Genomic DNA, 72,089 nt, shown 5'->3' on the forward strand with positions numbered 1-72,089 from the left:
CAGAATGTTGGCTGCTTGGTGGGATTTTTTAATAAATAATTAGATTTTGTTGCATTATTGGGTACAAAGCTTGTTATTTAAATAATTCAGCAGCTCTATCTTAGATATTTTTACCAGCAGTTTATAAGCTTATTAATTGTAACTGTTTGAGCTGGAAATTTGCCTGGCTTTCTATCTGCCATGGTAATATCACACACACTATTTTTTCATCTGCAAATGATCTGGGTGGCTCTCACTCTGCTTTGTGCTGGAGTTAAAAATCCCTTGATTTCAGTGTGTTATGTCTGATTAGAAAAAAAATCTTGTGTCTCAAAGAAATTTTCATTTGCCGAGGCTCTCGCTGTCCAAATGTATTCTGTCAGTTCAGAAACAGCTTGGGAAAATGAAATAAATTAAAAATAAATAGCTTGTAAATACTCAGCAAAGCCTAGGTAGTGTTTAACAATTTAATTTTTTTTTTTTTTGGTCTTTCTTAGCTGATCATGCTTTAATCCCTCACAATCGCTGCTGCCATGCATCTGCTGTTGCCATCAAAATCTGATTATAAGGAATCCTCTGGAAATGCTTTCCTGAATTGAAAGCAGCAAAAACGGATCATGTGAGAGATTCTCTGGAAATATCCCAGGGAAGCAGAAAAGTTTAACCACAGGCAAGACAGTGAGGTCTGTGATGGAGTAAAACTAAAGTTGGAGATGCATCCATGGGAGAAATGAAGGGATTTTTGGGGTCAAAGAAAACACCAGAGACCCAAAAAAAACCCCTGCAAGTCCTTGTAGATTGGTCACTTTTTGATTATTTAGGGTAACAAAATCACCTCACGTCTGTTCAGAGTCATATTCCAAAACATTTTGTTGTCGAGACATATGTCCTGTAAAATGTTTGAACTTAAACTACAGATCAGCCAGAAAAGTGAGCTAAGAGCCTAATCTCATTGTCAAACTTTTACACTATATATGGTCACTTCCTTATTTTCATCATTCTTCCCAAAAACCCGCCCAGACTATATTCTTTAAAAACAAAAGTATTCCTTTTAAAATGTTAATCGGAACAATGGAAAAACTCCTGAAAAAATTCACTAAAATCTTATAAAGTGGGTGGCAGAATACTTTGCAAAAATGTTACAGGGAAAAAAAATTCAAATCCAATTATTTATGGTAAAAGCTGTAAATAATTTGTTGTTTGTTATCTGTGCTTCTGCTTGTTTTCAGCTGCTGACTGTTCAGGGGGACAGCACTGCCCAATGAATTTAAAGAGCTGTCAACATTTTGCTTGTACTGTGAATTGAGATGCGTGTTTTCCACGGGTTTGACAATGCCAATACCATTCAGCCTGCCAGGGGACATGTAAGCTGTGACATATTGCACTATTAAATGCTTTGATTTCCGGGGAAGTTTTTAAAGAAGTGGAGCAATGAACATAATAAAAGCATTCCAGAAATCCAGGTGTCAACCCTTTTTTTTTTTTTCCCCCCAGAGATGTAAAATCCAAAAGCTTCAGAGTTAAAAGTGTGGCAAACAGATTTATCAATATGTAAATTGCACCAGGCCTTGCTTTATAATTTGATTTTTTTTACATGTTTCCCTCCTGCTTTATTGGCATTACTTTTAAAATATGTACTAAAAGGTTTCAATGAGGCTCTCCAGACAAAAAACTGCGCAGGTTTCAGAAACATTATATTTATTGAAAATGAATGGCAAGTGCCGGGAAAAAGAATTAGCAGCATCCTAGGATGGTTCCATCCTGAAATTCACCCTCTTCAAAGGAGCAAGTCTCTGTCAGCTCCAATTTCCCTTCCTTAAGAGGCAGCAGGTTGAGGAAGGAAGTGGTGGAAGGAAGTGGCAGAAGTGGCGGAAGTGGCAGAAGTGGCGGAAGTGGCAGAAGTGGCGGAAGGAAGGAAGGAAGTGGCGGAAGGAAGGAAGTGGCGGAAGGAAGTGGCGGAAGGAAGTGGCGGAAGGAAGGAAGTGGCGGAAGGAAGGAAGTGGCGGAAGGAAGGAAGTGGCGGAAGGAAGGAAGGAAGGAAGGAAAGGAAGGAAAGGAAGGAAAGGAAGGAAAGGAAGGAAAGGAAGGAAAGGAAGGAAAGGAAGGAAAGGAAGGAAAGGAAGGAAAGGAAGGAAAGGAAGGAAAGGAAGGAAAGAAGTTCAAGGCAGAAAATTCAGGAGGAAAAATTCGGGAAGAGAAATCTTTTTGGAGGAGTGGAGAGGAAAAGAAAATCCCAGAGTCCAGAGATCCTTGGAAATGCCCTAAATTCAGTAGCCCAGGTCCAGGGGCCAACACTGCTTAGAAAGGGAGACAAAGAGGGAACACACACACCCTGGATGGAGTAAAATATTACAGCTCTGAAAATGCAGAAATTATTATTTCAGCTCATTTTGCTTTGTTTTTATGGACACTGGTGGAAAGCCTATGTGCAACTAGAAGGAAGAATGACAGAATACACAGCCTGGATATTTAGGGAAAAAAATGACACTACTTTTTTCAGTATTTTTTATCTGTTGATAACTACAATAACTTGAGCACAAACAGTAAAATTTTGGGTAAAATAAAAATAATTCCATCTAAACTGATGTTTTTCCCTAACATACAGCCCACATTTTCTCTCTAGTTTTATCTTGAAAATTATCAAATTTTCTCATGTAAGCAATTGATTCCACTCCATTAATGAATTGCTTTTTATAAAAATACTTATTCTTTCCTTTCATTCTTAGTTGCTTTTGTCAAAGCATATGTTTTGAGGTTAAATCCAGCCTGATTGACATCTTTCCTTACCAAAGCAGGGAAGAAGGGTCAGGTATTTAAACCAAAAATATGCACAGTGAAGTAGAGAGGGAAAAACCACACCCACACACACAAAAGTAAATTGTTCACAATTGGTTAAACGGTAAACAGCGTTTCTGTCTTTTCTTCCCTCATGAAAATTATTGCATAATTTGCCTTCCTTAAAAGAGAGTCTGATTCCTAACTCTTCCCTGCCTCTCCTAAAATTCTACATAAACTTTGCTGTCAAAAGATGAGCAAGGGAGAAAGAGGAAAAAAGTTGTTGTTTTTACCATTTCATGACTTGGTGCCATTACTATTGAGGATCACTCTCATATTTTGATGTCTTTTTCTATGTCAAAGCTGGTATCACGAACCGAATGTGCTTCTAAAAATCCAGTCTCTTTTTGGGCAGGAAAGAGAAAATTTAATGTTTCCAATGGGAAATGAAGTGTGAGTTATAAGTTCCTTTTTTCCCTCTTTCTTTTTCCAACCTCAAAACAACTCCAGAAAAATAAGGACTGAGATTTCGGTGTGGTGTTGGAAGGAGAAAAGGGTGGGAGAGCAAAAACCCTGATGAAAATACAATGAGAGCTCTTCCAAGCATTCTTATGGCTTTTTTACAAAGAATTTCTTCTGAACTCCCTGCCTGTCCCAGATTACAGCAAATTTTTACAAAGGCTTCTGGAAAGAAACAAATTATTAAAAACTGCAATCTCTTATTATTTAAACTGTAGCTGATCTTCCTGGTTGTTCAATATTTGATTTAGTTGTAGGCAACTTGGAAGTGATTTTTTTTTTTTTTTCCTGAGCGAAATATGTTCTAAAATATCTAAATAATTCAACACCATTCTAAATAAATAAATGCATAAATGAGCACATAAATAAATCTTTCTGCTCTTTATCTCGCACTCTGCTTCTCAGCTGAGGCTAAGATATTGGAGGGCTGCTTGTAATTCTGACAGAAAATAATGGCCTTAAATTGAATGATCATAGCAATGGAGTTGTAAGCAGTCAGATCTTCAGCAAAAGACCCACAAGGAGTTCCAGTGAGATCAAAAAACTTCTCCAGGGGGTGCAGGGCTGCTCAGGGTGTACAAACGGCAGGATATATGCTTGTAAGTTGGTAATTTATGGTGCCAAAGAGAGTTCCTCCCTTCAGCCTGAGAACGTGCATGAGAAATCAAAAAGGACAGGCAGACAAATATAAATCTCCCCGTACATGGAACTGCCTTATCTCCTTTCCATGTCTGTGAAAGGTGCTGCTAGGAATGGCTGTCTGGATTTGTATCTCTCTCTGTTGCTAATGAAGTTAGAATTCAGAAGTGTTTTAGAAGATTTCCATCGTGGCTTCTTGCACTCTACCAAAATGTGCCTCATCAAAGTTCAGTTTGTTCTCATCCTCCCCCAGCTGCAATCTGATCTAGAGAATGTTTCTCGCACTCTTCTTGATTTATTGTCCTTTTCACTTTTGCTCATTATCTCCAGGTAACCTAATTTACCACTGAGTTCAGCTATCCTTTTCATGCAGATTAAAAAATATCTCTCTGCTTGACGCAGCCCTGTTTCCTTCTGGTTGGAAAAAAAAAAAACAAACCTGGCCATCGTTTTTGTCACTTCTCCTTGTATGCGGAGCTAACTCTCCTTGCATAATTCCCATATTTTCCCTTTCTTGTCCCTTCTTAGTGTTCACTGATGAGTATTCATCAAAGTTGACCAGTTTTTCCATCCTAAATCCAGAATACAGCACTGTACCAGCTACCAAGAAGAAAATTATCTCCCAAGAGCTCCAGTGCACACCAGATTCAAATACTGCCAAAAAATCGTTTTTGTTACAAAGAGCAGGATAAAAGGATGAATTCTACACCAATAATTCACTGATATTTTCAGCTTTTCCTGCCTCAAACCCTCAGATATGAGTTACCACAAGTACATTGAGAAGATGCTCCAAAAAGCTATTTCAAGTCAAATATCCTTACAATTTCTCCCACATGGCCCTTGGAATGGCTGCCAACACTGGAAGAGGGAAAGGAAAATTATCTTTGCCACAGTTTCCACTGAAATATTGTGAAACTCTGCTGTTGGAATTGCTAGCTATCACCACAGCAGCCTGTGCTCTCTGGTTGCTTTTAAGCTTCCATTTTTGCTGTTATTCACACAGCATTTCCTACAGTGCCTTGCATTACGTTCCATTTTGGAGTCAGGATCCAGCCTTTGATTTTGGGGACTAGGGTTTTTCACACTCTAATGAAAAGTGCAGATAATTGTGGTGCTATTTAGGTGGATTCACAACCAGCTCTGCGGCAGGACAGCTCTATTCGCCCTGACATTTCTTACCTGAAACTCTCCCTGTGTGCACGTCAGAAAACAGGAGAGGCATCTGCTTGCTTTCCACTTTTCCTGCGCCGTGAGCTCACATTTATTTTGCTATATATCACCCACTGCTCTTTCTCACATTCTTAATACACTTATCTAGTCAGGAGGAGACGTTGTATTATGCAATTCTCCCCATTGTAATCAATCACCTCCTGCATGTCAGCGTCTTTTAAAAGTAAAAGCAGGCACCTTATTATTCTCCTAAATTCCCTGGTGCCAAAGTAGCACATGAATCACTGTCTGTGGGTATGAAGTTATCTGTGGTGTACCCTTTTTGGTGCTGCTGCTGCACCTGTTGTGCAAATTATTTTCTGGGGCTCAAGGTCGCGATCACGGCCTCTCGTCCTCTGCAAATGGGGGGGAAATAAATGAGTGAGCACTCATAATTCCAAGGGCTTAAGGAGAGCTGGTGACCGGCAAAGTTGTCCTTCAGAAAAATCTCTCCTTATAATCTTCTTTTACGAGCAGCAGCTGGAAAATAAGGTTGGGTGTAGCAGCAAAGTAAGAAGGTTTAAGTGGGATGAGTGCTGATTGCTTGGTGGGAGCAGGTAAGGTAATTTTATCTCAACGTGGTTTTCAAATATTAGAAAGTTTACTTCTAATACACAGTTTTTTACTTCCTAAATTTCAGTGTGAAGGAGAAAACACTTTCTTAGCCTTTTGACCCTAGTATCCAGCTATTTTTTGATACCTATTAAAGAATGAATGTAGAAAGATGAGGCCTTTTACTTGTTTTCACCTAATAATTGCACAGGACTTATTTTAATTGTATTTTACTATTACCAAATCACTGATGAACGAATCCCAAATTCTTCCATTGTGTTACAGATGCAGTGATACAACAGTTCATTGTACCACTGAATACTATTCAAGTTCCAGGGCAAAATGCCCACCACAGCTGTAAGCTGTGTTTCCATTTGATAAATAAACTAATAAAATGGTTCTTCACCTGTTCAACAAAAGCTTCTCTGTGTGGGCCTGATGATTAAAAGTACAAATTCAAAGAGCTGCAATTTAAATGGGAAAATATGGCCTAGAGAAGCAAATGAGAAACCAGAGAATTAATAATGAGGGAAAAAACACACACAAAAAAAAAAGGCAAAAAAACCCACCAAAAAACAAAATAAAAACAAAATAAAAAAATAAAATTTATTCATCAAACATTCAACAATTATAAAAACAAACAAATTTAAAAACCCAAACAAATTAGAAATTAAAAAACCCCAAGCAAACAAAATTTAAAAAAAACAAATTAAAAAAACCCAAACAAACGAAAAAGAAACCTGAAAACAAAACAAAGCAAAACAAACCCCACCAGTTTCTAGTAGTTTGACTATCTTGCTTAAAGCTGGGACCAGTTGTTACCACTACCCAACCCAAAACTCTGGTGACCATACAAAATTTGCAGGATATTTAGTGGACACTGACAGTTGAGTTTGTGTGAAACACTTCCACTCTCTTAGACAACAAATAGATATTTTAAAAGCATTTTGTCTTCATGGGAAGCTGTATTTTTACCTGGTTTAGAGTCCCTGCTCCACTGACAACATTGTTTACAGTGGATGTTACTGCACTTCATTTCACAAAATGGTTGGAAACTGAAAAAAAGGGTCTTGAAATGTTATTTGTGATTCTGTGAATCAGAGTGCTGTGTACAACCAGCTGCACCAGTGTACACACAAGGGGTCTAAAATAATAGAATAAGACAAAGTAATCAGGATTTTTTGCTTTTTTTTTGCTTTTTTCCTTTTTTTTTTTCTTTTTTTTTAATTTTTATTTTTATTATAGATTAGCTGGTAGAACTGGAAAGAGACAGAGAAATTTCACACTCTTGCTTAGGTCTGAAACACCAGAACTAGAGTGTTCTCAGCCTGGGCTTTGAGGCTGAAACCTCCCAAGTGTCATTTGCCTCTTCTGAACTCACAAAAAATGAAATAGAAGAAACTTTTAATAAGGTGATATTACATTATTTTATGGGTTTAAATATTATATGATATTTATTATTACGTTTACTATATTGGCACATTGTACATTGTGGTAGTTCCACCCCAGCGGCTGATCCAGGAAAGATTTTGGGGAAATTAGGCCAAGACAGAAAATGACCCACGTGGTTCCCCCCAAAAACAATTGCTGGACCCATCCACACACTTGAAACTGTGCAGAATTGCAACGGGCGCATCTTTCTCTGAAAAAATCCCTCAAACCAAATGACTGGGGAGCCACTTTGTCTCAGTACTTAAATGGGTAAGAAATACAAAAAGTGGCCTTTGAAAAAGCCTCCCATGTGCGTCTGGGCAGCCTGTCAAACAAAACACCAAAATCTGGGTGTTTTCTAATAAAAGCAAGATGAAACAGGAAATGTAATGACTAAATAGCAGTGGATAAATGGTATAAAACTTCACTGAATATGAAGTTTTGCATAAGAAGCAGTGTCTGCATGGTTACACAAGTTACACTGATCAAGAAAATGGAGGCTTACACTGACAAGATAGACAAGAATTAACTTTAAAGGAAGTTTTTTAGCAAGCTGGGAAGCATTACTTCGTAATGCTAGACCTCAATCGGCATGACTTGTTTTAAATTATTATATGCATTTAATCATGTTGCTTCAATGAATATTTACTCTTTTCAAATGTATTTTTCATTAGCTAAACAGAAACAAATCTCCATTTCTTTTTTATGGTAAAAGAAGAAAGAAAAGAAAAGCCTTCAGTGAATTCCAGATTATGACTCATTTGATCTCTCAAGTTGCCTAAGTCTTAGTGATAAAAAGCATAAAAGCGCTTTTTTCATTTTGAAGTACTCATACAGAATTGTTGAGTTTCCAAAGTAATTAAAGAAAAAAATTAAAATTACATGAACCCACAGCAGAGGATCTGCATGTGCTCCTTACTTCAGTGAAGTGTAACATTTAGGAGCAAATCTCTTCAATACTTGTCAAGCACATGGCAGACATATAACTGCTTATTCAGAGTATGAGATGAAAAAAATAAATATATTTCATTCATCAAATATTCGGCAATTATAAAAACCCAGGATCAAAAAGACCCAAGGGATTAAAAATTTTTTAAAAAAATGAGATATTTTTAATGTACTTCCAAACATTAAAAGCACCCATCACCTAACGGAGATTTGGCCCACAGTTTGTCCGTGTTTTCCTGTTGCAACTGATGAGGGAATTCTCATCCAAGTTAAAATTGAATTTGCTTAAGGCATTTTTTTCCCCCACACTTTCAGCTTCTGATGGGCTGAGCCTCTTGTTTACGCTTCAAAATTGCTTTTTTTATTTTTATCTTTTCTACCTCAGATGGGTTGGCAGAAGACAGCAGAATAAAATTGCCAAATCATTTTTCAATAATTTTTTTTTTAAGTCTGTACTTTATCAATAACTGATAATTTTTTACACTACAGTTCACTTTAAAGTGGAAAACTCTATTATGATATGTGGTCAGCAGTCATTAATTTATTTACTTGAGGATAAATTCTGTGCAGTTTAAACAAATAGATTGCCATGAGGAAGCAGGTTAAGATTCAGAGGGGAGGATTTTTGGCAAAGCTTCACAATCTCCGTAAATTCTGTGTTCAAGAACAATTACTATTTCTGTTTAATCCTAGAACAGGCCCTGGTCAGTTTGTCTGGCACAGAAAGTTGAAGGTTTTTTATTTGTCTGCATTTGAATCTTCTGAATATCACCCTGGCATCTTGATGTCTCTAGAGACTGAGGATCTCTGTCCATCTGGAGACAACAAAAATGCATTATAAATCTAGTTAAATGGTTTAATATTACTAAAAATCTGTTTTCCTTGGAAGGTAAAAGACCCCGCAAATTTCTGGGCAAAAGACAGTTGCCAAATATTACCTCAATTAGTTCAATCTTTTTTAGAGAATTGATTTACGCTAAGTGGTTTGGTTTTGGTTTTGTTTTTTTGTTGGGGTTTTTTTGTGGGTTTTTGGGGGTTTTGGTTGTTCTTGTTGTTGTTTTGTTTTGTTTTTGTTTTTTGTTCTTTGTATTTTTGCTGGTAAACTTCCATGTAAAATGGACATACACAGTTTTTACACCCACTTCCCATTGAACAGCAGCACTAACTTGTAGCTGACTGGCTGCTTTACAAATAATTTTAGAGTGATTTGACCACAGAATAAAGCTCAAAACTCCTGGAAAGAGCTTCACCACTTTGGGCTCTCTCTCTCTCTGTGGGAAGGATCAAAACCTGGTCCCTCAGGCCCCTGATAAGCCAACATTTGCTCAAAAGTTTGGGGTTTTTGTTCTTTTGTTTGTTTTCTCTCACCTATCTGTGTGAAAAGCAGGCTTTTGAAACCAGAGCTTGGCAAATTTGATTCCCAGTCATGAAAACTATAAAATTATGAGCACATCATAAAAAGAAGAGAAGCCCATGCCTCATTCTCTCTTTGTAACTCTGGTAACTTGCACATAGAGGGAGAAAATGTTGTTTTATCAGTCATTAAATCCAAGCAATCAGGCTGAAATGAAAGATTTTTCCAAGTCAGAGGCCCTTCATGTTAACATCCTGTTTTAAAGCCCCCAGTTCTAAAACAACTTGGAACTTTAAATCAAGTTTTTGGTGATTATTCTTATTGTCACATTTGTCCCTGCTGTCGCAGACAGACCCAGGAGATGCCTTTTCTTGTTCCAGCTCTCCTGAATCCATCACATTTCAGCTGGTCAGAATCTTTGCTTTCCGATGTGTCACTGTTTTACTGTCTTATAATGCAGGATTTTGTTATTTTAGTAATATTTTACTTCTTTGGTAGAAAAACTGTGGTATTTATATATATATATATATATATATATATATATATATATATATACACACACACACATATATTTTCAGAGCAAAAGATTAGCCCCTTACCAAAAAATCCCCTGCATCATCATGACAAAAAGTACCCTATATTTAAACTAAAAATATTTGTTGCAAAATTGCAACAGTTAAGCTTTTGACACTAAACCTGAAAACCATGTAGATTAACATAATTCTGTTATAAATCTGTTATAAAAAACAAAATGCCATAACATGGTAACATATCTATAGTTGAGGATGGCTAGTATTTGTCATTACAAACTTGTGGGAGTTTAGGAGGGGACTGTGGGGTTTTTTGTTGTTCTTTTTTTTTTTTTTTGGATTGTTTGTTTCGTTTTGTTTTTTATGTTGTTTTGTTTTGTTTTGTTTTGTTTTTTTCTTTCTCAAACAGAATATTTGCAAATATTGGCAAGATCAAACTCAATACACGTTCACACCTTACTGGAAAAAAGTTTTATCATGTACTTATTGGCTTTGTCAATTTTAATTTTCCTTGCATTTTCCAACACTGAGTCAGGGATGTGGCATTTGTCAGAAGCCAATTTTAAGGCAAGATGTGTTTCTTTTGCCATATAAATGCCATAAAGCAAGAGACTACTTAATATCAGGATCTATATGAGGTAACCAGTGTAGATATCAAGAATTAGTACTTGCTTTCCTTCACAAGGAAACAAAATAAACAGAAAAAAATATATTCAAAATTTAGATATGTTATCACTGAAATTCAGTCGGCCCCTCTGAGAAAAATATTCCTCAGGGATAAATTTGGCGACATTTTTTGCTAATTTTTGATGAAGAACAACATGATGAGGAGGGAAAAATCTGCTGTATAACGCATTTTAGATTAATAACATAGTCCTTGCTGAAATTAGGGGTTTGTGACTTTCCTGTCCTCCATCCATTTTTTACTGAGTTGGACCCTAAATCAGAATCTGTATCAGTTTCTCTTGGTGACTCTTGACTTTTGTGGTCATTACCTTTGGTTTATGGTTGGCTTCTTTTTTTAAATGAGCTTAGTTCACTGTGCTTGCCCCAGTGTTTGTTCTGCCTTATTTTCTTTACAAGTATCTCCTCACACATAGAGATTTTTTACTTTAAGATATTTCAGGAGTTTTAAAAAATCATAGGAATCTCTAGATTGCTTCCCTTACATGCTTGCATATATTTTATAGTAATTTTGGAAAAGAAATGTGAATGCCAGTGATAGCTAGCTATCAAATTGCTTTAGCCTAGAAGGGTAAAAAAATATTATTTTCCACACAATTTTTTTAAAAACCTAAATATTTTGTGTTTTCATTCCTTGCCTCTTTTTGTTCAAAATACCTAAAAAATCCTTGCGGCAGCTCAAAAGTTATAAAACTCCTGTTTCTAAAATGCTGTGAACATTGACCTAAGGACTCTGGAATACAGATGAAACAGCAATTTAAGTGCATTTTTCCCTGAAGAAGAAATAAAAATTGTTATGTCAAGCCCAGAGACAGACAGAGAAAGAGAATTTAGAGATAGGGCAACAATATATGTGCACTTTTCAGATCCAAAATGGTTTAGTAGACTTTATTAATGTGTCTGTCCAGTTCCTCCTGTCTACAGCTGGGATAAGCCTAAGGTCTAAGATTTGTTTCTTGTTACCAGGGCACTGTATCTCTTCTGCAAATTCTTAACATAAAACTCCTGCAAAGTCTCCAAATTGCCCCGTGAATGTGCTGGATCCAGCACTAGGTATTGATTTTGTTGGTCGAATCTACCGTGCCTGCCAATAAACTGCAACAAAATGAACTGTATGTCATTATGGGGAAGAGATAAGGGGGGAAAAAAAGGAGAATTGTGTGCTTTATTACAGAACTTGCTAAGCACCCATCCAGCCTTTTAGGATGGGGGAGCAATAATAGCTGCTTTCAACCTTCCACTGCAAACGGAGCTCAAGCACAGAGTGGTGAGCCTAATCTCAGCTCAATTTTCATTTAATCTTCGGAGTCAAGCAATAAGCACAGAGATCAGTTCAAATCTGAATCTCTGGCCTGTCTGACTGAAAATAATTCATCATAAAAGAGGCTTTTATACCGGAGAAAAAGGCTTCGGAACTTTCTAGAAATTGCAGGAACCAAGCAGCTAAGAGGCAGCAGATTTTATGAGCAAATGATGCAGCCACTTTCTACTGAATCAAGCAGATATTTATAGGAGGGGAATTTTATTTTGGTGGTGGTGGTTTTACTCTTTATATGCAGTGTTAATGGATGGCAGGTGGAAATCCAAGCTATAAAGTTTCTCAGGTTTTTAATTAGAAGCTACAACACAAGGGTTTTTTTCACTGTGTCTTCCTTGACTTGGGGACCCTTCAAGCCCAGGGATAAAATGAGGCCTCTGTAGGGGTTTGGAGGAGATGTTTGGGTGATTGAGCCTCCAGAAGAGCTGCCACAAGATGCAGGAATTGTGCCTTGGAGTACAGTTCCATGGCATTTGCAGCCCGCCTCAATTGCAGCAATCAAAAAAAGCTATTGATGATGTAAAGATGCATTGCTGTGCTGTGCTTGAAGAAATGAAATTACCTTGCCATTAAAGGTTCTGGCGCTGCCCCAGATTTTTGTGCAGATTTAAATCTGTGCTCATTCTCAGCAGCATTTTGTTGCCCAGTAGCCTGTACTGTTACACATATTTGTGCGATCTGTTTTTTTGGGGGAAATTATTGCACTACGTGTCACCAATTTTTCAGTCTTACACAGAAGTAAAAGGCAATTCCAGGCTTTCACCAGAGTATTTCTGCATTGCGTGTTCAGTGTTTTACTTGCATTCATTCAAAGTTATCTGGTTTAAACACAAAGATTCGTTTTATCCTACACATGACTGAGCTTCCTTTTTCTCCCTCTGGCAGAATGTTTTGTGTCCTCCAGAGGAAATTCAGAAAGCTCCGTGTATAATGTGTTTGGACAAGCAAAGATCTTACTGTGACAAATTCTCTCGCATCAAGACCACGTGTGAAACACTGATTCCAGAAGTGATCATCCATTTCAGTATTTGATACTGCAATATTTACTAAAGGAACTTATCAGAGAGACTAAAAGTAGAAAGTCATTTTCATTTGCAAATGGTTTTTTTCCCAGTATGTAATATTATAATTTTTTAATAACAAATTGATCCCAGAGTAAAAAAAAATAATAATTCAAGAACTGCCTAAAATCAACTTGTGGCAAGAATAAATGTGAGGAAATAAAGCAATACACATTAAAAATTTAATTAAAACCAAAAATGATATAAGATGTTACATTACTGCTCAATTTTAAAAGAATGGTTGTTTTCTGAAAACAGTAACATGAAAATCTGGTCTTGCAAATTAGTTTCAACTCATGGTTATGAATCTTATTTTCTATTTCATGTAATGGATACTGAATGCTACAATTCAGAGATACTGGTTAAATGTAAAAGCATGATTCTCCATTACGAAAATTTGCTTTTCTGTTTATTCATAATATTGCTTCTTCAGTATAATTCAATGTCACTTTATTAAAATACTGTGAAGCTAAATCCTTACCTTCTATTCCATATTTATATTGTAACTTAGAGTGTTTCTCAGGCTAAAGTTCACCTGAAATTCATGGAAGTGTAAATGTGAGAGGGTAAATCATACACTGAGCCTTAAACATTCTTGACATTATTACTATTTTTTGCTAAATATTTTTCAGCAATAATAATCGCAAATATCTTTTTCTTACAGCTATTGAATGGGAAGATAAGAATTTTTTAAAGGGCAGTTTAATGTACTTTACATTAGAAAACTGCAGAATAGTTGGAAAAAAAGAAGAAATAGAAAGAAGAAATATTAAAATTCTGTGGACTGCACTGTTGTATAGAAAGAAAATAGATCCTTTGATACTCAGATTTAATGCACTGAAATACTGAACAGGGTATAAATTGAATTCTACATCCTATCCTGCAGTGGAGGGGAGAGGATTAGAAATAACATTGGCAGTGAGAAATTAAGTTGGATGATGTGGTTTCACTTCTAAACAAAGACAAATACAAACAAATAAGTAATTCTGGATTGGAAGTGAATACCTTGCCAAGCATGAAAGATTTTTCCAGCTCAAGGAGCTGTCGCACAGCGGGTCAGAAGTGGCATGGAGTGGACCCCAAAGTCTGAGCTCAAGGGGAGCTTAAATTAATTAATTAAGATTTAAATTAAATCTTAAAATTTAAGATTTAAAAAAAAAAACACTGGTAACCTTCTGGGATCCAATTAACAACTCATCTCCGAAACCACCTCTGCAGGTACCACAGGCAGCTAAGCGCTGCAAGTAGCAGAACCTACATATGGAATTTGGTTATAAACTGAATATTAATAGTCACTCATTCTCCAGATATCCAACGGAGAACACGAGAGGGAGCAGGATGTTGGTGCTGTTTGGTCTTTGATTTGTCCTGATACATCTGTTCATCCAGCCCTCAGTGCACAGAGGCGAAAACCACAGCACCTCTCCGCCTTTTAGGATTTAAAGCACAAATCAGTAACTTTTATCTTTTTAATCTCTCTGAGTCATTAAAAAAAAACACAAAAAAAAAACAAAAAAAAAACCTGTTATTTATTTATTCTGTGTAGTTAGCACCAGCTTTAATTATTGTAAAAACACAGAATCATGATCGGAGAATTGTGTTGGAAGGGACCTTAAATCCCATCCATGGCACCCCAGCCATGGCAGGGACACCTCCCACCATTCCAGGCTGCTCCCAGCCCCATCCAGCCTGGCCTTGGACAATTCCAGGGATCCAGGGGCAGCCACAGCTGCTCTGGGCACCCTGTGCCGGGGCCTGCCCACTCTCCAAATAAAGAACTTTCTCCTAATATCTATCCAAACCACCCTGTTTTAGTTTGAATTTTATTATAGTTTGTTTAAGGCAGTTGGCAGCAGGTGTGCATGACATGTTTGCTTGCCATTTATTTCCCCTGAAAGAGTCTTTTGGATCAATATATTGGGTTCTCATTCCAGGAGTCAACTGGAAAAAAAAAGTATTAAAAATGCATTTTATTTGCAAAAATACCCTCAAAATGTTATCCACTTGGATTTTGACAGTTACTGTAGTGCACTAAGACATTGGAAAACAACATTTTAAGAAATGCTGAAATTTTCCTTTCAGAGTAGCTTAAAATCTGAGTGAGAGAAGTGACCCTCTTCCCACTCATACCTATTGTTTATTTCTTTTCTTATGCCAGTTACATAGCCTTTTAAATTGAAAACATTTTCACAGACCAACCTTTTATTTTTATTATTTTGCCAGCATTAGGTGGCAAATGGTTGCAAAATAAAAGTGGAACAGTAGAAGAAAATAATCACATATACCTTAATACCTTCTCCAGCTAAAACACAGATAGGGGTGACATTATTTCCTCAGTGAAGACACTTAAATACAGACACAAAAGAAAATCTAATTTGCAGGGTTCTGCTGTGATGAGAGGTAAGAGACAATAAATATCACGTACAGAATTGAGGTGTTTGATAGATTTAGATGAGATAGGAAAACATAAATTTCACCATAGGCAGAAAATATCTGTGAGCCTTTCTTTTTTTTTAAATGTGAGAACCTCATCTCCTGCTATTTAATATTTGGAAATTGTAGGAATTAACTCAGATGTCAACTAATTCTCTAAGTGGGTTCTAGCTGCCTTTGCACACCTTGATTTTGCAGTATTTCACACCAGGAATTTAAACAGGGATGGTTCCTGCTAGTCTTGGCTTTTTCATTGAGTAGAAATATTGATAGTCCTTCAGTATTCCAGTTGAATTCAATACAGCTATTTGAGCAACTGAATAATATCCAGCATGAGTCAAAGTGAGAGGTTCTGGCTTGAGAAAAAACAAGCAATAAATCATGGCAAATGATCTCATTAGAAATCAAACTCTAGCCGCTGTTCAACAGAATGGTTGCAAAGGCGAAATGGGGGAAAAAAAAAAAAAAAGGAAAGGAGGAGGACTATTAAAGGTTCTGAGAAGGAATTTCTCAAAAACAAGCAAGGAAAAATAAGAGACTCACAAATCATCATGCCACTTCTGCAGCAGATTCCTCTAAGAATCTGACTAGCAAGAATTTCAAAAGACAGCCTGTATTTTGATTAGTATATGCTCCTAATAATTTTGCCTTTAAGTTTCCATTTATTTGGGAAAAAATATATGTACTGCCCATATTTTTTGAGGTTATTTCCATGTCCTGGTCCCTAAGACAGGCCAAGTCACTGAAGCCAGTTTTGCGGGTCAGAATTAGTCGCTGTAAAATTATATATTTTCCCCAGAACATAGTTTATTTTGTATTGGGACATATGCTACCAAAGCCAGGGTACTGTGACATATAATCATCTAGAAGGAGGAAAACCATTACAAAAAATAGTAGCGCATAAAGGACAACAGCTGTCAACAAAGGTGCATTTACTGATAAATCAGCCGGCCTCTTTTCGGAGCTATACTGAAGCATTAAAAAGTAATTTAGGCAGTCAGTGAACTGCTTGGAGTGCTGGAACGAATTATTTAGCATTTCAAGCCTCCAGAAAAAACTTTGGACTTGATTCTCTGTAAAAAAAAAAAAAAAAAGACAAAACAAAACAAAAACCAACAAACAAACAAACAAAAATAACAAACCTACCACCAACAAAATTTAATAGTGTGATCCAAACCCCACTAAATTAAACATGAGGTTTTTAATTAAATGCAATTAACTCGATTTGAAAACAACCTTTTTGGTTAATTTATTTTTTATTTTTTAATACCACTACTCCCCCATCAATTGAAAATGTCCCTCTTAAGAAAAGCTTTCAGCATTAATGAGGTAACTCTGGACAGCTTTAGAAATACAGCCTGGGACTCAGTTAATTCTGTCCTGAGAGACTACTGACCACTTGTGAGTTAAATTTGTTTTATGGCCATCTGTGCCAGAAGGATCAGGCCCAGAAACATTAAATTCATTTCATAGAGTCATAGAATTTTTTGGCTCGAAAAGGACCCTAAAACTCATCCAGATCCAGACCCTGCCAGGGACATTCTCCACTAGACCAGGTTGCTCATCTACCTGGCTGTAATTTGTTTAATCTACGGTAGTTTGATACCATCTCAAAAGTTTTGGGAGAAAAACACTTCAGCCGGCATTATAGAGAATTCTTCACATAGAAAAAGCACAATATTTTCAGCTGCAACAAACTAAGCTGAGGAATTTGACCTCCAGTCTTTTCCAGCGAGTGTCAGGGACCACTTCATTTTAGTAATAAGAAAATCCACCTTAAAAATCCCACCTCTGAAGCACCACCCTCCGTATGCAGCCAGCACGATAAGGTGAGTAAGCAAGAAAAGTTGAATTATTTCTAATGCGCAAACTTGCTGTCATTGAAAAATGCACTTGCAATGATGCTGCTCCCAAGGGAGCCACCCTGGTGGGCTGAAATGCAGAATTGTTTAGCAGACACCCCAGGGGTGTTTGCCTGCACTGTCTGCCTGTGACAGTGACTTCAGCTGAACTTGATCTTATGCACATTTTTCCCAGAACCAAAGCTGTCACAGCTTTGGAGGGAAAGCTGCTGATCTTATGCAAATTCAGCATCATAATGGAGGCCCAGGCCTATGCTGCACATCACAGCCTGGCTTAACAAGGCCAAGGGCAATTCACCCTTGTTTTTCTACTTGTTTTAAAATACCTCTTGGATAAGAAACATCTGATCTGTGCTTTATGCAAACATTCCACTCCCGAATACTCTGCTGATCCGTGGACATGCTTCATCTGTTCTTCTCCTTTCTTCTTTCCTTTTCCTTTCCTTTCCTTTCCTTTCCTTTCCTTTCCTTTCCTTTCCTTTCCTTTCCTTTCCTTTCCTTTCCTTTCCTTTCCTTTCCTTTCCTTTCCTTTCCTTTCCTTTCCTTTCCTTTCCTTTCCTTTCCTTTCCTTTCCTTTCCTTTCCTTTCCTTTCCTTTCTTCTTTCCTTTTCCTTTCCTTTCCTTTCCTTTCCTTTCCTTTCCTTTCCTTTCCTTTCCTTTCCTTTCCTTTCCTTTCCTTTCCTTTCCTTTCCTTTCCTTTCCTTTCCTTTCTTCTTTCCTTTTCCTTTCCTTTCCTTTCCTTTCCTTTCCTTTCCTTTCCTTTCCTTTCCTTTCCTTTCCTTTCCTTTCCTTTCCTTTCCTTTCCTTTCCTTTCCTTTCCTTTCCTTTCCTTGAAATTTCCTTTCCTTTCCTTGAAATTTCCTTTCCTTGAAATTTCCTTTCCTTGAAATTTCCTTTCCTTTCCTTTCCTTTCCTTTCCTTTCCTTTCCTTTCCTTTCCTTGAAATTTCCTTGAAATTTCCTTTCCTTGAAATTTCCTTGAAATTTCCTTTCCTTTCCTTTCCTTTCCTTTCCTTGAAATTTCCTTGAAATTTCCTTTCCTTGAAATTTCCTTTCCTTGAAATTTCCTTTCCTTTCCTTGAAATTTCCTTTAAAATTCCTTTCCTTGAAATTTCCTTTCCTTTCCTTGAAATTTCCTTTCCTTTCCTTGAAATTTCCTTTAAAATTCCTTTCCTTGAAATTTCCTTTCCTTTCCTTGAAATTTCCTTTCTTTTCCTTGAAATTTCCTTTCCTTTCCCTTTCCCTTTCCCTTCCCTTTCCTCTTCCTTTCCTCTTCCATTTCCTCTTCCTCTTCCCTATCCTGTTCTTCTTCCTTTTCCCCTTTCTCTTCACTTCCTTCTTCCTCTTCCTTTTCCCCTTCCCCTTCCTCTTGCTTCCCTGTGAAAAAATCAAACTATTATTGAATCACAAACACGGATTTCGGGTCAAACGCACATTTTAACAGATAGCCTTGCAAAAGTGCACTAAGGATAACAGCTTTTGCTGTTTGCTTCAGCGCTGCTTAGAGGCACTTCATAAATTCTTGACTTCTGCCAAGCACAGAGAACTTTCCAGCAGCAGCTCACAAGAAATATGCCAAGGCCAGGGGCGCTGCAGTACAAGGAAAATGAACATTTTAATAAAGAATAGGTTAGCCAATACTTCCGCTGGTAACTATAGTAAAATATGAGGAGTCATTTTGCTTGTAGGAACGCTGAAAGAAGTTTCAATTTACTTTGTCTACTGTGTAAGAGCACTAAGGCAATGTCATAGAGCTATAATTTTTTTAAATGGCTAGTTTCTCATCCCTCGTAAACTCTGAATGTGTCCTAAAAAGGATGCACACATTCCTGCTCTGATGGGCAGCCTGTTCACAGTGTAGGATCAGAGAATGACAGAAAGGTTTGGCTTGGAGAGGACCTCAAAGCCCATCCAGTCCCTCCACCTCCCTGTCTTCCACTGTCCAGGTTGCTCCAAGCCCCATCCAAGCTGGCCTTGGACATTTCCAGGGATCCAGGGGCAGGCACAGCTGCTCTGGGCACCCTGTGCCAGGGCCTCTCCAGCCACATTGCATGAAATATTGTCCTTGTATTGAATATAGGATAAAATAATCTCCTAAATCTTTACTTCTAGTTTAAATCGTGTCCTCCATTGCTGGTATTCCACAACACTCGAGGATGATGATGATGACAATCCAAAAAAAAAAAGACAAGCCCCTTCCCAAATCCGCTCTATGCAGGATCTCCCACTCTGGAAAATTGAAAAAAAAACAAACAGGAGATGATTTGATCATGGACTGTAGAAATTTCAGTGCAGAAACCATTCCTTGTTTAGGTGTTAATCAACATCCTCCAAGCAGCCACATCCCCCTGGATGGTGGTAAGATGTGTAAAAAGTGTTGTTTGTGGTGATGCTGGAGAAGGAGGATAAAAGATAATGTGTTTTTGCATGTGATGAGATACAATTTATATTCAACGGACTTTAAAGACTTTATTATAATTGCTGGAACAGGGCAGTGGTGGCCTTGGACACGTTCAAAATCTGTGTGAATGTGGCACCTGGGGACATGATTCAGTGGAATGTTCAGCAGTACTGGAGTAATGGCTGGTTTTGATGACCTTAGAAGTCTTTTCCAAGCTAAACCATTCCATGATTGAATGAATCACAGAATCACAGAACATTTGGGTTGGAGAGAACCTCTGGAGCTGCCCAGCCCAGCCCTGGTCCATCCCCCAGGAAGGTGCAGCTGGGGCTGGGATGTCTCCAGCCAGGGACACTCCAGGCCCTCCCTGGGCAGCTGTTCCAGGGCTCTGCTGTCCCTCCATGGACACAAGTTCTCCCTCCTGCTGCCCTGCACCTCGCTGCCCTTCATTTGATGGCCACTGCTGCTCATCCTGGCACTGGCAGCACTGAACATGGCCCCATCCTCTTGGCCTTATTCATCTCATTCCAGACAGGGCTTCTCCAGCTGAGGGAGCGCTAGGAAGGTCTTCAGAATGTCTCCTAACTCATCAAATCCGAGATTTTAATTAACAGGCTCCTCAAGCAGATTGTCTTTAGAGGTCCATGCAGTCAGAGCTGGTTCCAGCATCGGCCAGGAGTTCCCAGCCCACAGTTTCAGTGATTTTGTCCATCTCGGCCTTGATCTTGGCCATCACAGCTCCTTGGAGGTCATCTCTTTGTGCAAGGTGGCCTCAGAGCTTGATAATGATAATACTGCAGAGAGTTCAGGGTTTCCTGAAAATGGGTGGGCTTGGCTTCCACATCTTTACCTCTAGGATTCCAGCAAGGATCTTCTCATTAAATCTCCTCCTCTTTCTCTCCCTTCTCCTCCTCCATGGATTCATTTGCCTGCCCTCAGCTCTGCTCTGACAGGCAGCCTGGCCTCAGGCACGAGTGCTGATGGTACAGCAGGAGGTTGGAATGTCCAGGATGGGCCTGGCTTCCTGCTGCCTGTGTCACAACGATTTCAGCAAGGGCTTTCTCCACCAATTCTCCTCCTCTTCCTGACTCCTGGCTGCCAGCACCTGGCCCTGCTCCAGTGCTTGTCCTTTGAGCACAGATTTGCTCTTGTGCTGGTTACAGAGGTCCTTTGGATGGAGGAACTGTTCAGGATCTCCATCCACAGCCTGAGAGGACACACGTAAGGACACAGTGGGAGCTGGGACCTGCAGCTGACACTGGCAGTCCCCGTGTCCCCAGGCCCTGCTGAGGCTTGCCTGAAGTGCTGGAGAAGTTCCAACTACATGGAATGGGGGATCCTGCCCATCCCATCCCATCCCATCCCATCCCATCCCATCCCATCCCATCCCATCCCATCCCATCCCTCTATGCTCTGCCTTTACTACCATTGGTCAATGATGAAGAAGAGGCTTGTAGGGCTGTGGAATGTGCTCCTGCTAGGCAGAAAATCACAGAATCCTGACATGGTTTGTGTTGGAAGGGAGCCTTGAGGGCCATCCAGTTCAAATTTCTGCCATGGTCAGGGACAACTTCAACTAAAGCAGGCTGCTCAAAGGCCTCTTCAACTTCGACCTTGAATTGGCTAGATTCTCATCCCTCCTTTCCAAGGATGAGGAATCTCCCACCTTCATCAAGTCCTGGAATGGTTTGGATTGGAAAGGACCTTTATTTTTCATCTAGTCCAGCATCCCTGCCACAGCTGGACATCTTCAACTCGATGAGTTTTCTCCAACCTTCTTCCAATTAAGTGTCCTTAAACACTTCCACTGATTGACTAATAGAGGGATTTGGGTTGGAAGGAACCTTCCAAGGTCATCCAATCCAACTCCTCCAATCCAACTCCAATGGTCAGGGATATCTCCAACTACACCAGGTTTCTCTAACCCCCATCCATGCTGGCTAAAACTTGACAAAATTCACATTTACTGGATATTGAAATAACAAACTTGAATGAAGGCAAACTGGGTTTTTTTTTTCTTTTTTTGACAGGTTTTCCCCTCTCTTCTTGGCTGTCTACATGATAAGAGTTGTCACTTTTAAACAGCCTTTATAAAACAAGAAAAATTAAACCTTGGAGCCATGGAAAACAAGATTTGTTGTTTCTGCAAGTCTTGTTTGCTCTGTGCACTGTTAAGAAACACAACATGAATCTGCAAAGTGGGCCTTAAATTAATTAGCCCTCATGGCAAACCTGTGAGAGTCCTTTACAGCATAAAGAGCAGTTTAATTGTATGCAATAAATGCACCCACGGCAATAATTTACAGTATTCAGTTAACTTGACAGACTTTGTCATTTATGTTTATGAGGTGTGTCATGTTGAGGGTCGTGGTGAGTTTTCATCATGCTTCATTTCACACTGGAGAGGGATTTGCTCACGTATCTGGTGCATCTGAGAGGTCTAGATGTGGGCTTTTTCCTCCCTTTCCTTGTGTCTCAGCTGGTCATCTAAGCAGTGAGGCTCCTTGGTGGAGTAACAATCATCATTCATAAGGCAATCAGAAAAAAGAAAAAAATTCCAGCAGCGGCTTTACATCTCACGTGAGAGATATCTATTCAGGAAATTAAAGTTGGACCCACTGAGGGACGCATTAAGAATCTTATCTTTCCAGAGTCACTTTATCTCGGAGCCTCTGTGGGAATGCTTCGAGAATATATTCACAGGAGCAGGGTCAGACTGCTGGGGAGAGATTGTTTAGACCACCTGTACCCACGGAGCTGTGGCAGAGGATGACGTGTCAAGCAATGCCTTGTTTTAATCTTCATTTCACACTGCGTCAGTTCCTGCAGCAGAGTCTGGTTTCCTGATATACAGGCCACAATGGACATTACCTCAATGGCTAGGGTAGCAACTCCCCAGTGATTAAAACTTTAATTTCTCCAAATTGGACATTTCTTCTCAGGCTTGTGCTGATTTAAACGCCTTCGTCATTTTTCGAGCGCAACCCATTTGGGTTTTAACGCTCAATTAGAAATTAGTGGTACTGCAAATGGGTTTTTTGGTCTCCAAGTGTGAGCTTTTGTCGTGCCTGATTTAGGATGCTGTCGCTGCACCAAGAGGCATGCTATGCTAAAAGTCATGAACCAGATGTCTCCTCGCTGGTAAAGTGGGAATCGGATGCCTCTAACGCACGATATCCTGCAATATGGTTTGGTGTTGATGCCAACACAACTCTGCCAACAGAGCAAAAGTTCCATAAAACTCCTATCTATGCAGTATTGTAAAAATTAAAAAAATATATTGTTTATCTTTAAAAAAAAAATATTGTTTCTCTAAAATAAGTTAATGCAACGACTTACGGTTTATAGAGCAGTGTTGGAGACACTTAATTGTTACTGATTCAACAGAAGACTGTACAAAATTACCTACCTTAAACATAATTTTCTCCTCATGTACAAGTCAAAACATCCAGAAAGGACACCTTTTCTGGCAATATTTCAACAGTGTTTTAAAGATTTCAACAAACGCCATGTAGTGGTAAAAAACGCAAGTAAAAATAGAGAAAATTTACAAGAGCATATGTGGACAGGACAAGGGGGAGTGATTTTAAACAGACAGAGAGAAGGTTAAGATCAGATATAAGAAAGAAATTCTTCCCTGGCAGGGTGGGCAGGCCCTGGCACAGGGTGCCCAGAGCAGCTGGGGCTGCCCCTGCATCCCTGGCACTGCCCAAGGCCAGGCTGGACACTGGGACACTGGGAGGTGTCCCTGCCATGGCAAGGGGTGGAAAAATATTATTTTCTAACCCAGACCATTCTCTGATTATATGAAAAATAATTATATTTTAACTGGAAGAGAAAGAGGAAGGAAGTGGCGGAAGGAAGTGGCGGAAGGAAGGAAGGAAGGAAGTGGCGGAAGGAAGGAAGGAAGTGGCGGAAGGAAGGAAGTGGCGGAAGGAAGGAAGTGGCGGAAGGAAGGAAGTGGCGGAAGGAAGGAAGGAAGGAAGGAAGGAAGGAAGTGGCGGAAGGAAGGAAGGAAGGAAGGAAGTGGCGGAAGGAAGGAAGGAAGGAAGGAAGGAAGGAAGGAAGGAAGGAAGGAAGGAAGGAAGGAAGGAAGGAAGGAAGGAAGGAAGGAAGGAAGGAAGGAAGGAAGGAAGGAAGGAAGGAAGGAAGAAAGGAAGGAAGGAAGGAAGGAAGGAAGGAAGGAAGGAAGGAAGGAAGGAAGGAAGGAAGGAAGGAAGGAAGGAAGGAAGGAAGGAAGGAAGTGGCGGAAGGAAGGAAGTGGCGGAAGGAAGGAAGGAAGTGGCGGAAGGAAGGAAGTGGCGGAAGGAAGGAAGGAAGGAAGGAAGGAAGTGGCGGAAGGAAGGAAGTGGCGGAAGGAAGGAAGTGGCGGAAGGAAGGAAGTGGCGGAAGGAAGGAAGTGGCGGAAGGAAGTGGCGGAAGGAAGTGGCGGAAGGAAGTGGCGGAAGGAAGTGGCGGAAGGAAGGAAGGAAGTGGCGGAAGGAAGGAAGGAAGTGGCGGAAGGAAGGAAGTGGCGGAAGGAAGTGGCGGAAGGAAGTGGCGGAAGGAAGGAAGTGGCGGAAGGAAGTGGCGGAAGGAAGTGGCGGAAGGAAGTGGCGGAAGGAAGGAAGGAAGTGGCGGAAGGAAGGAAGGAAGGAAGGAAGGAAGGAAGGAAGGAAGGAAGGAAGGAAGGAAGGAAGGAAGGAAGGAAGGAAGGAAGGAAGGAAGGAAGGAAGGAAGGAAGGAAGGAAGGAAGGAAGGAAGGAAGGAAGGAAGGAAGGAAGGAAGGAAGGAAGGAAGGAAGGAAGGAAGGAAGGAACCAAAAAAAGAGAGAAGGAAATACCAAGATCAAAGGAAATTTCAAGGAAAGGAAATTTCAAGGAAAGGAAATTTCAAGGAAAGGAAAGGAAAGGAAATTTCAAGGAAATTTCAAGGAAAGGAAAGGAAATTTCAAGGAAAGGAAATTTCAAGGAAATTTCAAGGAAAGGAAAGGAAATTTCAAGGAAAGGAAATTTCAAGGAAAGGAAAGGAAATTTCAAGGAAAGGAAATTTCAAGGAAAGGAAAGGAAATTTCAAGGAAAGGAAATTTCAAGGAAATTTCAAGGAAATTTCAAGGAAATTTCAAGGAAAGGAAAGGAAATTTCAAGGAAATTTCAAGGAAATTTCAAGGAAAGGAAAGGAAAGGAAATTTCAAGGAAAGGAAATTTCAAGGAAATTTCAAGGAAATTTCAAGGAAATTTCAAGGAAATTTCAAGGAAAGGAAATTTCAAGGAAATTTCAAGGAAATTTCAAGGAAAGGAAAGGAAATTTCAAGGAAAGGAAAGGAAATTTCAAGGAAATTTCAAGGAAATTTCAAGGAAAGGAAAGGAAATTTCAAGGAAAGGAAATTTCAAGGAAATTTCAAGGAAATTTCAAGGAAATTTCAAGGAAAGGAAATTTCAAGGAAATTTCAAGGAAATTTCAAGGAAATTTCAAGGAAAGGAAATTTCAAGGAAATTTCAAGGAAATTTCAAGGAAATTTCAAGGAAAGGAAAGGAAAGGAAAGGAAAGGAAAGGAAAGGAAAAGGAAAAGGAAAAGGAAAAGGAAAAGGAAAAGGAAAAGGAAAAGGAAAAGGAAAAGGAAAAGGAAAAGGAAAAGGAAAAGGAAAAGGAAAAGGAAAAGGAAAAAGTCTGTCTTTTAAATTTTTGTTTCTTCTTTCCTACTTTATAACAGGGCCTGTACCTGGAAACTTCACCTTTTCTGTCTCCTGCACATGGCAGAATAAAAGTAAAGAAATTATAAAAGTAAAAGATTTTTTTATAAGAAACAAAATTAAAACAAATGATGAGAAAATGATACCAGCTCCTTTTAATACAATGCTACCCAGAAACCCTAACCTCAGACACAATGATATGCATCTCGTTATGAAGCAATGTCAGAAGCATTTTTTTAATTAATTCTTAACCACATTTATGCTCTGTGTGTGCCCTTTTACAAGAGAATTTACCAGAGTCAGTAATATTTGGGAGTAAATGCCATACATTCAAACTAAGTGTAAGGTGCCGCCTAGATCTCATTGGAGAACTGTTTCCTTTGCTTCCCATACTACTGAATAGAGACAATAAGTAAAATAAACTAAACTAGATTGAAATATTCCACAAACAAACAAGAAAAACAAACCAACCAACAAAAACTTCCTTTGGTTTGGCATATTTCCTCCTCAGAATCAGACAGGATTAAAGGAAACTTGTTTCAGGAAAAACCCACTTTTTGTATCAGTTCAGCTGTCAAATACTTAGCTTGATATTTAGGAATACGGATATATAATATATTTCAGTAACTCATGCTAATTATCCCTCACTTATTCCATCAAAAAATAATGCACCAAAAATAATTGCACCAAAAAAAAAAAAAATTTATGTAGGTCAGATCAGCACAATCACCCATGGCTTACAATGATTTTTCCTATTCCAAATGTTAACTGTGGCAGACCCTTGATAAGTTGAAGTGTACAGCACAATTACTTAGAATGTGGCACCAACCATAAGCAGTTTCCAAGCTAATTTTAGGTATCTGCAAATTCCACAGCTAGAACAAAACTCAGGCCCGTACTGCAAGAACATTTAGTCTGCTAAAGACAGAAATTAGACCAGATACTGCATAAATCAACAGAGTTCTCTGACCTAAATGAAAACAGGACAGTTTACCCCAGCAGAGAATGTGGCTTAGCAACCTCAAGACTTTTTAACAACCAAAACAAAGCACAACAAAGAAATTAAAAATAGGAACTATAAATAATAACAAACCGTATGACCCCAAAACTCAGGCAGCTGAAATAGAAAAATACTGCTGCATCTGAGCCAGAGCATGGTTGTGTCTCTGAGACAGCTTTTATAAATCTCATGCCTAAGAAGCAGTGATTTCATTGACCAGGAGAATCAGTTCTGTATACTGAAAAAAGCATTTGCAATAATATAAGTGAAAGGAAAGGGATATTATTTTTCTTCCTTAGGGGCATAAATGGATTTTCATGAACAGGAAGATGTGATAAAAAGGAGCAAATGCGTGGGGAAGGGTGGGATGATTGATAGGGGTAAACTGGATCAGCACAAATTAATCAGAAATAAGAGAACTCCTTAGGAGCTGCAATTGAAACATCAAAAAGCCATCAGACCTGGAGATACCCAGGGATGAGCACAAGCAGTGATGTACCAGGAATGGTGACTGAAGGTTTTAGCCGCTGTGGCTTGCACAAAAAATAACATTTATGCCTAGGAAAAAAAAAAAAAACCAACAAAAAAAACCCCCAAAAAAACAGGGAAAAAAAAAACAGGAAAAAAAAAAAAACAAATATTTTAACCTAGAAAAACAAATGAACAAAACCTGGAGAAAGCAGGAATATTTATGATGTCCTTTCTGAGTGAAGATTTTCACGGTATCAGAAGTGAATGCACATCATCATTGTAGTGTTGAGCTTGCAAGCTGCAGTGGGGAAATGCAGAAAAAAATGCAGAAAAGAGGCCATGAGCTGCCAACACTTGCATGAGAAAGGGCTTCCCCAACAGCAGGCAGAAATTCATTTAATCTGATAATCAGCACCGGTAAGCAGCCAGAGAACAACCGACCATCCTTCGTGTTTACACAACAGCTGAGGAAACACAGGGCTCACAAAAACTCTGCCAGTGCACGCCTGTGGGATTTTACACCCAAGCAATTGAAAAAATAATAAATAAAATAAAATAAAATAAAATAAAATAAAATAAAATAAAATAAAATAAAATAAAATAATAAAATAAACACCAACATGGATTGAAATAAGGCACAGAAGAGAAGAGGCAGGAAGGGGAAAGTATTCCAGGAAGTTCTTCAGTGATGGCTTATGAACTTATAAGCTTATAAGAAGCTTTATATTTTTAACTTTGCATTAAAGAATAACATCTGCAAAGTCCTGGGGGTACTCTCAGTCACTTCATTTATTTTCTATTAACAGAGCATGAGGAGTTTTATAACCTCTTAAAGGGCAGCCCATATACATTGTGCAGAAGAATATCTCAGGGAGAAATACAATGTAAAATCAATTTGTGTATTTCTGTGCATTCATCGCCTTTCAGCAATAAACCCTGCTAAAAAAAAAAAAAAAAAAAAAAGAAAAAAGAGGCTGTAATTCAGCCAAAATTAAATTTACAGGACTCCCCCCGCCCAGATGCTGGCTTACAGGTAGGGGCTCTAAGTAGCAGGATTGTCCCACACTCTGCTAGATCCTCATAATGCAGTGGTTTGCAGAGTAAAAGAGGAGTAGAAGTCTTGATCTCTCAAACTGTCCTCACTGAGTGTCTGTGCCATTTATCTGTCCTTAACCCATGAGAGCCTTCCCCTGCAGGCACATTTCTTCTGATCTGACATGCTAAACTACCTGGCATAAATAGTCCTGCACTGTTTTAAGGCGTCACCTGCCTTAGAATTTTCCATATATTCTGACATTTACTGTTGGCTATAAGTACAGGCTGCTCAGGCAGGTGAAAAATAGGTCTGCAAATGTGCTTTTAAATCCTTTATGTTAAAAAAAAAAAAATTAAAAAATAAATAGGAAAAGCTAAGTGCATAACGAAGGTAATAAATAGTTCTGAAGGATCGTGAAAATAAAGAAAAGGTGAGTAGAAAATTATTTCTTTGACCATGAGTACACACCGCCACATGTGACAAAAAATAAAAAATTAAAATAAAATATATTAAAAAAATCCAACAAACAAGAAAAACAAACCAACCAGCAGTGATGCATTGAAGATGCATCTGCTGGGGTACTGTGCAGAACAGTGTCAGGACCAACATCCTTGTTGATCTCAAAGAAAAAGCACATAGCTTTTTAAAAAAGTTGCCAAAGACATTAAAATCAGAGATGCCTAAAAGATCAGCTGTGATGGGTCTGCTCATGTAATGGGCCTGCAAAAAAAAAGACATTTTGTAAGAGCACGAGTTTGCCAAACTTTTAGGAAATATGATACAACTCTACATACCACAGATTAAGGCAAATCATTAAACAAACAAGGAAAACAAAAAGAGGAAGGCCTAAACAACAGTCTGAAGACTTTTTTTAAGTGGGAAAGACGAAGTTAAAGACAAGGAATAACATTCCTGGAAAAGACCTTGAGTCATGGGTGTTTGACATTTGTTTTTATCACGTTTTCTGAAAGGAAAGGTCCATGGGTTTTTCTGTTGGCAAGAGTCTTACCTGGCCAGCTATATGAGGAACGTTTGGATTCATTTGCCATCATTCCCATGAATGCCATAGCTTTGCTACAGCAAATGCATTCTCTCAGGAATCAGGCAAAGAAATGCTCTGAGGAAGGAGTGTGTAGCTTGTAAAGCACATGCAAGATCCTCAGTCCTTAAGAAAAAGGAATGAATGTGAGAAAAAAAGCCTAACTCTTAAGCAAAATGAAGGTTAGCAATTGGACAGGAGGAAAACCCCAACTTGTTCAGTTTGATCAAGAACTTCAACCCTATTGTCCACAATAAATGTTAAACTTGACTGTGATATTTTCTTTTCTCCTATTTGTTATTTGAAAAGCAGGTTTTAGGAGATATTTAAATGGGACTTCTAATGGCAGATTCTAAAGATATTTTGCCAGTTTGCATGCATAGCTACAGAGGCTATGGGTGATCTCTGCTCAGGACACATTTTTCACTGTCACGATTTACAGGAATTAGAATAGCATGAATTATGTGTCAATTTTCCAAATCTGTGCAGTCTTCTTGTCAATAACATGGTGTTGTGGTCTTATTAACAGAAGGCTACTTTATTTTTTGTCAGAATTCACTAGCATCTTAAGCATCAATAACTTGATGTTTTGAAATCTTGTGTCCACTTTTTTCTCTTGCTGTTTGCCTTTATGTGACGTGGTGGAGAAGTTACCAAAAAAGAAAAAAACAAAAAAAAAAAGAAATATTGCCAAAGGCAACCTTCTCAAGGAGAGTGGAAGGGATGCAGCACAGGGCGTGGAGAGAGAGAACGCTAAATTAAATAATTTATCTGTTTTGAGGAACCTGAATGGCTCCACCAGGTACAGAAGCCTGAGCCTGGAGAGCAGAGCCACCATGGCACTGCTCCCACAGGGCTTTCCACGTGTTCTGCAGTGGATCTGTGAATTATTGAAGGCAGCAACTGCATGGCTCAGCTCTCAGCCTTCACGTTGCCTGGGCTGACATAATGAAATGCCCCTCTGGAGAGACTTGAGGGAGTTAGAGAAGCTCACTGCTCCCCAAGCCTGCTTGCAATTTTTCTATCTCCAGGGCTTTGCACAGGTGATTTACAGTACATTATGCACACATTGTGTCAGGGCTGTGAGACTCCAAACGATATTATGCTTCATAAGCTGCGTTGCAACAAGCAATCAAAGATGTTAAGCCATCCGTTTTAGAGCAGATTTATAGAGAAATAGGCAAGTCCTGGAATTAAGCTCCTTGCACTGCGGTTTGAGGACGAGGCAAGCAAATGAGGAAAATGTGCATGAGTAATGCAGAATAATGGGCCAAATGTGGTTATGGACGTTTCAAAGACTGGCATGGGATTGTTTTCCAGTGATATGGAGAATAAAGTCATGTGGGGAGGGCTTTAAAGTCTTTTGGGGAGAAGCTTTATTCCAACAGCGGCCCAGTGGAGCCAGGGAGGATTGCTGAGGAAGACCAGGGGAGCAGCCTGGGGTTTTCTATTCCTTTTGATAAAAAGACATCAACATTTTTTTTCAGGTCTTGCTCACCTGGTCAGCAGGAGCAGAGGTTGGTGTTGCAGAAATCTTATGCATTTTGTGTCAGGGACGTCTCCTCCTTGTTTGTGCTCGGTGCCCACTGCACCCGGGGTGTGCTCTGTCACACTCACAGGGTGTGCAGAGGATAACTCCAGCCAGACCATCTGGGTCAGCCCCAGGACACTGAAAACAAACAGTCAGATTCTGAAAACCCCCAGCAACAGCGACAGCAACAACAATAACAACAACAAATCACCAAAACCAAACAAAAACACAAAAAAACCCAAACAAACAAACAAAAAACACAAAAAAAAACCAAAAAAAACCCCCAAAAACAACCCCCCAAAACAAAACAAAACAATACAAAACCAAAAGCAAACCAAAAAACCCCAACAAAACAAAACAACAACAACAACAAGGTTAGTGCTACCAATGACAGCATGACAGCACCCCAATTTAAAAAGCTTATTTCCTAAGACAGCTTCTGATGGGGAAAATAAAGATGTGGCTTAGGAATCAGGGTTTACACAAAGAAAGAAAATTATTGATCTAAGGCAACAGGGACCCTTATGGCCAGCTCTTGCTGAAATTCAATGTTTAAACCTGAGGCTTGTTTAGGCAGGTTTTGGTAAGCAACACCTGGGAGAAATTCAGCTGCCCTGTGTGGGTGTTTGGTGTCACTGTAGATGTCCCAGATGCAAAATTTTAGTGCAGGGGTAGAAGAAAATTCCTGCAAACTCAGGGTTACACTGCAATAACTAAAATAGTTTTTCATACCTTACCTAAAATAGTTTTTCATACCTGTATTTAAATCCTAAAATTGTCCTCAAACTATTTAAACAGCACTTGGAGAACAACCTCTACATAAATCTTTCTCAGTAAGTTATTTCAGTCTTTCTTACTTCTTTTTTTTTTTAATGTCTTTTTTTTACTTTGCAGTGAAATTGAATGGGAGAAGAGACCAAAATGCAAGATGAAGAATTATAATCAGATAACTCGGAACACTGTGTTTAAATAATAACTTATAAATTGGCATAACAAAAGAAAACACTTGAAGCATCTAATTTTATTCTTGAGGTAATTGAAGGCTGAAGAATCACTGGGTATTATAATGTAGATTTGCAGCAATTATGAATCTCAATTCATATATATTTTCTATTGTCACGTTTTTTTCCCATAATTCAGCTGTTTCAGAACCTTGAAAATTACAATGAAAATGGCTCTGAAACGGTTTTGAAGTGGTTTTGAAATGGTTTTGTCCAAGAAACCCATGTTTGTGGTGACAGCCTCTATGTACTCGTGTCATGGAACCACAGAATTGTTTGGATTGGAAGTGATCTTAAAGCTCATCTTTTTCCACACCCTGCCATGGGCATGGATACCTCCCACTAGACGAGGTTGCTCCAAATCCTGTCCAAAATAACAAATTAATCTGTGCCCATGTATATTTGTATGGAAATTTATGTATTGTACACATTACAATATGTACAGGTTTTCCCTCATTATATATTATTAAAAAATTCATATTGTATATATACTATACCATATATATTTACATATATATATATAGTAATGTGGGTTTGAGGTCGAAAAATTAACTCTATTTACAGATATGATGACATTTCATTCTCACAATATCTGGCTGAATGAGCCCTGCTGCCTGCACAATTTCCTGTGCCACAGGGCATACTTCACAGCTCACATCCCCACATATTCACATTATCTCTGAGACCTTGCCAATGCCCTGACGTTGTATTTGAGAGGGTTGGATCAGTATTGTAGTCTGTATTGTAGTCTAGTAGTATTGTATTCAAATAAAGGCAAAAGTCTGGATCCAGAGTTACAGCAGAAAACCGGAATTTCTACCAGAGGGCAGGTCTGCCTGGAGGATTTTGTAGGAATCAAGATTTCCCTTTCCAGCTGTAAAGGAACACAAAAATATGGGAAGTAACCTGAGCTGTTGGGGGGCTGGCTCTCAGCAGCAGAATTTGTGTTGGCAAAGCACTGCTGTGCTTCAGGCTCCCAGTTAAATTCATTGCTTCAGGCCAGCTCCTTAACCTGACCTCCTGTTTTTGGTTTTTTTTCCATAAAGCCAAATCCTGCTGTTTTAACAAGTGCCACTCTAATTTGCATCACTGCGGACCCCAAATCACGCTCTCTCAGGAATCACCAGCACAAGAGGTTCACACTGAGGCTTCTGTGGTGGCGTGAAAGGGCTTTAATATAAACTCAATTGCAGCAGCAATGTTTTAGAGAATCTCGGTGTGAATACCAGTCACATGTATAATTTATATATTCATGTTCATGATACAGTATTTCTTTCTTTCACTGCTTGTATTTCCTGTTCAGACCATGGGTTTTGTTTATTTTTTTTTTCCCCCCCATTCTGCAAGTGGAATGCACCCAGAGTACCAGTGATATGGATTTTCTTAAAGGAATTTGGACTAAGGTCCAATGGGAGCAGACTGAGAAACAGGAACTCAGAAAGAGACTTCAGATTTATGTTTAGAGGTACTTAGGGGAAAGTGAAAACTCTTTTTGTGGTATTCATGGGTCTTTTTTTTATTTTCTGCCTTTCCTCACTCTCCTTGATATTTTATTCACAAGCTTTATTTCAATACCATATATTCTGATAGTTTTGGTTTTTTTAAAAAATAATAAACACCGAAGGACTGTCAATCATTTCTTTCTCAACAATATCTCAAGGAATTGCTCTTTGATAGGTAACAAATCACCTGAACAGAGCACATCTCTTCTCCCTTTAAACCATGGAATCAAAAGAATGCGATGGATTTGATTTTGTTTTTCTTGCCTTTGCCAAAGTGTAAGAAAGCTGCTCCGAGAGTGCTCCTCAAGGTTCATGTGACAGCATATTTGCTTTGTCCAAAGATCACACATTTAATTTATTTTTGGCTTTGTAAATTCTCATCACATTATCTCTGCCCCATTCTTTACAACATCCTGATCACATTACTCTTTCAAATTCCACCACAGATACTGCTTTTATTTTTTTCCTCTGCATTGCCCATTCCTGCTTATTAACATCTGAATGTTGCCTCTCATTTCCAATAAAAATTTTAATTTGCTTTCCTATTTCACCTCTGACATTCCCACAGCCCATCTCCTTCTGGCATCTCATGCTTTCTTGGAAATATTTCTTCAAGGTCTATTGCAGCAGACCTATTTTATTTGCAGTTTTAACAGCCATGCGGTAACTTATGCAGTAGTGTTAGTTTGATCTCTTTTCATGAAGACTTTTACTGATATTTAATTTCTCTTAATTTGATAAAGTATTTTAATTGTATTAAATACTTCATGGCATAGTTTGCCACCTGTGTTCTGTTTTCTCCTCAGGAACACATCAAATGGGAATACACTGAGAAAACACAAGGGATTAACTCAAAGATTAAAAAAAAACCCACACCAACAAAAAATTAAAAGTCCTTATCATTGCCTTTTAGGTCAATATTTTTTAGGATTATTTGGTTTGTATTCAACAGAATTAAAATCACAACTTCAGTCCTCTAAGTGGTCCAATACCTTCCACTGAAATTATTATGAGTAAAAAATTTTGTGATCTTAATACCCCCCAGTGGGGACACTTTGCATCATGGAGCCATAAACTAATTAGCAGTGAACCATGTGATAAAGAGTTAAGTGACAGGAGTTCCCACAGAGGTGAAGGCAGCAGTGAACATTCTTACTGTCTTTAAAATCTGCAGTTTTCCCAGTGTGGGCTTTCTGGATGTATTCAACTCCCTCTGCAAGCACTTAAATCATAAAAATGCAAATGAAAATTGAAATTGAAGCACATAACAAAGGAAGAGAAATCAGCAGGAATTGGTCACCGAATTCTGCAGAACGCAGCACAGCCTGAAGTGGAATTACACAACAAAAAGCGTCAGGTAACAGGATATCCTTAAAAGAAATGTTTTCAATCCTCTTTTGGTTGGCTGCAGCAATCCGGGGAAATGCAATCCCAAAGACTTTGTAGCAATGATTGTTTACAATTATAACACCTACAGTGCAATCTTTTTCCTAAACTGCTATTTTTTTTTACTTGAAAACCTCCAGGAATTCACTGTTTTTCCTGTCCCCAAAACTTCCAAACCAGTCACACTCAAAAACATCTCCAGGACCTCATCCTTACAGAAGTGCCTCTAATTCCTGCACCATTACTGCATCTAATTCCATGAATTAAGGACATTTCTTTTTTTTTTTCCTTAAAAAGATGTCTCCCACATTGAATTACACCAGATGCCATATCCTATCACTCTTTCCAAGGAAATTTCTCTATTGCTTTGCACAAATTATTTATCTTTTCTCTTTTCCAGTTGGAATCACACGAGTCATTTGCATTTTCAGAATTATTTCACATTATTGCATCAATTGTTGTCAGTTAAAATGTATGGATGTATTCTTTCCTCTCTTGTTTCCACCTGATTTATCTGTATTTTTTAAAATAAATTATATACTTCTATTTTTCAGCCCAACCTGATTTGGGTGGATAAGAAGTAAATTGCCCATTCCAAGGGCAAATGCTAGATATTTGGGATAAAAGTAGGAGTGGCTTGCTCTTTTCACTGAGTTTAATCCCTTTTTTCTGTTTAGAACAATTCTTTGAGTGGGATTTTTATGTATTTTAAGAAATTCCCCAGGACATAGGCAGTTCTGCAATCTACTGCAATCTTTCCTCTTTAAATGCCTCCTCTCTTTCACTGAACAATGCTAAAATATTTGCTGAGGTGCAGCACAGTCCCCGTCAGTCTCTCTTTCACCTTAAGAAAATCATATTTTTATCATGTGATAGAGCCTTGACGTGAATTGAGGAAGATACACCTAAATCAAGCTGATGACCCCAGACTAGAGCACATTCCTGAGACAGATGGGTTCTTTTTCCTGAGACAGCTTCCCAGAGCGCTGGGAAGAATTTAAAATTCTTCCCTCCTTTATATTTGATTTAAATTTTCACGATGGAGTTTAAATGGAACTCGATGGAGTTTAAATGAAACTCCAGGACGAAACAGAGTGAGCAGCCTTCAAAAATGTGGAATCCCGTGGCAATTCCTCTGCGAATCACGGCAAGAACACTCTGGAGAAGACGTTTTCTGTGGTGTGGGACATTTCCTCCCATCCCCTGAAAGCAAAGAGACACAACCAGGATCCTTTGGGCATGCTGGTGTCAGAGCTGGCCAGGCCAAAGGACCCAGGAATTTGTTCTATCCCAAACCCTTCTCCCATCCGTTTTCACGTTTCCCTGACCTGCCAGATGCAGTGCTCCGGTTGATTCCAATATAAACACTGTTAATGTACTGTGAAATGATTCTCCTGAAGCAGCATAAACATTTAGTCTTTTCATTAGACTAGTGGGTTTTAAATTACCCTGCCTAAAATGCAATATTAGACCGCATTAAAAAAATTAGGTGAACCTGATCCTACAAAATTGATTAAAAGGTTGACCTTGAAAGTTCTTGACTTCATCAGGTAACTAACACATATTAGGCCAAGAAGATGCTTTTAATTTAGAAGCTCAGCTTCTAGTGTATGAATATTATTATACATATGTATATATATATATATCCATTTTAGTATAGATAATGGCGTAAGTCATTCTCTGTGCAATTGCCAGACAAAGACATTTTTCCCCAAACTGAAGAAAGGCACAAAAATGCAATTTCATTTGCATTCCTGACACTCAATCATCAGTTTTGTCAGATATCTCATTGTCACCAACTCCATTTTATTTGAATTGATGACAAGACACCTAACATTCCTAAAAAATTTTTGCTTTAATACACCTGATTTACAATATGTCTTTTATTTAAACCTTAAAAGCATATAATTTTGATGAGCATTAGAAGTAATGAAGAAAATAAGGGTGGAGAGGAAGTTTTTCCTGAACTTAGTGTCTGTTTCCAGGGCAACCACATACTCAACATCTCTGTAGATTATGCATGGTATATTTCCCTCTTTTTAAGTATGATGGACCCAGGTAATAACAGGTTCAAACAAAGAAGGTAGCATAAAAGGTCTGGATCTAAATTGTCACTTTATTTATTTCTGAACATGGATAATCTTGTTTGTAGTGGGATGAGGGGGGTGGTTTTCCTGTTTGTTTGTTTGTTTGTTTGTGGAGTTTTTTTGCTTTCTTTTCTTTCTTTTTTGGTCTAAAATGTGATGAAAATAAATGAAAATAAATTGATTTTTTTTTTTTTCTGCAAGGCAGAGGAGATTTAAAGTCAAAGTCAAACAAATATTGTGATCTGATGAGACATGACTTCAGCCCTGTCACCTCCATGGAATCTCCATTTCCTGGGAGGAGAATGCCTTGGAGAAACAGGTTATTTCTCCTCCTGAGTACATCCCTTGTAGGCCCATGAGGTGACGGGGCTGCTGATGGCAGAGCACTGCTGTGGAATTAACGCTCTGTGAGGAACCTGATCACTTCAATACTGTAGGATGTACGTCTGCTTCTAGAAAAAAATGCCAGACTTATTGTGTTTTTATCACCATCTTACACTCACATCACCAAGGACAGAAGAGTGGCTCTGCCTGAGCATTGTGGAAATTGACAAAAAAAAAAAAAAAGAAGAACAAATGCTTGGATACAAATTTTCAAGCTGCAGAAGTGGCAGATTTGGTACATCACATTTCACAAGCACCAGAGAAAGAACCAAGTTAAGTAACTCTGTGGGAAAACACTTGCTTCCTTTATGAAAAAAAAAAAAATTAAAAATAATAAAAAAAAAATTCATAAAAGCTTCTGTCTTTTACTGGCCATTTGGGTGGTGATGTGAAATATAGCTGTGGTGTCTTGGGAGTAGAGTACAGAATAAAGAAGCTATTTGTGAAAATTAAGCTAATGTGTCACCTGGAAGAAAAAGCTGTTATTAACCACAATGGGGTGCTATCAATCACTCAGGATAACTTTCAAGTGCTCACAGGAATTTCTCTCCTCCCACAGGACAGAGCATTCTGAGAGCCGCGGTTCATTTTGGTGCCAACTAAACCCCTGCTGTCCCAAAAAAATACTTCTGGAAAACCAAAAGTTGTCCTCAAATTAAGAGCCATGAAGGGAGGGGTGTTTCTGAATCGCTTGAAAGTGTAATCTCTCTGGTGTCAGGGAGCCTCATAAAAATTATGGATTACAGTGAGGAGCACAGAGAAGGCAAATGATTGGATTGATGGTTGTATAGGACAAGGGTAATTTATGGCACCGCGTCTTACGGAAAGGCACCACAGAAAGAACCAGTATGAAGGGGGAGAAAAAAAAGACATCAGATTTTCCATCTAAATATGTAAAAAGGAATTTTTCATTAAGCTGTCACAAGCCCCCACTGGACAGTGTCTGTATTAAAGAGGAAAGAATTCTATGATAAATAAGGGAACTTTCTGGCAGCATTAAGGGGTAGCAGTAGAATAAAGTCCACATAGCAGGAAGACCTATTAATTGCCTCCTTTGGTCCCATCTGTCAACAAAATGAATATTTACTCTATCAGTATTAATCTTGGTTGGGATTTAGAAACATGCTTAGAAGAATAAATTATATTTTAAATACTTTCAACACTCACCATCTTAGGTAATTTTAGAAGCAGATTGGATGCATATTTAGGACATCTCTTGTATTTTAGGTGCTCTAGTGGTAGCAAGAGAAAGTTTTGCTTCAGTTTTGGAGTTTTTCATCTGTGATGCTTTGTTAAATTTTGCTCTTTTACTAACATTAGCTTTACAACATACTTGTTCAGAAGTTATTCCAGTGTTTAAGATATAATATATATCTCTATGTTGTATAGTAATTTTGTACACTCTGCCTTCCTATATAAGGTTCTTAGGATGAAAATTTCCTGTTTTCCTGCTTGGTTTTTTAAATTTCTACCATGGATAAGAAGACAATTCTATTAAAGGCTTTCTTATGGCCTTTAATATGGATTTTATGAGGCCTTTTGAATGGATCTGAAATATAGAGAGACAATGCAGTACAGGAAAACAGGGAATGGGACCAGCATCAATGTGAATAGATAAGTTCCCTACCAAAAACAACAAGAGAGTTTCTGCCTGGCCACCAGCTCTTATTCAAATGGAGTAAAATCTTTAACCCCCAGTTTTTTGATTTTCATTTTTTTTCCTTTGCACTTGGGTGACAGCTTCATTTTACTGTCGTGTTGGCATACAGGAAAACTGGAAACCGTTGGTGAGGCTCCTTCCTGCTGATCCTTCTTGCTCTACCAGGAATTCTGTGATTAAGAAGCAGATCTGACACTCTCAACTTCCTTTAAAGAAATTCACTTCATTTTTTTTATGGTGATGATAACAAAAAAAAAAAAAAACAACCAAAACCACAAAGGCTCAGTTTAAAGAAGTGCATGTTGAAAATCCTTATTATTTTTTGAGATTGTGGGCATGGTTCAGTTGGAGACAGACAGAGAGACAGTGAGACAGAGGGACATTTCCTCCCTCCATCACATGGAGGAACTGCAGAGCAGAGCTGAGGGGAGTGAGGAAATGCTTCCCTCACACCCTGAGCAGCAGCAGGAGACCTCTGAGTTTCAGGTCTGCTGGAAAAAGTAGTAAATAATGGACTCAGATAAATGCCCTCCTGCCCAGACTGACAGAATTTAATAAGTAACCACAGGTTATGGGACGAAAAAAGGGGAAAAGAAAATCACAAAGGCAGTCAGCCACTAAACTATCCCTGCCTTTGAAAATTTGAACTTATGTGTCTCAGGTCCAGCAACAGCTGACTGAAACACAGATCATTTTTTTTCCTGTATGAAATGAATAAAGTGAAATGACAGACGAAAAGAATGGACCTTCAAACCCTAAGCATGTGATGAGAGAATTTCAGGGGGCACTTATTTTATATCCAATGCATTTAATTAGAAATTTTAATTGAGGATGCTTATAACTGACTTTTAAGATAAAATAAGCTTTACTGAATTATTCACTCAGCACCTTAAGTCAGAACACTAAAAATTATTTACAGTAGACCAGACTAAGCCACACAGAAACAACGACTCAGCCCAGGCAGCAAAGTGCTTGATTTTTGTACACATTCATGATTCACTAAATGATTTATGTAACCAATCATTTCCAAAAATTTATTGCACATTCTGGCTGATAAATTCTGTCTGACTGTTTTGTGTACAGCAAATGGTGCCTAAATTAATTCAGTTGTCTTTGAGCACACACTGATTGTTCTTCCCATTTATTGAGCTCTAACACTAGTAAGGCTGACAGAAAGCAAGTTATAAAATATTTGAGTAAAAATGGTCCTAGAAAAGCTGCCAGATAAATTAAGAAATTGGTTTGGTATGGAAGTGAGTCAGAGGCAGCAGCTCACTTGCACCTGGGCCATCAGTTACACCTACACAGAGGGAGCACATAATGCTGTCATCTACTCAGGATTTTGGATTCATTATGGATTTCCCTGAAGAAGTTAAAACAGTGACTCATCCTACAAAAGTGTGAATGCAAAAGAGGGAAAATTCATATGATTCAAAGACCTTAAATTTAGAAACTCACGAGGAAAGAGAAAAAAAGTTTGCAAAATTTGTCATAATTCTGGCTTCACAAAAGCCGTGGAAACACAGAATAAAAAAAAACCTTACAGGGCTCCAAAGTGTGGTGCTCACACCTACACACATCCACACAGCAGCACAAGGGAGATCAAGTGATTCAAGATAAGGGGGAATGGCTTCTCACTGCCAGATGGCAGGGTTAGATGGGATAATGGGAATAAATTCTTCCCTGTGAAGGTGGGCAGGCCCTGGCACAGGGTGCCCAGAGCAGCTGGGGCTGCCCCTGGATCCCTGGAAGTGTCCAAGGCCAGGTTGGATCAAGCTGGGATAGTGAAAAGTCTGGGTTTTAAGTACTTTTTTTACAGGGATTTTCCTGTGAATTATCTTTCTAAGAGAAACTCATATTTCCCACTTTTGTAAGAGGCTTATTTCACATTAAATCAATTGTGAGTAACTCTACAGAGAACAAAATGATGATGTTTTTCCAAGTGTGTGCTACATGCTTCTAAATATTGCAAAAATCATCAGTTTACAAAAGCTGTACAGCTGTTAAGGCCAGAATATCTTCTCCTCTACACCCAAAACTCTAAACATGTCAGTCACATGAACTTGAGCTAGACAAGGACAATTTGTTCTCCACCACCAGTGCCCCATTATTTGTTTCTTCTTCTTCTTCTTCTTCTTCTTCCTTTCTCATGGAATTATTCCTCCTTTCACTTAGAGGTGAGATTATTTGACTGCATCCAGCTCTACATAAGACTTCAGACTTCTTACCTAATTCAATTCCTTGTGCCTTGTAGCTGAAAGAAACTTTACGGGCAGACAGAGTTGTTCTATCTTAATAATTCTCAAGTGAAGTCGTAGGGGCTTTAATGAAATTGGACTGAATTAATGAGTTGCCCAGTTGAAGGAAAGAATTGCAAGGCTTTGCTATAAGAGTGTCTGTAGTAAGCACTCAGCCATGCAGTAATTAGTGCAATTATTCATCTAGGCTTCAAGCTTATGTAGATGCACACCAGGACATTGAAAAGGAGACAGAAAGCAAAGCCAAAAAACCAACAACAGAAAAGCCCAAGCCTTAAATTGAGGGTTTAAAACACGCTGCTGCCAACCTCAAAAGAAGTTATTTTATATTTATATTCACAAACAACCCATTGTTCATGAGGCAAAACAGAGCATCTGCTACTCATCATTAGCAGGAGTTATCACTGTTAATGTATTTTCCAGTTTCATGTCTTTAAGAGCTCAGGGAAAAATCCTCTGTGACTGGAGGAGGACTTCAAATTTTTTGCTGATTGGAGAGTAATCATGTTTTCTTCCAGGAAAGATACCCAGGCTTATAAAGCTAAACCCTTGTAGTCTGGCATCTGAAAGGATACAGAACTCCAAAGGGACTTTGCCAAAGCTGAAAGGAATAATTGCTTCCCTAATCTTGTAGGCTACACTGTACCCCACATGACAATTGCTTTTTTGCAACTTTATGCCTTTGTTAGGTCATCCTCAGGTGGTCATTGACTATAACATGAGACTTTTTTTTTTTTTCCAGTAGGATATCTATTGAATTTTGTCTATTTTTAATCTGCTTTGAACTCAAATTCATTCTCCAGGGACATTTTAATCTATATCAGATTGATCCAAATATTAATTTAGAAGTGAACATTGTTCCTTCTAAATAATTAAAATAATGCTGATTTTTACACAATCACACAATGTATACTTTGTTGTGAAATATAAAGGATTTATGGTTATTATAATGATGGTTTTCTAATCACTTTTACATCATTGCTAAAACTGTATATTTCTACAGTCATAGAAACATAAATTCACATAATTATGTGACTATTATTTCAAACATGAATATAGGTTTACAACAGAGTCAAAAGCCTTGTTATCATCAAAATATATATTGCCTATTTCCTCTCTTGCTGCATGGGTCTCAAGTGGTCTGATTTCCAATATCTTGTCACCACACCCTTCCATTAAAAGTAAGAGCTCTTCTATGCAGCATCTTGTCAGACTTTTTGCCCTGCAAACTGATCACCTGTTACCTCATTACGTGTGCTAATTGCCTAAGCCCCATTATTAGCTGATCTCATTAGCAAGAACTGTATCCAAATCAGTGGATAGCTGCATTCCTGTATTAGCTTTAGGCTAAAAATGACAAAATTTTCACGCTTGGCTTGAAAACAGGCATAAATTGCATAATTATGGTGGGATGGATGTATCATAGAATCATCATAGAATAGTTTGGAAGGGACTTTAAAGCCCATCCAATTCTAAACACCCTGCCATGGAGCAGGACATGAATCCCACTGTCCCAAGCTGCTCCCAGTGTCCCAGTGTCCAGCCTGGCCTTGGGCAGTGCCAGGGAACAATTCCTCATTCCCAGTGTCCCATCCAGCCCTGCCCATTCTCCATTTTCCCTGCATCAATGCATAATTAATGCTTAAAGGTGAATGGGCAAAGGTGGTGCAGCCATTCAAAGTGTGAAATTCTTCAACAATGAAGTACACTGAGCACATGGGGCAGCTGTGTGTTGAAACCAGGAAAAAAATCCAGGCCTTCAGTTCCTGATTCACTGTTCTGAGGGCAGATGTGATTGTCCCCTGTTGTTCTGGGATGGAGTCTGATGGGGAAGGAGAGAGGAGAGAAGGGGGGAAGATCACCCACTCTGCTCCAGGCTCCATCACCCAGAGCTTGGCTGCTGAAACCATCAGGGACTTTCACCACCAGCACACCCTGCATTCATCAGCACCACGTCATGGTATACATTAAAAAAGAAAGTTTATTTAAGCTTCTTAAAGGTTATTTTTTCGCATAAGCAATGAGAATGCCTGACAATGATTTAGGACCAACCACTGCACATCATCCATGAACGTCAGCTCTGCAGAATGCTGCTTTGAGGTTTGAAACAGAGCTCCTTTGTCAATCCTCTAAATATTTCCATCACTGTGATAATTTCCCAGGTCTACAGATGAGCCTATGTGAAATGCATGCCTACTTTATATATTTTTGCATATACAATGTATATGTAAATACATATGTAAATAAAGCATACCTATATTTGCAGTTAAAACACTGTTTGATCCTTTCACAGTGGTGAAAGGATCTCATAACTTCAGCCTTTTTATTTATTTATTATCAGACCTCGTCTTCCTCCTGCTACTTAAGTACTCTGAGAATGACATCTTGTCACTTTTTATGTCCTGTTCTGGTTGTATGTCATCCTCTGAGGAGCTTTTCCTGATTTTGCCTTTCCATTTGTAGTTGGCACATCTACTGAATCTTCCTTTTTATGTCAGGTTAACTAGTCATAAAGTCAGCCCATGCTCTGTGATGGACATATTGGGACACATCCAGACCTTCAGAAAAACAGCAATAAACTCCAAAGTTTAAAAGCATCTATACTAAAAAAAAATGTTTAAAAAAAAATCTGTTTATGCTGCTAACTTAAGCAGTATGATAGATTCCATTATCACCAGTCAACCTCAGCCAACTCAGATATTGTTAAAAACTTTTCAAATTACATATGAAGTTAGGTGTGGTGTTCTGGTTTGGTTTTATTTTCCTTTTAACTGGTTTGTATCTACACTAGCTCTACATTTACTTCTTAGATCAGGGATGTGATCCTTCAATTTTTATTTTCCCATTAAGTTGGTATGTATGTGGCCAGCCACACACAGGTGAGAGAATGCAAGTAATAAATAAATTACATCCTCATCTCTTTACAGAATCTTTTTTGCAAGTTTCTCTGGTGGGAGGTTAGATATAATTAGATATCCACTGTTTTGAATGATATGCAGAATGCTTGAATAATATATTATTTATTCTGTAACCAAAAGAAATGATCCCAATTTTCAGTAGGTATTTTTTTCCCCCTTTTTCAGATATGTATGGTCTCTTGCCTTTTTAGAGTTAGTATGAAGTGAAATAAGTTCATGTAGAAAAATGGTGATTTATACAGAGGAGGAATATTCCTGTCTGATGTAAATTGAAGAAACTACAATGACATGACAGACCAATATCTCAAAGCAGATATGCCATTTCACAACTTGCTACATATTTTGCTTTTACTCATCCTTGTGTCTTGATCAATAGTATTATCTAGTTTACCCAGGTTATAAATAAATATTCTGACTTATTCTCCAAATTTTTCCAGTTTAATGGAGCCTCAAGCTGCCAAAAGAGAGGAAAGAAAGGAAATGGAAAATCCATTTTTTAGACATTTCAATCAGAGAAGAAAAGGGAGTAAGATGGTTTTAGATATTCATCTGGGGTTTTTTGCCACCCTAAAACCATAGGTTTGGAGTCAAAGTGTTTCCTCAGTGAACAAGTCTTGCATTTTCTTGTTGTCTGGGGCATTTCCCTAATGTTTGTGGGTCACCCCTCAGGTCCACATCACCATTCAACGTCACTGGGACTCAGCTGGGAGGACAGACCCAGGGATTTGTGGGGTGCCAAGAACAGGAAGGGTCTCCTCCTGTAGCCTTCCAAAAAAACCCTCTGCAATGTGTGGAGACTGGAGTTAATTTGGTCTGCAATAAAGCCACCCTAATTTTCAGATTATAGTCCCACATTAAAAATCCTTCCCGCAAAGGTCATTTCACCTATACGTGGATGAAATCTGAGATTTACAAAATTTTCATCTTAAGGGACAGATATGAGGGGCTCTTAAAAGATTCAGGGATCTAGATCAGATTCAGCTAACTCAAAATGTCTAATTTTTTTCAAACTATTCTTTAAGAATATTGGATTATAATGATCTCTCCCAAAGATCTATTCTTCTTTGAATGAAATTGTTCATGGAGAAGCAAAAGCTGTCTGCCCAAACTATAGGCCCATGTTTCCAGTTTTGATCAGATTAGACAATGAAATTATGTTTAAATATTTTAAACATTTTAAGAGACTTTATCCAGCGTTTAAAGTATTTGTCTTCAGAAGTAATTTTGTAAGGAGGTAATGTCTTGATTTGATTTAAGATTGTTCATATTTGAAAGCATAAAAATGATTGCATTGATCAAGAGGGACAGTAAGTGCACAGTGATAGATAAATCACGTTCATTCTGAACCCAGACTCAATTTTATCAAACAAATCTTGAAGGAGAAGATATTCCACCAAGATATCCTTTGCAGCCAGGATTTGAAAAATACACTTGCTAAAACCATTGATATTCTCAGTAATGTCAAGCTGTGTATGAGAATTCATTAACAAAAGGCAAAGCGGCGGGCTCTAATTAGTCTGCTTTTAAAAAGTGGATATAAATATTGCATTGGAGGTTCTTATGAACACATAGGGGAAATTACAGTGATAAGCCAGCAGTGGTTTTTCCAGCACTTTGGGGCAGCCTGTCCTGCAGCACCAGCAAACTTTTGCTGGCTGATAAGGACGGCTACGCAGCAATTTCATTACCCACTCATTGAACCACAGTGCCCTGTTTGTCCTTGGAGGATCATTACAGATGTTTGTAATTTAGCAGGACATTCCTAAACCCATTAATCCAGGGTCCACTTCCAAAGCATGATTTGATCAAAGGCATTAAGTGGTTGTTTTCCTTGTTTCAATCTCCAATTCGAAATACAATAAAAAATAACAAAAAGAACCAACCAAGCAAATAAAAAAATGCTCAGCACATTTTAAAGGCAGTTTATTTTTTTCATGTCTTGCACAAGGAAATATTATGTCCTTTTCCATTTTGGCATATTCAGGCATTTTATTTCACTTTTTTTTTTCCCTTCATAAACCATGCATTAGATACAACCAGCTTTATCTTAGAGCATGGTACAGCAGTGTCACATAAAAAATCTTGGTTAGCACTTCAAAGCCCGAAAATAATAATTTGCAGAGAGTAACTGTAAATAAGACAGGTAACTTTTATGCTTTTTTGATGTGTTAGCTGAACCCACTCTTCCACACCAGAGACTGGTCCCTCACAGCCAGGCAGGCACTTGTGCTGAAGTAGGGACTACACCTCATAGCAGAATGCATAGCAGCTCGCATAGTTATTGCCAGATTCTCCCCAAAGAATGTAATTTCAGCTCCTGAGACACCATAAAAATAGAATGGGTATTGATATAGACATGGATTTTAAAGCTCAGCATCTCACAAGCGTTAATACGATAATGCAGGTGATAGCTGAAGTCACAATACAATATTTCATGCAGCACATTTTTTTTTTTTCTCACATAAACACAAAACCACATGATGGAGAGATGAAGTTTTGACATATAGTTTATTTTGTTCAGGTTTATTTTTGTTCACCTTGGAAAAAAAAAAAACCAAAACCAAAAAGCATGAGGAAGAATTGAAGCAGCCATTGGGTTATTCTGTCTCATTGGGTTATTCTGTCTGCTCTGATATGGCTGCCTTTTTCTTCAAGGAAATTTGTGAGCAGGAAGGAAAAAAGAGTGTTTGTTATTCAGAGGAAAATATTTGTATGGAACTGTTAGATTTTAATGACAACTTTAAAGCCTTTCTTTGCTGCTTTATGAGATTTACAGTTCAAGGTTAAAACTCCCGTTCCCATTAAACTAAGCACATTATCTCCTTTTTTCATAAATGTAGTATTACAATATGAAACAGAGCATACAAAATGACATGATCTAGCAAAACTGAAGGATCTACAGTAGTCCAGGATGGGGGTTTTATACAGGGAGGAAAGAATGTTTGAAAAAATATATATTCTTCATCTGGAATATCTGCAGGCTACTTTCACATAACATTTCTGACCCCCTCTGTGCCCACTGAAAAAGTCCCCAACACAGCAGAGGGGTCACTTTTTGGAGCAAGATCTCCCTGTGCTCTGTACCTGCAAGAGGGAAGCCCCCAGCTGCAAAATTTAAACTGATTGCATTTCAGTAGCAGCCCGTCTCTTAATGGTTATAAATTTATGAGCTCCTCTTAATTTTTAAACAGGGAAACAGCAAGAAGTAGCAGCACACATTGCTTCGAATTCATGTTTTAACATCAGCCGCTTCATAAAAGTAGAGCAGAAAGGTTATGGAGCCAATACTTGCACAGTCAGCATTCATTAAACAAGTGGCCTTGGCTTCTCTGAGGCTTGTACAGCTTGGCATGAATATGTCACAAGGCTTTGCTGAGCACTGGGGAGAAAGAAAAAGAAGTCAGGGGCTTTTTGTCCAGCTTGTGCTGAAGTAAAAATTGCCTCCTCAGCACTTCAGGAATGAGTGGCTCTCCCTGAAGCTTCTTAGTTTGACATGGGCACTAGACCATGCAGCTGGATTGAGCTCAGGTGAGGAAAGTAAATAAAAAAGTTTAGCAATGCTGGAAAGAAAATTTGTTTTTTGCTGCATTGTTGCTCCAGGAGCACCAGTAAGTGGAAATATACCACCAAGGATTAATAGCATTTCGTACTGCCCTGTATATTTGAGAAAGGAGGGAATAAGTCATTATCTTGAGGTGGGATAAATTTCTGTATTTGCTGGAACATTCCTGCCTGGACTCTGGGGGAATGTCATCCTGCCAAACTTGCCTTGACAGCTGTCCTTGTTAACATCCTCACAGGAGTGTGATCCATGTTGAGCTACCCAAGGATTTCTGAATTCTGAACACAAATCTGATGTTATTTTTCTACAGGAACAAGACCTCTTTTAATTCATTTCTGTAACCTGATGCAAATAACCCCCATTCAAGCAGTGAAAAACATAAGTAAATTTGTTGGTACTTGCACAGTTACATTAAATGTCAACTAGCCTGAGATTTTTAAATTCTATATAATTTTCTTATTGGCATTATTTAGTTAGAATTTACTTCTTTGTTAATACCTATCTCTGTGGAGCTTCAGTGTTTATCAAAACTTGTGGTCTGCTTGGTTTCTTATAAGTAGATAAAATTTAATCTTCAGTTTCAAAATTGTCTTGTTTGTTCGTTCACTAATTTTTATAATATTTTTATCAGGCTATTGCAAACACTTTTCTTTCCCACTGCAGAGAGCTGTGAAAGAGATATTTGCCTGAACTGTAGACACTCACTGACAGTGGCCAATCTTGACATGCCTGTAAATTGTGACTGAGAGCAACATGTTTAAAGCTTTACATTAATGAACATTCTTGAGCAAATTGAAACTAAAACGTTTTTTGATGTCTTACGAACTAAATGAGCACCTCAGCTACATAGAGGCAGACAGTCCACAAATGACTGACACAGAGGAGACTCCTGGAATGAAGACGCAGATCAATCCACCAGTATATTCCATCAGAAAACTTCTTTTTTACAGCTGAATTGTCATTATTCAAATATTTGGCTGTAAATTAATCCTTCAGTGTAAAAGTTTTCAATGTAGGCCACTAAGTTTCAGTGTCTTGAACTTGACTTAATTTTCTAAAGTGGAATGATACATAGATATCTAATCTCATGTTAATTTTTAGATGTAGATAAATGAAAGACATATATATGAGCACAAAAATATGAGCCCAGATGCTCAGCTTCTGGTATGTATGTTTAAAAATTTGGCCAAAGATTTCTTCAGCAAAAGGGTAATTGAAGTCTGGTATTAAGTGTTTTAACCTTGCAAAGCTTTACAGTGTGTCCTTCATCACATTTCCACTGAGTTTATGATTAATTGACCTCTCAAGCCATTAAACTATTCTGCCTTGTATTGTTAGCCTGATTGTAAATCACCTCACTATTTTTCCTAACATTTTCCAGTGGTTTTAAAGTTAATGTGTTTGGAAGGACACTGCTCTTCTCTTCAGGATCAAAACGTGGTTCTTAAAGAACATTTGCAGCAGTTTTGTGCTCAAAAGACACATAGTTTTGAGTGTTGTAAGATCATTTCCTTTAGCAGCCCCACGGAGAAATATTCGTATATTAACCCTTTGGCTAGGATGCATGCAAATTCAGCTGCATGACTCACTCATAGTGAGTGAACTCACCTTGCTTTCCTCACGTGCACTGAAAACTGTGATTGCCCCACTGGAGCATGAGCAGGGCACAGGAAACAGAAGCCTGACGTGAACATAAAGCTGTTTATCAAACACACTGCTCCTACAGCTCAGCTTAATTCCTTGAGGGAAAGGCTCTTATGAGCATCCATCATTTACACACCTTCTTTTTCCTTTTCTTTTTTTTTTTTTCCCCTTGATTTATTGTGGTGCTTGCCCATCGAACGGAAGTTCAGACGGTTTGCAGGCAAATCACCAGGAGCTTGTGAGAAACACACGCACACACACACAAACCCCTGCTTAGATTCAGCATGAAGCAAGTTGGCAGAGAGGCAGCAGCAGTGCAGTGAGCATGCCTCCGTGCCGGATGTTAACTCGATTTTTCACATTGCCACTGCTTCTGGACCTCACCATGTGCATTTCCCTGATAAGGTGGCTCCCTCCTTTCCCAAGTCCACCCTGCTGACCTTGCGTCCCATTTGGAGTAGAAAGACTGGTGCTGGCTGCACCAGATTAATATGAGCTCTGATCATGTTGGTTTTGATGAAGGTGCTGAGGTTACAGAAATGTAATTTGTACCCCACAAGGTACCATAGCATGAATAGCGACAGCAATTAATCCTTTGCCTTCTGATGGCAGCGATAAAATAGTTGTTGCTGCTTCTAACAACTTCATTCATGTCCCAGAAAGGGAAATTTAACTATCCCAAAAACGAAAAAAATTACACTTTCCATCTGTCTGAAATTTTTTAGTCTTTGAAGGCAATGTTTGTTCTTAGAAAGACATTTTGTTGTACTTCTGAGATCCTTATCAACAAGAATTTTGGTTTCTCTAGAACACTATCAAATTGTGGGATATAAAATGTTTTTAAAACTTAACTAAAAAAGAGGAGAAAATACTGAGTTGCTCCAGGGGACAAAAAGGTTAATTTTGCAACAATTTCTCATATTTCTCAAAACAAAATCTTTGAAAATACATTGATTAATACTGACACAGTAAAAGAACCTAAACATGTGGTTTCTCTCACAAGGGAGAGAAAGGTCAACCATCTTTTCCAATGAGACACTCTTTGCAGTAGTATTTATACTTGTTATTTATAAATAATATTGTATATATATTAATCGATATCTTTAAAGCATTGTAACAATATTAGAAAAAACATGGAGTTATTTCATTTTTCCTATGATGTCCCAAGAGAAACAATACATTAGGCTTTTCTCAATATGAACTTACATATAAAATTGCTCTCTTTCCTTCTTTCTTTTGTTAAAAAAAAATAAATTTACATCAAAACCTTGTGTTTCTTTACTAAAGCACATCACCACTGGACGTGTCTCTACCACATCTCCATTTTCCAGGGTCGGTTGGTGGCAGCTGACCAGTAGCCACAACAAAGGAACATCCTTAAATTGGGATATGGGAACACACAAAACCCTGTGCAGGCTCCAGCTACTCCACTGTCCCTTTTTGTGGAAGTGAATAAATAATGCAGGGATTTGGATCTCCTGGAAGAATGATGACAAACACAAACCTGTCACAAACTCTCTCAGATCTGTATCAACCTGGAGTTCAAGCTGCCAGCAAAGTTAATATGGATGAGCACGAGAGGGTTGTGGAAAGAGTCAGGAATTTAGGGAAATTTAAGTGCACTTTGATGGCATAATATAGATGAGAGATTGAAAACACTTCTCATGCATTTATGAATGTTTGTGGAAGGGATTTAGTCAATTAGTTTTACAGCAGTGGCTCCTAAAACAATAGCAACATCTGGCAGTGAATCAAGCGAAATAATGGAAACTGAGTGAATAATGCACAGAATTTAAAGCAACTTTTAATATGCCAGAGCCCATCATTTTTATTTCATCCAAGTATAATTGAGTACAGCAAAGAGAAAGACAGCACTCTGAAGAGGGCATTCTGACATTCTGAACTATGTGTGGACCAACAGCTTTAAAATTTACCTTAATTTTATGTTGTGTTGTGGTTTAAAGGGTATTAAAGGCTGCTTCAATGACCATATTCTGAGGGTAGTGGTTCAGGTGTTGCACTCTGCCTGGGAATGTATAAATAGAATACCTGAGGAACACCATCAATGGTCTTGGAAAGGGGATGGAACCTTCTGTTCCATTATGGATGCCAGGAAGCGGAACAGGAACCTTCCTCCAGCCATGGAGTTATTCAATGCGGGAATGGAAAAAGCTCTGATCTCCAAGCTGGCCCTGCCCCGGGGGGAGGAGGTCAAACAGGAGAACTCCTGAAGTTCCTTCCATCACAAATTCTGCAGTTCTCTTCATTCTGCTCTGGGGTTTCCGTAGCAAAGAACTTCCTTCAGAGTACTGCGTGCCCTTTGTGAAGGTTTCTCTGCTTGCAAGGAGATGCGATAGGAAGATGCATTATGAGGACCATTAAAAGCTTGGATAGTCTTTGCTTCACTTTGGAAGAGGGTGGTAGATTCTCGTACAGGTGACCTTTATTATTTCCTGACTGGCCTGTTCCTGCCCAATGCACATATGCAACAATAAAAAATGATGTCTTTACCTCTTGCAGGTTACAAAGTCATCAGCAACCCTTGTGAATAGATAATACATCTCCGGCTAAACAACCTTGTTATCCATCCACAACACTGCCTATAACTTTAAATAACTTGGGATTAGAGCTAAATATACTTTCTTTATGGCCTTGAATTAATAGCTCACATTCAGATAGTCCCCATCGCATGAGCAGGCATTGACGTATGGTTGACATCAGTGCCAAAAGTGATAAATTCAGCATTGAAATTGCAGAGTTAGGACCTTTGACTGGCTGATGCTGCAAATTCTTCTGTCCCAAAAGCATCATAGCCCAGTTTAGTATTACAAAGTCATTACACAGGCTGATGAATTAAAACCATTTTGAATTCCTTTCTTGATGTTTTATAATTGAGTTGAGCTATGACATATTTCTATCAGGAATTCAAGCAAAGATTACACCTCAGAAACTCAAATATGAAGGTATACAAGGATTTGATTATCATCCTTAACAGAAAGAAAAATATGTGCTATAAAACCTGTGCCTTGTGGGTTTTTAATTTTCCCCCTTTTCATTAACTTCTTAAAGTTTTTATGAAAGGCCTGATTAACAGTAAATATATTTTTACCTTAACCCTCTGCTAACACTTTTTTCTTCAGTAATAAATTGCCTTGTCATTAATTATAATGTAAATTTATTATGTTAATTTAAGTAATCAAGTTTTAATTTTCTTCTGAATCATATGCAGGTTATACACGGAATAATATACCATGCTGGAAATTGTTATATTAAAAAATACTGAAATCTGGATTAGACCTCCTTCAACAGACAATTTAGCACATTAGATTTTTTTCTGGTTTTAGATCATCTTCTTAGAAATATCACCCAGAATGACTATAGGTAAGCAGAAGGGAAATACTAAAGTACAGCTGGAACTGTTTTTTTAGTGAGGGAACATATTGCATTAACTTAAAAAGACTTCAGAAGTTAAGAAAGTGTTGGCCCTTTTGTACTTTGACAGAGCTCACACTCAATAAAAACTGTAATGAATAAACAGAGTCCAGTAGGAACAATCTCCACCCAGCTGCAAATTTTGCCAGGAACCCAATGCATTCACTTTAAGTGATTAACCTAGAAACAAGAACTGTAAATCCAAACATCATTCTTCTCATCTCCTTGAGGGAAAGCACCAGGAGTGGACCGAGCTGTTTCAGAGATGACCACCTGAAAAGCATCCATTCCAGAGTTCACTTCTCAAAAACTAATGCCCTGGGTTTCACGAAGGACTTTTAGAGACAGCCAGCTACCCACTCTACTGCTCATTCCATTGTCACAAAAGCCTTGATAACACTTCATCGTTTACAGCACCCTGGGTCTTTTTATCGTCTCTAAGTGCTCCTGTTGAAAATGTTTGAAGAGGCAGCTTTGTTCAGCACGGAACTCTGTGTTCTGTCAAAGTTAAAAATCCTTGAAAATGTTTCTGAAAACTGAATGCTGATTTCTAGACAGAAGTCGGTGCTTGAGTTTCAGAGCAAGTAAAATAAACCGAAGAAAACGGAATTAAATAAAAACCCCAAATAATCTAAATAAATACTTACTCCGCACTGTGGTTGACAGGACAATACAGATAGCTGTTACATGAGTGTTTTGTGTACTTGGAGAGCAATAATTTGAATTCAAGTATTTAATCTCTATGGAAATTTGCTGCAGATCTTGTCATTTTCATTATGTTTCACTTGATGGCTTCTTAAGTAAGAACACAGCCCACAGGCAGCAAGTAATAATTTAAATATCTAAACATGTCTTGAAAACACATAACTACACTTCCAGATCCAGGTTCTAGCAATGGTTAATCTCTTTCTTAAGTTATTACCACAAAGTTTTTATTATAGTTTCTTCAAAAAGTAATTTGTATGAATCTGGAAAAAAAAGGAAAAAAAAGTTCAAATAGAAGTTTATGCAGAATTGATTTTATGGATCATTCATAGGTTACTTTCAGGAAATGACCAGACTCAGTACAGATTCATGCATTTACCATATCCCAAAGCCACTATTTTTCATTTTTATCAAGTGTTTGAGAGGTTTTACTTTATTTATAATCTTCAGAATCAGTCCAAGTTATATGGATGGGTTCTTATCCTTGTGCTCTCACATTTTAGGTACCTTACTTTTGATTCTCAAAATATCTTTTTACTGGTTCTCTTCTTCCATGAGCTAATCTTGAAATGAAATACCAAAGCTGCTCACTGCGACCTCATCAGGTGTGCTCCCATTTGGTTCTCCTGTTTTTTAATTAATTTTTCCAAGCCAAAACTCACCACATAAATTTATTTTTCTTCAGAGTGTGACTGGTAAACTGCTGACTGATTATTAGGGACTTCAGAATCTTGGGTGTGTTCAAGTGCAGACAGAGAATAAAAAACATGGGATGTTCACATCCTCAGGTAAAAGATGTGTCCAAAATATTAAAAGTGAGAGATTTCTTTTTGTCTCACCTTGAATGAAAAAATTAGTATAACAAGCAATATCAGTGACTTCCTCTATCACTTCTAGGTCTGGTAGTCAGCAGTGCTCTTTTTCCATTCCTTATATTTTCCCACACCACACATGATAAAGTGAATTGGTGCTGGCCACGGCTATGTTAGATTTCAGCAATAGTAAAATTCATGTCATTTTTGCTCTGTTTGTTCTGTGTAGGACTTGAGAAAAAGATGGAAAGCTTTCCCCCAGGGCTGGGTGTGAAGGGGGAAGTTTGCTGATTTTTGGGTTGCCAGACAGAGCAAGAGCCACTGTGATACTATATCATTTAAGGGAGAGCTCAAGATAATTTTGGCAGTCGGTCACAGCACTGACACAGTGTTTTTTCTGCATGCAACTTGCACACAGATCTTCAGGAGACTGGTGAAGTCCCATCATGAAGAGCAAATGCTGGGAAATTATTACTGAAGCCATGGCGGTTTTCTTTCATTAGGCTGTTATAAATGATCAAATCAGAAACCAAATTCATAAGAAAATTTAGCAATGATTTATTGGATCGTTAACAAAAATAGAATTTTGAAAAGCCAGCACAGCCAAGGCAGCGTGAGCCGCGGGTGCTGGCGCTGGGCGCGCCTGGGTCAGGCTGACAAAGCGCCAGCGTCTCCCCGGTGTTTCACCCCAGAGCTTCACGCTGCCGGCTGACAGACAGTTTATCCTGCCCGGGGCAGGGGTGAGCGACCCTTCCTCTGCGTCCCTTCACACACAGAACCGGGGCCATGCGTGTGCAGGGATGGGCAAAAGCGAGTCCCGGTGTCCGGATGGATGTGTGAGCCCTTCCGAAGGGTCCGCGTTCACAGGGAGCAGGGTGGCACCGCTGCTGGAGGGTGGTACATGCAATATCCCGGGTGCAGGTGCCTGTGAGTGCCCTGACATTCCAGGGAAGTCAGCAGTCATGGCTGGGAAGGTTTCATTCCTAAATTAACAGACTTGATACTGTCTTAACATTGTCCATGAACTAATTGAGTAAAAATAAGACTCTGCTCCCAGCCGGGGTGGTCAAAGACATAGCTTGGATTTTATAATATTTTATACATAAATAGCATGAATTATCTCTACCTTATATTAGAAGACCTACCCATTTTTCTGTTGGATACCGAAAAAAAAGGTAGAAGATTCTTGGAGAGTTAACAGCTAACGACTAACCTCTAGATTATAAACAGACAGATGGTAGATTTTCAATGTCAAAAATTAAAGACCCGAAAGCGCAGGACAATTGCCTACTAGCGCTCTTTGTCCTAGTCTAATGACAGCATAAATGTGAATTACTTGAGGACATTTTTTGGGGGAACTTCACCACCATGTCTCTGAATTTCCTCAAATATCTGATGAGTTTTCCACATGATCCCTAAATTATGGACCCTTTTAGTTTTCACCTTCTTTCTCTCCAAGCCCCTGTTATCCCAAACCCCATCCTTTTGAAGCCTAAAGAATTCCAGCAATGGAAAACACAGCCTCTTGTATAATATTTTTGTAGATTTTTTTTCCCTTCTTTTCCAGAAGTAGGTCAATGTTTTATACAAGTTCCTCTGGAATGACCCAGGGAATGACAATAACAATATTAAATATGCACAGGAGCCCTCAGATCCCCTTTCCTCATGATGACTCTGCAGCTCTCAGGACATGGAGCAGCACGAGGGTGTTGTTAAAAACCCTCTGCATCTCCCTATGGCTCTGGGAAAGGAAAGAGGAGCAAAACCCAGGGGCTGGATTACCACAGCAAGGCTGGTTCATTTGCTCAGTAATTATGACTGATCTCACACCTAAATGTGGCAAAGGCCAAGAGGAAGGAGACACTAAGGGGACTCACTAGTTTGGAGTTAGGACAGAAACAAAACAGACATAAACACTAAGTGCACGGAAAAAAATTTTTTATCAAAAAAAGCTGTTATTATCAGATTAATTTCATTTCGGTGACGCAAAGGGGGATTTGTATCCTCATTAGAAATCTAAATTGCCAATGTCTGCTCCTATATCTTTTCCCAGGAAAATTATTTATAGTAATACTTGGCTACTGGGCTTGGAGGAAAAAAATCATGAAACTTCCATTTGCAGTGTTAGAAATCATGTTCTTAAAAATGTGATTTATCAAAAACATGATTATGAGAACTTTTAAATGTTTGGATTTTTTTTAAATCAGTTATTCTCCATAACCCCTTTCTAATCATGTTAGTCTTGAATTTTTAGAGCACAGTAATATAGTATATATATATAAAAAATCTGTAATTACCTAAATTCACTAGATGATGGAGTTTACTTCATGCTGTAATATTAATGATTTAATATATATAGAAAATTTGAAAAAACTTAGTTGAAACCTGAAATGGAAAATTCTCACATCATGCAGCAGTCACAAAATTTGTGTTTTGACTCTGGGAGGGAAAAGAAAAGAACCACCCCTCTGGGTGTGGAAACAGAATTGAAAATAAGACTTCCTGGTTTCAGCTCAAATAGAGTCATATTCCTCTCAATAGCTGTTTCCAGGGGTGTGTTTGGATTTTGGAATGAAAATAGTGTTGATAACACTCTGATTGTTTGGGTTTTCACTCAGTTGTGTTCATCTAAGTCAGACATTTCATTTTCCTTGTCTCCCCCTCTGGCACTGAGGAGATTCACAATGGAAACTGAGAGGGAACATAGCCAGGACAGGTGTCCCCAAAGAGGGACACTCCACACCCCAGAACTCCATGCCCAGGATATAAACTCAGAGAGTTCCCAGAATCCCAGCTGATCTGGGCTGGGGAAGAGGCATGTGGCATCAGTCAGCAGGTGATGAGCAATTGCATTGTGCATCACTTATTTTCCCTTTTTAATAATCTTTATCATTATAATTATTACTGTATTTTTTGTTTTATTTTCAATTATTAAACTGTTATCTCATCATATCAGTTCTACTTTGATTCTCTTCCCCATTCCACCAGGATGGGCTGAGAAGAAAGCGTGAGTTGAGCAATTGGCTGTGCGATGTTTTGTCTCCAGCTGAGCTTAAAACCACAACAAATGTTAGAAACATTTTAGAAACCACCCAGTAGCAGAATTGCATTACTGTCTCTCCAATTCCTGCAGTCCTGGATCAAGGCTGTCATGACACAAAAGAAACCCTGGCTTCCCAAATAGCCTGGGTATTTTGGATTGTGGTATGAGTCCTTCTCTGGCTTTGAAATGTGTTCATCTCTGTCATGGACATATTTTCTGAAAAATACTTTTGCTAGGATTTTTCTCCTGAGAAGCTGAGAGGCCTCAGAAATGAAATGTGAACAATGGTTATCTGCTGCTGTGGGATGCAACAGGTGCATCTGGGATTGGTCTCATGTGGTTGTTTTTAATTAATGGCCAATCACAGTCCAGCTGTCTCAGACTCTCTGGTCAGTCACAAGATTTTATTTTCATTCCATTCCCTTTTTGCTAGCCTTCTGATGAAATCCCTTCTTCTATTCTTTAGTATAATTTTAATATATCATTTTCTTTTAATATCATATATAATAAAATAATAAATCCTCCTTCTGGAACATGGAGTCAAGATTCTCATCTCTTCCCTCATCCTGGGACCCCTGGGAACACCACCACACATCTCCAATGACCAGTGCTCATGGCATGTATACAGAACCAAAACTGCCTCCAAAAAAATTATATCGGTGATACCTATTTCTTCAGCTTTCACTGTCTGTCTCTGGAAGGTATTATTGTCATCATCTCTGCAATACCTTTACTTCTTCCAAGTGTTTTTAATCTGCATTTTAATTGGCAGTGCCACTGCCTCAGACACCACAGAGGCTCACATGCTTCCAGCTCATGGAATCACAGGATCCTGAGAGGTGGGAAGGACCTCCAAGGTCCCTGAAGATCTGCTAACCCAGCACTGCCAGGTCCACCACTAACTCACATCCCTAAGCTCCACATGCAATGTTTTATCACGAGAGCTTTGGACAACAACCACCTAATCTAAGTGAAGGACTGTGAAAACTGCAGTGGGTGACAACCTTTTGTCATTAGCCTGAGAAGAGCTCCCCTTGAAGATGACAAACGAATACGTTGGCTGCCAAACCAACCCAATTGTTATGCAAAAGGCATTGGATGAGAGTTTAAGGTAAGCATAACACAGAAAATACACTGTCTAAATGTCCTGCTGTCTTTCCCAAAGCTCCGTGAGGCCGTCACATCCTTTGGGGATGTCATTGCGTGTTGGCGATAAAACACCTTCTGCTTCAGAAGGCTGGAGCCGGTTTTGAACACATACAAAATTAAACAAGCAGCTTCTGAGAGCATGGCTTACACAGCAGACCATCTGTCCGTCCTGTCCTGCTTTCCCACATGTCCAGTTCTTCCCTCAGCCATTCAATTTAGATTTCACAGCACCACCAGCCAGGGGAAGGTGAGATGGGAATGAACCTCTCTGTTATATATGTATACTTTCATTTTCATGTATTATTTTTGGGGTTAAGTGTTACAGACCAGCTCTCATTCTGGGTCTGCATGCTATTGCTTTGGACAATATATTTTTCTTTCCTTGTCAAAAAAGCAAAGTCGTCACTGTCATATTTTTTGAAAAATCTCTTTGCCCAGGATTTTCTCCTGGGAAGCTGAGAAGCCTCAGAGAAAAAGGAAACCAATAGCCTCTCATTTGCTTCTCCTGTGTTTTGCTGCTTTGGAATGTGGTTGGAGATTGTTTATCCAACATGTGAATTGTTTTGACTTAATGACCTATCATGGTTAGGCTGTGTCGGGACTCTGGAAGGAGTCACAGGTTTTTCATTGTTATCTTTTAGCCTTCTGTCTGTATCCTTTCTCTATTCTTTAGTGTAGTTTAGTATAGTATTCGTTAATATCATATAGATCAAAAAATAATAAATTAGCCTTCTAAGAACATGGAGTCAGATTCATCATTCCTCCCTTTGACAGGGGTCCCAGAAAATACCACACAAAGTTGAGACAAAATTTTGAATATTCAAAAAATTCACCAACCTTCACCAGAGAGATTAAAAATCCATAGAATCTGTGATATGAGATGACAGAGGAAGTAAAATAGATATATAGGACATCATATAATCATTAACATATTTATCGTGTTTTACTACTGATAATTTCTAGTTTATGGAACATTGCACTTAAAATTGATGTCATAAACTTAAATAAAATTAATTCCTTTTATTTAAAAAACATGAAAAATATTTCAGTAAAGCGTTTCAGTACTTAAACACTTTCAATTACTAGGAAAAATGTGTTTGGGAAATATTTTCTCTCCTACCACCACTCTGGAGCATTTGAAAGCATTACTCTGGGTAAAGATGGGGTTTTTTTCCACTGCTGTGTGCCAACATGAAGATAAGTGCCATCTGTGAGAGGGATCTCTTTATCAGGCTTCAACAGTTGTAGGGAAATGCTAACAGAAGTTATTGTTGCAAGGAATGGGAAATATATCCTAGGAGAAATGGACACTTCAAAAGCACTGAGCTTTGGGACATGCAGAAAAGTTCTGTTTCAGTTTACAAAGTTTCCAAAGGTCACACTGCACTCCTTCCTGTGGCTTTGGCCCAAAACAAGAGTGTCAGAAACATTCACTCCAAAGCTGTAAATGTTTTGTTGCTCTCATTTCATTCCAGAAGAAAGCAAGAGTGTGGGGAGAATTTCTGACCATTTTGAAATCAAAGACTATAAGGAGTGATATGTTTATTTAGATATTATGCATGCAGATTTTTTTTCTTAAATTGGAAAACGTGACAAAATTTAAGTAACAAATAAAAGAAACAAAATTACTTGGCACAAGGAAATTGAGAATGCCCCTGTAAATTAAAAATTAGGCCCTGAAAGAACATTTCTGGATGTAACAATTTTTTTTTTAAAGAAACACAATTGTGGTCATACAGGGGTCCCTTCTAGGTAGCACTTATTTTACAGAGGAAGTTTGTAATTTTAAGGTAGCATGGTATTGACTGACAAAGAAAGAAGTTTTGAAACTTTTCTGTAGTAAGTGGAGTGATTTGGTGCTTATTCATACATAAAATGAGGAGTCCAGATGTGACATTTAAATAGATTAATAGACATCAGGAGCAAATGATCAAATAGGCAAAATGGTGAAACTGAGGAAAAAAATCATGAGAAGAAGAGCATAATTCTATACCTTCCTCTTTAATCATTTGAATGTGCCCTGAATAAACCTATTTCCCTTCAACATCATACCTCAGAGAATTTTTGGTCAGATCTGTAGAGCTTCAGATCACTGACTTAGAGGTGAATGGCTCAGTACCTGTGCCCTGCCTGGGTCAGATCCTCTGAAGCATAGGTTTTGGTCAAGGTTATAGACTAAATACTTGACTGAATACATTTATGCATAAAACAAGGAAATCATTTATTTTATGTTAAAGCAAGAAGCATTTTAATATAAGGGCAGATAACCCCATTCTGATTGCATTAATCTTGTGAATCCATAATTTTAAATTATATCAACTCAAAGGGACCAAGAGTATTTGCTGTAAAAGCAAATAGTTCATATAATTAAAAAAATTTAAAGTGCCTGAAATGAAAATATTTTTTTAAAAAATAGAAAACAAAACAAAACAAACAAACAAACAAAAAGAAGAAGAAAAAGCTGCATAAATTTGTACAGCATAAACATCTCCAACTGCAATTTTTAACACCAAAAAAAGAGTAAAAATTAGGATGACAGTTTTTGGCGAAAATGTACTACTGGTAATTGTGATGAGCATCAAAGAGAAGCAGACTGTCAGTATGTCTATATGCAAAATTCACTATTGACAAGAGCAAAAAACTATATGTTTTCAGAATATGAATTCTTCAATATATGCATGAATTTTACCACAAGATTACCACAGAAGGAAGCAGTTTCAGTGGCATAATTGCAAATTCATTTTCTCATAAGGCACTTCAAAGACTGAAGATCTCCACTACAGTGATATTTGGATTGCTGTCTGAGGAAAATAGTTTCAAAATATTTAAAGTCAATGGTTTAGTAGCTCTGAACATATATTCACCCCAAATGATTTAATAAAGTAATATTTGATGGTAATTAGTTGTTTATAAGTACAGATGTTGTATTTAGACATCGGTGCAATATGTCTTGGCTGCTGATGTAGATGATAAAATTCAGTGGAAGACAGTTTTGACACTTAAATAGGAAAATGAGTTACTAGAAAGGGAAATGTTCTTGTTAAATTGTGCAAGATGATATATTCCAGTGGTCAGTACAGCATAGAAAATTACACCTGTGTTAGTAGAGGTATTTTTGCAGTGTTAGTAGAGGTATTTTTGCATATCTTTGAAACAAATCTTTTCACTGCCATGGTGAAGAATGAGCAACAGCAATTTGGAAACTATTGGATGTAAGATGGGGTCTATTATTCTTCCAGATCTACCAGCATGGATCTCTGATGAGTCTTTGGGTTCAAAGCTCCAGAAACATAAGCATCTCTAGAATCAGAGATCTAAGAGTTGGGATTGTTCAGCCCAGAAAAAATAATTTTTGGGCTGAGCTCAGGGTGGCCTGGCAGGGCCTGAAGGGGCTGCAGCAAAGATGGACACAGACAATTGCCAAGGGCTGCAGGGACAGCAGCCGGGCAATGGCTGCCAGTGCCAGAGGGCAGGGCTGGCTGGGATCTTGGCAATGAGGAATTGTTCCCTGGCAGGGTGGGCAGGCCCTGGCACAGGGTGCCCAGAGCAGCTGGGGCTGCCCCTGCATCCCTGGCACTGCCCAAGGCCAGGCTGGACATTGGGGTTTGGAGCAGCCTGGGGCAGTGGAAGGTGTCCCTTCCAGCCCCGACCTTTTTTGTGATTCTGTGTAAGAAGATGTTCACAAAAGTATTCCCTGCTGAAGACACTGGAAGAGTAGCCCCCACTGTAAAAGGGTTTTCTGACAGATTCCCCCATGTGGGATCTTTGTCTGAGTGGTCTGCACTGAAATTCTGACTGCAGCCTTGTCAGGGCAGAAGTGATTCAGCTGGATAAAGAGACCTTCCTGATTTGCAAGGTGTTTGGGTTTGTTATTTCATTATCTGTGTCATTTGAAAGCATCTGTGACTGTGTTGCCTGTTTTGGATGTTGCAAATGTTCTGTTTGCATTCCTCCAGACAAAACTCAGTGTGATTGCAGATAATTGCAAAAGAGCAGCAAAACTACAAAAAGCACAGGGATGCCTAACAAGTGCAGTAAGCAGAGTTGCCTACCAGTTTATTTCCTCTCTATAACTACCTGGCCTGGTTTAGAGGTAAAATGAGGAAGGTTAGGAGACAGAAAGATCTACCTGTTACCAGCTGTGATCAGAAGGGCACTTCTGCTATGCAGAAAGATGTTCATGAGCATGGCCAAGGCCAGGGGGTGGCACAGAGAGTGGTCTGCCCAGAGAAAATCTAAGGATTGAAAGGTCTTGCCAAAGAGTTGAAATGTGACTGAGGAAAAAAATCTGAGCTTGGAGGCAGTTGCCCCCTGTTCCCATGAAAGGTAGGCAGTTGTAATCATGAGATTAATAGGCTCTCGAATCCATCTTGCTGTTAGACTGCAATGTTGTAACAGCAACAGCTGAACCTGTGTACTTTTACAGGAAAAACTAAATCTGGGAACTAGATTTTCCCCAGCTGCCCCAGATCATTTGTGTGGGAAGCATGTTTATTAGCAATACAACAGCTTGAACCATGATCTATTGATTATGGTTGCAAAATTTTGACACAATATCATAACAAAATTCTCCAAGTTTAGAGGCAGTGGTGTACCCAAATCAGTCTGGGGTCAGAATACCAAATTATCTAGACTGACTAGACAGTGGGGGCTTTTTTTCTCCCCTCTTCCAAAGTTCTTATTTTGGATTTGATAGAAATTGAGAACAATAATTATCTGAAATAGGATTTTTTTGAGCTTTGCTGCAAACCTTTGTGTATATAAAACACATTTAAAGCTGTTGGCAGATAAGCAATAAAGATAGCCAAACCTAGATTCACATAAAACTCCATCATATATCCACAAAGTCACCTGAGTGATACTTTCAATATGCTGGGTACTGATATAGCTGAGGCTGAGCTGGCATCTCTACATCTCAGCTGTCCATTTACTAATGTAGAGAACAGGAGTGCAACTCTATCTTGCAGTGAAGTAGTATAGGATAGATACATTAACAAGAAAAAAAGAATAATAGAAGCCATTCCAGTGTGAAATGTGATGGAGCACAGCTCGGCCATATCACCTCTTTCCGTCTCTCTTGGGAAGAGAGCAAGCACAGAGAAATATCCAGACCAGATCAGCAATGCACAACAGCTTCTCCATGTACCAGGGGAGTGCTCTACCAGGCACAGGCTGCCAATTTATTGGTCTTTTTGTACTGGATGAAAGATGTGGAGGATAGAAGAAATAAATCCAACTGAGAATCTGGCCCTGGAGTATTTAGGGGTTATATCGTGTGATTGGGATTTTCATACCTCTATTGACTTCACAAAGCCAATAGAAAATATATAGAGAGGAAAAAGGAAGTAGAATCCCCAGACCACACCATGTCTCTCAGGTCTGGTGTGATATCCTTCATTTTGTCTCTTCAATGCTTTTTCATCTGTCTACAGAAGCTGTAAGTGGATATTAGTGTCTCTGCATTGCAGTCTAAGTGCAAGTAAAGGCTCCAGTCTGTACATGTCTGGAAAAAAAAGTATTACAGGCTTTTTCTCAACAATTCAATTTTTACTCCAGGTGTTTCTCTAGGAGAGATCATTCACTCTTGTGTAGGCAAAATGCCATATGAAGAAACTAAGGAGGGATCTTTCTTTTATAATGCCCTCTGTTTCATTACACTCTGGCAAGCAAAGCATGTTTTATGGCTTTTATTTTATTTCCTGCACCATTGTACTGATAGAGGTGAGAAAAAACTCTTCAGATAAGGAACAACGAATGAAAAAATAAAAAGCAAAGTGACAGGAATAAGAGCAGCAGATACTAAGGAAGTTCACAATACTGAGGGGAGCTGTCGACTCCCTCGAGGGCAGGGAGGCCCTGCAGAGAGGCCGTGACAAACGAGAGGCCTGGGCCAGCTCCAACTGTGTGAGGTCCAATAAGGGAAAGTTTGGGATTTTGCCACGGACAGCCTGGGGAATGAGAGGCTTGGAAGCAGTGCCAGGGAAAGGGACAGGGGTCCTGGTCAGTGGCAGTGTCCTGGAGCCAGCAGGGACATCCCTGTCCTGGGGACACCGGGCCCAGCATGGCCAGGCAGGGATTGTCCTGCTCTGCGCTGGGCCGGGGAGGCCTCACCTGGAATATTGGGTGCAGTTCTGGTATCACAACATAAAAAAGGCATTGAACTGTCAGAGTGTGCAGAGGAGGCCATGGGGATGGTGCAGGGCCTTGAGGGGAAGCTCCGTGAGGAGCAGCTGAGGGCGCTGGGTCTGTTGAGATGGAGGAGAATGAGGGGAGGCCTCACTGCAGCTCTGCAGCTTCCTCATGAGGGGAACAGGAGGGGCAGGCACTGATCTGTGCTTGTGGTGACCAGGGAATGGCCTGAAGTTGTGTCAGGAAAGGTTTAGGTTGGATATTAGAAGGTTCTTCCCCCAGAGGGTGGTTGAGCGCTGAACAGGCTCCCCAAGGAGTGGTCCCAGCACCAGTCTGTGAGATTGAGGAGTGTTTGAAAAATGTTCAAGGCCAGGAACTGGACTCAATGATCTTTGTGGATCCCTTCCAACTCAGTTTATTGTGTGGTTCTACGAATATCACTTAAATATGAAAATCTTCTCCCAAAAATTGAAACCTTACCACTGAATCAATGCCTCTTCTAGGGTCATTGCCCTCTTTCCACCCAGGGTGTGCATGTTTCCTTTCTCTACGCATTCCAGCAATATGTTTAAAATCCTCAGGAATCCGTGTTTTATGTTGTTATGATCTTCAGTGTTTCTCCAATACCCTCCAACAGCTTATGTTTGCAGTCAGGAAATCACAAAAACAGGACAACACTGACCACCCCTCTACAGAGTGCTTCCAGCTACTGCAAGATACAAGCAGATAAACCTTTTTTTTCCCCAAAAAATAAAAATGCTCTCACTCTAAACAGTGCTATGCTCTTATTTGGCAATAATCTCATGGGATTTATTTGCAGTATGACTGGATAGCTTGTACCAAAATTGTAATCAAAATTTTTGTACACATCACACATACACGCACACACACACACAATGAAAGCCAGAATCCATCTGTCTGGATCAAAGGTTCTCCTGGGAACTCTTGTTGCCTAATGCAGGAGCTCCTTCTATTGGCAGTCAAATTAAGTTAGAATGGGAAAAAGTCACCTGATAAAGGGGGAGTAAAAATAGCTTTTGATGCAAATTTTAAGATGAACTCTCACTAAACACAACTATATACATCTACTGTTAAGAACCTAAAGAAAATTCTGCCCTGAAATTAATTTAATTTTGTCATAAAAGGAAAAAAGCTTGAACCTCACTGTTAAAACATTCATTTTAAATAAGTGATTAGCAATTCCCCATTAGATCATCAGCAATCTTGTTCTTAGATCTTCAAGCTGCAAAGCTAGGGTTAAATATGCTATGAAAACAAAAGGGCCTATTATGGTGGATAATACCTTTTTTTATAGTATTTTGCTCATCTAGACATCTTTTGATCATATAAAAATATTTTGTCAGCGTTAAAAGAAAACTTTCTGAACATTTTCTCTGTTATCATCACACAGAGGATTTATTTTGTCAGGCCACTAAAATTCCCGGGATAATCCCAAAGTAACCACTGCTACTTTAATAAGGTTTAAGAGTTTACCAATGTTAAGGTCAGTTTTAAAGGATATTTAAGGGTCAATATTGTGCAAACTGGTGAAGTGCCAGGAGGATTGGTTGTGAGGGAGCATGGAGGAATGAATCTTAAACTAGGCTGCTTTGTCATCTGAAATTGAGAACTAGGTTCTCATCAAACTTACAGTAAAAGTTATGGTCCTTAATTTTTTAACAGATTTCAATTGTCAGTGAAATCTGATTTACCATTCCTAGCTGTCTGAAAAATTGGAAAACCATCTCCAAATTTCAGTGTTCAAATGGTAAAGACTCATCATGATTTTTTACTGAGACAAATTTTGAGAAGAACAGGCAACGCTGCAACAGAACTGAGAGTATGAAAACAGAACCTGGAGTTGTTCTCTAATAACTGTAGAATGTTTTCAATGTCCTCCAAAGGATATTAACTTCTTCCTTGACATCATGAAGACAAGCACCCTGTCAGAGGCCTAAGTAAAATTCATTTACACATTTCTCAAAATCTCAAACCTTCAAATACAGACTTGATTTTATGCAAGATTTTTGCACAGTTTTGAGGAGCTGTCTAGATACCAATTAACTCACAAGGTTACTCTGGCATGTGAAAAAAGAATACAATAATAGAACTCACAGCTACTAGTGAAGAGATATAAGATTTTAGGCTTGTCACAAAAAATGAGAACAAGTGTGACAAGTCACAGAATGAGTTGTCTCATACATCTGCTGAGTGGGAATGGAGAGCAGCAACACAAACAAATATCTTATAGCTCACAGACTGTCTAATATGTTAATGACCTGAAAAGTGAAATACCAAGTTAATATATCATAAAATTAGACTGTCAAGACTTCTTAAAAGGATTCTGAAATATATGTATATATATATATTTTTAAATATATATGATTCAAGAACAGTAACTCAAACATCACAATGATTTTTTGATAAGCAGCTTCGGCCAGTCCATATTAAATTGACACCTTTCTGATGTCCCCTGGAAATTAAAAATAAAATATGAATAAGAGAAATTGTAAGTTAGGCTGGGGACTCGAGCATATCTGGTGCAGGAATGTAATTACCTATTTATAATTGTCATTTGAATCCCAAAGAAAGTCTTCACTGAGTTGAAGAATATGGGTTGAACGTACTTAGAACAGTAAATGTTGGCCTTGGAAAAGACAAATATACGAAATAACCTGCATTTACATTACAGAGCAATATTTGCACTAGTTTTTATATTAATTTTTAAATCCAGACTCAAGGTCACTGAACCAAGTGTGTTCCACTTTCTATTCATGAACATTTTGACAGTGAATTCAAGCATGACAATCCTATTGCGCACAGGATATAATTTGGGATGCAGGTCTGGACTCTCTGACCTGCAGTGCACTTACCTTTCCTGCTGCAATGGAAATGAATACACCAAATCCTGCAATCCCTCATCCAGGTAAGTTACCAAAGCCATGAGAAAGCATTTTTGGGTGGAAAGCACCAACTGCATGAGCCAGGACTTGACCTGACCCACTCCTACACTGCTCCATTAAGGAAATATTCACTGCCACGTGGAGTCTTGTTTAGGAACATGGCTGGAGTGAGAAAATCTGCTACTGAAACCTTCAGAACCAGAGCTGAGCAGTGCCAATTAGAACATGCCCTGCTTTTTTGTGACTGGGAGCAAGTGCATTGCAGAGAGCATCAGGGATTTTGCCAGTGAGGAACTGTACATTCTCCACTGATAAGCTGCGTTCAGGTCCCAGGAAAACTTTAAGAGAAGAGCAAAAACCCCTCAACACTGAGAGCTGATGTCTCATCCACGTGCCTTAACTTGGTCCAAATGTGTTACAAGTAGGATTTCCTTTTCTACCTGTAGTCACTCACACCGTGCCTCCCTCTCCCACAACAGGGCACTTCCGTTGTCTTGAAGATTACAGACTAACAGAAAATTCATGGAATGTTTTGGAATGGAAGGGACCTCAAAGTCCATCCAGTGCCATGGCAGGGACACCTCGCAGTGTCCCAGTGTCCAGCCTGGCCTTGGGCAGTGCCAGGGATGCAGGGGCAGCCCCAGCTGCTCTGGGCACCCTGTGCCAGGGCCTGCCCACCCTGCCAGGGAACAATTCCTCATTCCCAATATCCCAGCCAGCCCTGCCCTCTGGCAGCGGGAAGCCGTTTCCCCTTGTCTGGCATCTATCCCGTGGAAATTTTCTCTTTCCATCTTTCCTATTGGCTGCTTCAGAGACTGGAAGGCCACAATTAGGCTACCCCAAAGCTTCTACTCTCCAGGCTGAACAACTGTCCCTGTGTTTCATTTTTTGTGGAAATGTGACTCCGCAGCATTTGTCCTTTGCTGACCATGGAACTGAGAACAAAACAGAACCTCTCCCATGAACCTTGCCCATTAGGCAGCAAACTTTGTTTTGAAATGCAAGGTTCACTGAGAAAACACCTAGAGATCATTTAAATAGGGTCTCAGTATCCCAAAACACCACCTTAGACTAATGCAGACCTTCAGTACCAAAACAAGTGGACTGTGAGCCTTAGTGAAAGGGGATGGAGCCTTAGTGAAGGGAAGGTTCACCTGCAAGTGATGGATGGCCATCCTCAGTAAATAAAACAAGTTTTCTTATGAAATTTTCACTGATGCCCATAGTCCGAGTTGGCGATTGCTGGAATATTTTTAAAAACTCCAGTAACAATGTCACTGTTCCACTTGGTCTATGAATCATCCAAGGAATATTCCAAGGCTGTCAAGGGATAATTTATTATCTCTCATTCCCTTCCTTAGTCACACAGAAGTTTCTATGCAGACATTCCCCACCTAAGTCATGCAGGAGTTTCTAGTACAGACAAGGGATGATTTACTGCTCAACCCATTACTCAAAGTCTGGGGGATAACAGGAATTCCTGGGATCCTACAGCAGCTTGAGGACAGGGCAGTGTGTGGGATTCACTACCACAATACTGCAGCACACATGAGCACTGCCTTTCTTAATTCCAAATAAGTTAACATGAGAGTTAATGTCAGTACTTTATTTTGAATAAATGAAAACAGTTTCACCAGTAAGTTATAGCATAAATTCAGTAAATAATCAAGGTAATGAACCAGCATTCAAAAAAAAAACCAAAAAACCCAAACCAACCAATAAAAAAAAAAAAAAACCAAAAAAACAAACTCAAACCAAACCAAACTTAACACAAATAAACTGACAGATAAAAATAATCCACAAGACCACACTGAGAGAGCTCTCTTCACCATGTCCTCTTGTCAGGATCTTTCCCCAGTACACTCTCCACTCATATTCTCTGTTCTGTCTCCAGATCACCATGGTTCTTTCATGTAAAAATCAGATTTTTCCAGAGATCCTGGCTGATCTTCCTTTAAATCTCTGGACACCCAGCCCCATTGTGCCTGGGGGAAGAAACCTACATCAAGAGCTGTCTCAGGGCATGCTGGTGGCAACTCTTTCTCTGAATAAGACCTCAGACAAAACCACAAGCTTTCTGTCCAGCTCTACGTGAGGTGTTCTTTCACCTCTTTCAGCTTCTTTTGAAGTTTCGCAAAGAGTTTTGCCATTTTCCCCTGGAAGTTTCCCATGTTTGGGAGGAAAATGTAGAAATTAAATATACTGCAAATTCTCTCTTAAATGAGCCTGTGATGAAGTACACAGGGAAAAAAAAATTCTTAAATGGGAGCCAGAAAGTATATTATTCTTTCCTAGGTTTTGCATGTGCAATCCATTCTGAAGCAGCCTTTTTTAGTTTGTCTCTGTGTGTCCTTCTCTCTAAAATTGCTGAAGAGCTGTACATCCTACTCCTGCATGGGAAGCCCACCTGCAGCACCACACAGGAGTGTGGTGGCCCATGCTCATGGACCTGGAGCTAAAGAGGGTGGCAGAATGAAACAACAAGAGGAGGAAATTGCCATAATTTGGTTCCTTGAATGCATTATAAATGAATGTTTTTAAGAGCAGGGAGAGCATTGCTTATCTCTAAGGGAGTACAGCACCATGAGAAAGTATCTGCAGCAGGAGAGACTCCTGGAATGAGCCTTTCCTCTAAAATTAAGGATTTTACTGCAATCAGCAACAGCCCAAGAATTTTAACCTAACGCATCTAACACGCATTTTCAAGGCGTACTTAAAACCAGAGAGTGGAAACAATGGAAAATTTCTGAATTAATTTAAATTCCAGTCTTTGATTATGTTTAATAAATTAGCTGAGCAACAAACAGTGATTGCAGCACACCTATAAACTGTAGTTGAATTACATTATGAGCATAACACTGCAGTTAAATAAGTACTTCACAAAACCAGTAACTATCCAGACTACACTACTCTTTTCTCTCTTTCTTTTTAGAAAACTGCGCTCAGGGCTTTTAGCATTGAACCACAGGGCTGTTAAGCTGTAATAAAATATTGTATCAGAAAAAGCTAGAATGAGCTGCAATAATAAAACCTTGATTATAGGATGTACAGAGAGATAATATCTATCAGATAACCTTACTTCACCTAATTTGTGTAGGATTTTTTGCTACATTTGTGCTTGCAAATTGAGAAGTAAAAATTATCTTCACTTTAATCAAGCTTCAGTGATTTTAATTTGCTCAGATTCCCCTTTTTTCTGTTACCATGAAGACATTTGCTTCCAGCCTTGCATTTCAGTCATGAAAAAAATCAGTGTGGGAAAAAAGAGATTATATAAAGAATTGCATGTAAGTGATTTGCAGTAAAAAATTGCAAAGCTCATGAGTATTCTGCGGGGATTCGTCTGTTTCAGAAACACGGGAACCAGAGAAGCCATAAGCAAAATAATTTTCTCCTTTATTTCAGCAATTGACTGGAGATTAGAGAAAAATAACCACCAATCTTTCACTCCACAGGCCAGCAGCAGGAACTTGCCACGTTCTGCCACTGCAGAAGGAAGGACTCAAATTCAGAGGGAAAGTGGCAGATCCTGGCCCTCAGCCACATCCTTGTTACGGCAGCAATTTGAGGTCAATCCCATGGAATACATCCTCTCACAATCTTACCATTCCTTTAGATTTGAAGTGTAAAATATTAAAAAAGGAAATATTTATTTTTGGGATTGCCATTGTCATTTGGAGTGACTTTTTTTGATGGCACTTTCCTGTGCAAACAACCAAAACAACTTCCTCACAGACTTTTTCTCACACATTTATCTCACACAGGCTGGAATTAAAGCCATAAATTCTCTATTAACCTTGATCAACCTTTCTTCATAAATAAACTCTGAAAAACTCCTTACCTTCACCTGGGTTTTTTTTGAGTGAAGGGAAGAATGGGAAGGAATAAAAATATTATTTTTGAAAACTAAAGCTCTAATGATGTTTCTGACTAGTGCAGCATAGGAGCATTAGCCAAGCTATTTGAGGAAAATGCTTTTGTAAACTAAAAAAAACCCCAGCATTTTATTTGCAGAGTTTTCTGCAAAAACTATAGTATTTCAATATTCTAAAATGTATGGGAAAAGAATACCTCAGGTCTGCTTTTCTGAACATTAATCTGTAACATCTTTAAGCTTGAGTAATATACACAAGCCAATAATAAGTATTTCATTGCCTGGTTTTTACTTGGCTTTTGGTTAATGCCAATTCCACTGAAATGTAGTTTAGATGAATACCACCATGAGATGATTATTATTCTTTAGTTGGAAACCAAAGATGAAGATTGATTAACAAATGCTGCTAATTGTCAGGTTGCAACGATAAACATATTTTAAGATAAAGACACCACTTTCAGAAACCTTGCAAAAAGTTACTTGTGTACCAAGAGCTCACTTTCCATTGAAGTACAGTAATTATCTAATTGGATTTTCTATGTAAGTGTAATTCTTTTTTAGTAGGCAGTTAATACTACTTTCGTGAAATTTTAATTTAGTAGAGGATGTATTTCTTGTCCTTCCACCTGTGTTTAATTAAATCTTTGAATATAGTTTAAGCCTATCCATATTGGCAGACTTCTTTGAACTTAATTTGCTTTATCTTGCTTTATCCATGATTGTTTCCATTTCCTTGCCTACATTTTCCCAAGATTGGTGGGCATTTCTGTGGTGCAGGAAAGCAGGGGTTATATTTACTTTTTTTTTTTTTTTTACTTACAAGCATTGTAAAGGTTTAGGTTTTGATCTGTAGCTGCATTAGCTTGACTTTCACTGTTGCTTACACCGTTTTTTGAAAGAAACTAGAGGGAGATCAAGTTTGCATGATGCCTCTTAGGTTTCAAAATTCCTAAGTGAACTCAAACAAAATGAGATATAATATGTATTATAAAAAAAAAAAAAAAACAGAGTAAAGCTGAGAAATTTATTTTGTAAAACATAAGTTATGTTTTCCTACCTGGAATGAGTTACTGAGCAAATCATTGTTGGGAGGATCTGCCAGTGACCCTTCCCAGCATAGCCAATTTTTAATTCACATGAACCCAGGATACACAGTTCTTACACTTTTTTTTACACTTTCCCATTTTACACTTTTCT

The sequence above is a fragment of the Agelaius phoeniceus genome, chromosome Z (genome assembly GCF_051311805.1).
Source record: "Agelaius phoeniceus isolate bAgePho1 chromosome Z, bAgePho1.hap1, whole genome shotgun sequence".
Lineage (NCBI taxonomy): Eukaryota > Metazoa > Chordata > Aves > Passeriformes > Icteridae > Agelaius > Agelaius phoeniceus.